The sequence below is a fragment of the Ricinus communis genome, chromosome 2, assembly GCF_019578655.1.
Source record: "Ricinus communis isolate WT05 ecotype wild-type chromosome 2, ASM1957865v1, whole genome shotgun sequence".
NCBI lineage: Eukaryota > Viridiplantae > Streptophyta > Magnoliopsida > Malpighiales > Euphorbiaceae > Ricinus > Ricinus communis.
In genome coordinates, this window is record NC_063257.1 from 30982814 (window position 1) to 31054902 (window position 72089).

The 72089-nt window shown below is 34.1% G+C and overlaps 1 protein-coding gene, 2 long non-coding RNA genes and 1 other non-coding gene across 8 annotated transcripts; 3 read left to right on the plus strand and 1 right to left on the minus strand.

Moving 5' to 3' along the window:
• Nucleotides 1-14120: 14120 nt before the first annotated feature.
• Nucleotides 14121-19117, plus strand: LOC8262550. Of its 2 annotated transcripts, none has more exons than XM_048371166.1 (6): nucleotides 14121-14576; nucleotides 14685-14738; nucleotides 14914-14994; nucleotides 15605-15674; nucleotides 15762-15850; nucleotides 17723-18822. In XM_048371166.1, the coding sequence occupies exons 1-6, from the start codon at nucleotides 14415-14417 to the stop codon at nucleotides 17789-17791; spliced, it is 525 nt and encodes a 174-aa protein (XP_048227123.1). In that variant the 5' UTR covers nucleotides 14121-14414; the 3' UTR covers nucleotides 17792-18822. The 2 variants fall into 2 exon arrangements, with proteins under 2 accessions (XP_048227123.1, XP_002527818.2); XM_002527772.4 differs by having other exon boundaries at nucleotides 14134-14576; nucleotides 18742-19117.
• Nucleotides 19118-42389: 23272 nt separating this feature from the next.
• Nucleotides 42390-47002, plus strand: LOC107261956. Of its 4 annotated transcripts, XR_007214609.1 has the most exons (5): nucleotides 42390-44384; nucleotides 44464-44699; nucleotides 45849-45923; nucleotides 46381-46538; nucleotides 46628-47002. It is a non-coding gene; the product is annotated as an uncharacterized LOC107261956 (long non-coding RNA). The 4 variants fall into 4 exon arrangements; XR_001535861.3 differs by having other exon boundaries at nucleotides 42392-44384; nucleotides 46381-47002; XR_007214608.1 differs by lacking the exon at nucleotides 45849-45923 and having other exon boundaries at nucleotides 42395-44384; nucleotides 46381-47002.
• Nucleotides 47003-57210: 10208 nt separating this feature from the next.
• On the minus strand, nucleotides 57211-57317 carry LOC112536260. Its single transcript, XR_003080304.1, has one exon. It is a non-coding gene; the product is annotated as a small nucleolar RNA R71 (small nucleolar RNA).
• A 5250-nt stretch (nucleotides 57318-62567) lies between these two features.
• LOC107261954 lies at nucleotides 62568-64731 on the plus strand. The gene is made up of 2 exons (XR_001535857.2): nucleotides 62568-63534; nucleotides 63771-64731. It is a non-coding gene; the product is annotated as an uncharacterized LOC107261954 (long non-coding RNA).
• Nucleotides 64732-72089: the final 7358 nt, after the last annotated feature.

The following is a 72089-nucleotide window of genomic DNA, read 5'->3' on the forward strand; positions in this document are numbered from 1 at the left end:
ATCGTATTTGAATGTTGAATTCTATTTTCTTTTCAGATTGCCTTTAAAAGCTTCACAGTGAATGTGAGTGCAGTTAGTCACTTTTTGTTATTAGGTTTCTTAGTTGCTTTAGTTCTTTTGTTTTTTGGTATCCATGTATTATTGATATGTATTAGGCAACATGTTTATTTAAGTTTTTAGTCTACTTTCCGCTTTAAAGAATAAATAATTGTTTGTACTATAATCCATGTTGGTTTATGTTTAGGTTGTGACTTTTAAATTATGTAATAAAAGTTTATTTGACCTCTTGCATTTTTCACAAACTTGTTATCAATATCAATTTTGTTATAATCACTGTTTTGTCCGCCACTTACAAAGATAATAAAAATAATATTAAAAAAATTGGATATAGTAATAAAAAAATGGGCTTAATTGTAAAAAAAAACTGTTATTAATTAAAATATCTAAATTGTTCCACATCCAATAATTATTCATTTGTATTTTTTCAGTATTATATCTTCTATTTGAAATAGCCTTATATTAGAATTTGATTAATGAGTCAGGAGATGTTGGTTTTTTTTTTTATTAAGCTACTCAATCAATGGATTCAATTTAGCCATGTCATGATATTAGGATATGTGACCATATTTCTAACTTATGAGGAATTATTATGATTTTAACTCATTTTACAGAAAGCTAATTAAATTATTGTGATAGTTACAAATCTGACCATATTTCTAAGTTATGAGAAATTTTTATAATTTTAACTCATTTTACAACAATTAGGTAATTAAATTGTTGTGATACCTATAAATAAAAAAGACGGTAACTGGTAATTGACACTTGATGTAATTAGGTTTTTAAAATAATTAGTTACTGTTTTACTATTATAAATTGATTTAGATATATTTAATAAAAGTTTCAAATTACTTTACCCATTCGTACAACCTTCTAATTAATATGTTATTTACATTTTATAATAGATTAACATTAATTAGCATAATATATTGTACAGTATATGCTCTATGATTTTTTTTCTTTTTATGCAATCAGATTTTTAACAACTTGCTTTCGTACGCATATACTTCTTAAAATCTTTATGATGTGTCTATTAACTCCAGTTTCATTTATTGACTTAATTATGATTGAACTTTGTTTTGTATATTACTCTAATCCATCATTTATCTTTATAAAATACAGCTCGATAGAAGTGTTTGTCTCGCTTAACACATATGTATTCTAAGTAAACCAGTTATTCTATTTTGAACATTGATTTGAACACATAAGGCCATATTAATTGCATTATTTTACGAGCAATTATATCTTTACTTGTCTATTTAGTATAAAATTTGGCGGCCACAGCTTTACGAACAACGCAGATCTAATAGATGTCCCAATATAATTAGATAATCAAAACTCATGTATGAAATTAAATCTATAATAATTTTTTATAATACTTAAAACTTTCATGAAAAAATAAAACTTAAGATACTTTTATATGCAAGATAACTCTCCTGAAGTTATAAATGCTCCTCGCACCAGCATTCAGAGCAATCATATTACAACTTCGGCTGTACAAAATGAAGGAAATTCAATTGACGTAATAGTTACTGATATAACGATTATTCAAGTATTCAAAATATTAAAATTCATAAAACACTTTATGTTTTATACGAGTCTCTTAAATTTAGTAGATTATAATAATTCCTCAAATACAACTAAGAGGCAAAAAAAAGACATTAAACTGACCCATCCATAAGTTCTTCTGTTAAAAGCCATGGTGCAGCACACCACGTGAGTAAACAACTCTTAGATTGACCTGTCATACTCCTAGAACTACTGCTCCTGACCTGAGCATAGAAAACAAGAATAATGTCCTTACCTAGTCTAGATTCAATGCCTCTTCCATCTATGAATGAAATATAAATAGAATGTCTGAGTATAATATTCTTAGTCTCTTACAATAGATGACCATGGCAGAAATGCCTACAAAATCCAAAGCGGTACCTCTGATAAAGCCAAAGTCGAACTCCTTATAGTCGGTTTTTCATGCCAACTTAAAGGATGGTGGGATTACCATCTCACTCAAACCCAACACTGCCAACAGCTACATAGGTGCTATCCAAACTACAATTGAAGGAACCCCTATCATAGATGAATTAGGAAATCCAATTGAAGATGTTGTGTCAACCCTTATCCTTATGATTTCCTTTCACTTCATAGGAGATCATCTCACTTCAAAGATAAGAATGTTGAACTTTTCTGCAACCTGACCTGTAAAAAGCTTAACAATTTCCAAGCTTACAAAGGCACTTTCCTAACTAGAGTGATGCTCAGGGAATACTCTAACCAGCCATTCTGGAAAAAGAAATTCTTAGCAAGTTTATCTAAAATACTAGGTGAGAGAGTCAGGAATTTATCAAAGAAGCCCATAATGGCCAAATCCCTTATGATCTCAGCATTACTCAGAAGGAAATACTAAAAATTTGCCATGATCTTAGGCTTCAAAGACAGCTCAAATAGGATATGAAGAAAGGAAAATGTTAGGAAGATTTTTCAAAATCTTATAAGAAAAAATGTTTTCACAAAAGCAGGAAGGTGCCAAAGAATAAAGAAAGTTTTTACAAAAGGTCATATTCTTCAAAAAAATCTTCAAAACAGAAACCCAAAATTTTTTTTAGCAAAATTACTTGCTACAAGTATTGCAAAAAAGGTCATACTTCAAAATATTGTAAGTTTTTTAAAAAACTTCAGGAGCTTCAAATATAAGAAGAAATTTTAAACAAAATTTTAGCTCTTCTGGTTGAAACTTTTGAATCAGAATCTTCTAATCTCTTTGATAACAAGGAAGAATTCCAAATTGATACAATTAAAACCTCATCTGAATACTCTGAATCAGATTCTGACAAGGTTCTAAAGGCCATTAATATACTCAGTAGGCAACAAGAAGCTCTTCTTAAAGCTGTTAAGCATATTAATAACCCATAAGTTCAAAAACAAGTTTTAAAAGAATTTTAAAAACCAAAACCTTTATCTCTTCATTTAGTAGGAACACCTACGATCTTACTACGATTTTGAAAAAAGGAAAAAGGTAAAAGCATCTCCTTTCTATTGTCCAAGAACTCCAAAAAGAAATTAAAGCTATTAAAATAGCACTCAAAGAATTAAAAGGAAAGCAATAAAATGACTCTGTTTTATTCCAAAGCCTGATTTAAAGCAAACAGTGAATCAGATTCTGATGAATAAAATGATTTTTAAAATCTTGAGGTTTCTAAGAGTGTTTCAAAAAATTTCATTAGTGTTCTAAAAGAGATAACCTCAAGAAAATATCTGATTCAGATAAAACTCATTTTTTCTGATGATTTTCAAATAGAAACTATAGCCTTGTTTGATACCGGAGCAGACCTCAATTGTATCAATTATGAGTTAGTTCCTAGAATGTGTTATCAAGAGACAAATGAAAGACTTACTACTGCCAATAATTCAAAGATTAAAATTACCGGAAAAACTAAAGCTGCAATTTTAAGCAAAGACATTGCTTTAATAAATACTTTTATTCTTACAAAGGATTTACGTCAAACGGTTATTTTGTGGATTCCTTTCATTAATTTGATTACTCCTTTCAAAGTATCTACATATGGTATCATTTTCGAAGCTAAGAATTCAAAAGTTATTTTTTCTTTTTTAGAAAAACCTAAGAAAAGAAATCTCAATCTTATAAAGGCTAACTCGATTTATAATTTTAAGATAAATGTTTTAATTAAAGAAAGGCAAACCTAACTACTCCATTTGAAACAAGATATGGGTTTACATAAAATTCAAAGCCAATTACAAAATGATTTTATTCAAAAAAGAATTTCTGATTTTCAAAAAAATATTGAAAGAGAAGTTTGTTAAGATCTTCCAAATGCTTTATGTAAAAGAAAACAACATATGGTAGATTTACCATATGAAAAAAAATTTAGCGAAAGACAAAAATTCCTACCAAAGCCAGGCCTATTCAAATGAACGAGGCCTTAGAAAATTATTGTAGGATAGAAATTCAAGAATTAGAGAAAAAAGATTTAATTACCAAATCACGATCCTCTGATCTTGTGCAGCTTTCTATGTCAATAAAAATAGTGAAATACAAAGAGGTACCCCTAGGTTAGTAATTAACTATAAACCTTTAAACAAAGCTCTTAAATAGATTAGATATCCTGTTCCAAATAAAAAAGATTTTCTTCAAAAGCTTCATTCCGCTTTCATTTTTTCAAAGTTTAATATGAAGTCAGGATTTTGGCAAATCCAGATTCATCCTAGAGACCATTACAAAACTACATTTACAGTTCTATTTGACGAGTAAGAATGAAATATAATACCAATTGGTGTAAAAAATGCCCCTTCTGAATTTTAAAGAATTATGAATGATATTTTTAATCTCTATTCAAAGTTCTGCATTATGTACATTAATGATGTACTGATTTTATCAAATTCTCTTGAACAACATTTTAAATATTTAAACACGTTTTTCTATATTATCAAGAAAAATGGTTTAGTTGTTTCAAAATCTAAAATCTCTTTATTTCAAACAACGATTAGATTTCTTGGGCATTACATCTCTCGGGGAACTATTACCCCAATTGAAATATTTCTAGTCTTTACTTCAAAGTTTCCTAATAAAATTTTATAAAAAACTCAATTACAAATATTTCTTGGCAATTTAAATTATGTTATGGACTTTTATCCAAATTTAAACTGTTTAGCAAAGTCTCTTCATAATAGGTTGAAGAAAAATCCCCATGCATGGTCTGATGAGTATAAAAATATTGTTTAAAGCATCAAAAAGCAAGTTTCTGAAATTCCATGTTTGCATCTTGCTAATCCATCTGCATTCAAAATAGTTAAACTGATGCATCAGATTTAGGTTATGATGGAATTCTAAAACAAGTTCAAAGCAATAAAGAATGCATTGTCCAGTTTACTTCTGTACATTGGAATACTACTCAAAAAAATTATTCAACCATCAAAAAGGAAATTCTTTCAATAGTCCTATGCATTTTAAAGTTCAAAGTGATATTTTAAATCAAATTTTTTTTTTAAAGATTGATTGTAAATCTGCAAAAGAAGTATTACAAAAAGATGTTTAAAATATAGCTTCAAAGTAAATTTTTGTAAGATAGCAAATTATTCTTTCTGTTTTTTATTTTGAAATTGAATACATACAAAAAGATTCAAATTCAATACCAGACTTTCTAACCAGAGAGTTCCTTCAAAAACATAAGTGACAATACCCCAAAAAATAAAAGCAAAGGATAAAGAAGAAAAGCCAAAAGGAATAGTACAAAGCCCAAAGAAGGGATAATTCAAGCACTAGCTCTGCAGCCATTCACTTAGAAGGTGAATCAAATGAAGATGATTATTTTGGGATATTCAAACCCATGAGATAAAATGTTGTAAAGCCTTGAAAAGCCTTTCGGTTAAAAACTAGAAATGATGGTCCACGGTGACATTCTGTAATGGGCCAAAAGCCCGAAAAAAAAAGTATTTTCAAAAGAAAAAGAAGACAATAGATTTTCTTATCCTGCACTATTATTAAAGAAAAAGAAAAATGACTCCATTATTTCAAAGCATTGCAGACAACTTATGTTCCATCTTAGGAAAATAATGGAGCCTCTTGCTCTATTATCAAAAGTATCCAAAGAACGAATTATTGAAGCTGAAGGCTCAAGACCTCTATAAATAGAGGAGATTTCAAAGAATAAGGCAAACTAGAAAAACCACAAGAATCTTGTATTCTTCAAGTTCTCTGCATATCAGTAGAAATATAGTGAGATAAGAGTTTTGAGAGTAAGAGAGAGAATTTTTCCTTGTGTATTGTACAACTCTTGTAAGTTATATTTCTTTTAAAATCTTTTATTTTAAAAATTGTATATTTATTTAATAAATAAACATTCGCTTTCTTTTCTTTACTTTTTGTGCATATATAATATATATATAATGAATTGTTATCCTAATTTTTTTATTATACTTTACTAGAAAACTACTTGAAAAAGTCAGATTTAGGCATTGCCGAATAACCAATGACAATATAGTAGTGCACTATATTGGTTAGCTGAAAGCGTCGGTGACTCAAGTCAATACGGAGAAAAAGAGTTTAAAATGTGTTGTAGAGGTGGTATAATAAAATTACTTTTATTGCCAAAAACTCTTGCATTTTTAGACAATCTGTTAAATAATGAAAAATGAATCTTTATCATCGAAATTTCGAGAAAATATAAGAGTTTAAAATTCAATGTTTATATTCTTATTAATTAGTGGCAAAGTTGATTATGAAATAAATAAAAATCAAGTCCTTATGTTTTCAAAATATGTGGTCTAAAGCATCATTTAATTGTTTCATTGTTGCATGTTGATGGAGTTAAACCAAAATTTGCTTGGTTATATATATCTATATGACACGAAAAATGAGGTGTGGAATAGAATATCTACTTTTATGAATTCTGAAATGCATCAATATGTTAAAGAAAAAAATTATCATTGGACTTATTAGAATATTTGATGATTGTAATGAAATTGCTAAATCTTTCTGAATGATACGTGATAGATTCAAAGAAAATAATTTGCTGCCTATATAATTAAAATTGATTGGAAAAAGATCTCATGATAGTTTATAATATAACCTTCCATCATCCTTTAAAATAGTTGTTTAATAGTTGGTGATTTTGGTATAGTTGATGAAGGAGGCAGTTTCGTGTGTGCACCAACGTGTCTCTAGCGACTACGGCACTGCAAGACTTTTCAACCTAATAAGAACACACTATCTAATCATAAAGACTAGCGCGAAAATGGGAGTCGTTACCTCAGTAATTCTCTAGGACACTTTTTCTGATTGAGTGGTATTCCTCGATTCTATAAGGAAGCTTCGCCACATCTAGAGAGATGGATCCAGAAGCCAACTTCTTTATTTGTGTATCTTTATGTTTAATTTTATTATTTAACGAGCTATTTCCTATAAATATGATAGTTTTATTTCTATAAACATCCATTACAACATGTGAGATCCTCCTAAGTCTAGCCCAGTTTATTTAAGTCCAACCCTTGTTTGATTTATTAGCTAATTTTGTATAAAGGCTCATATAGCCTAGCCCAATTACAAGTTATGTACTTGATTACCAGCCTTTAAATCTAAATGGACTACTTTTTAATCCAAACCCAATTGGATTTTAATATAAGCCTAATTTACTAAATTTTAACCTAGTGAAATATAATTTTTATGCCAGGTCCAAATTTTAAGCCTAAAGTCTATATATCCAATTTTAATTCACGTAACAGGTATTTGGCATCTATCAAAATAATATAAAAATTAAAGTCCACAATAGCTATTACAACCCTCATATAACTAAAAATCAAAAGAAAAACGCATAAAAAAGAAGTTACAAGATGTAAAAGAGACATAAATACATAGAAATATGAAATTAAGGTCAAAATTGTGTAGAGCCAATCGGTCTAGGTCACAAAGCCGAATTGGCTCTACACAAAACCGATCGGCTCTAGGGCTTATTCAGGGTAGGTTCTATAACTTTTCTTCGATCCTCACACCTAGAAGCCAATTTCACATGTATAGGAGACAAAAATCAATTTAAAACTTGAAAAATAATGAAATAAAAGACACAACGAATTAAAATAAACTAAAACACATAGAAAATAACACAAACACAAAAAGAATAAACTGACAAAAAATAAGAAAACCTCAAATGGAAGATTTTAGGTTCTAACATGCAACCCTAGAAATCTGATACAATCATGTAATTATTTTAAAAAATTACAAACCCAACATGTTACTGTAATTATACCAATCATCATATTCAAAACTCTATAGAAAGCATGCTATCAGATTCATAAAGAAATCTAAATTTAACCATGTAAATCATATAAGACATTCTAAGAATCAACCTAATCATGTTTCTTACATTATAAAAACCAAAGAACCAGTAAAGAGGAAAGAGATGCTGATAGTGCTGAATTTGGGAGAATCCTCAGGTTTTCACAATAGATTGCTGATTTGCAAGTCTCTAGAGATGACGAGGTGGTTGAATTAAAAATTGGATGAGAATCTCATGTTGTTTATGCTTGGAAAAAAACCTTATGTCGTTCTAAAAATACTTTCTTAATATCAAGTTCTTTCTTAGCGACTTACCTCACAATTATTAAAAACATTTCTGCTTAAATGAACATAGATTTTTTAGCATTTTTAGTAATAGTAGCCTATAATCGATATAGCTAACCCTAAACCTAGGTCATTTTTTCTATTTATAAAGGTAGGTTTTTAGAAAACCCTAGAGGAGATAGATAAGCTTTTATCGATTTTAAATTCAAAAGAAAAGATTTTCCTTTATCAGGTAATTATTTAAGTTTAAATGAATATCCAATAAATTAAATCTTTAATATTCAAATAAAAAAATAATCTAACAATTATTATTAAATATTTTCTAGAATTAAATTTTTTATTAATTATTAGCGTTTTTAAGTTAAAATATACGTAAAATGGTATCAAATTCGAAAAATAAGCTAATCAGGACTGTGTAGAGCCAATTTGACTATATGCAGAGCCGATTAGCTTGAGGAGCAAAAAAGTTCAGAAAAATCTGCATTTTTAGCTCCTAAACTTGCAAAAACTGTCCTTTCACCCTGCAAATTTAACTTTTTCTAACAATTAGTTCCAAATTGATTCTAAACAAGTAATTTTAGCTAAATTATTTTCAAACCTAACTGAGATTCGCCCGTCCTCAACTTCTTGAGACTTGAGAAAGGAAGTAACTCTCATCATTGGATTCTCGGTAATTCCTTCAATATCTAGATCTAGAAAATAAATGCTGATAGTTGCCCCTAGTTTGTCAAGATTTATAAGCATACATGTGATTAAATAAATTGAGAAAAATCATAATTATCAAGGATACGGTAAAAAAAAATAAGCTATAGAAATTTTGATTTGATGTAAAGAACCATGCACTTTTGATTTTGAGGACTTTGTCTTCTTTAATTTTTTAGGACTTTGTCTACCTTAAGTTTGTAGATTTCACTTGCCTTAATTTTGAGGACTTCGCCTACTTTAATTTATTTTTCACTTATGGGGGCTGAATGTTGAAATATTCACTTTTCAAGATATTATTTGATGAATGTCTTTCTATGGACTGCACTAATGATTGGCGCATCCACGAACTAAAATGTAATTTTAAGCTGTCAGGGAACAAAACAGTATTTTTGCTCTCTTTAGGACATATATCCTTCTCTACTCTTTTTTTTATTACTTCCTCGTTTCTTAACCAAAATTCGCAAAATTAGTCTTGAAATGGCTCTCCCTTCATTAAAATTTGTCGGACGTACCCTAGTCGCACCGGATTGAGATTTTTCACCGCCAATTTCTTTCCATGAAATGCCTTCCTCTTCTCCTCCTTCCACCGGCGACCCCTTCCCTCAATTTTTTTCACCGGAAAAATGACAGCTTGGAGGAAGAAAACACCCAACCGACTCCCACCTCCTCAAACCACCATTTGCCATCGTCTTACTGGAAACGGATTCCCCTCCATTGAAAACATTAAAACAGCCTTTCCCTCCATTTTTTTCATTGCCGAAAGGCATGTTTAAGCCTCATTAGAGCCGAAGCTTTCCAAACTCGATCTGGTGGCTTCCGATGAGTTTCAGGCATAGATACTTACATATTCGGATTTCATGCGTCTTATGCTTTGCGTAGACACCTTTATATTTGAATTTTGACATGGATCCCGCAGAATTTTAGATTTTTAGCTTAGTATAATTTATTTGGATCCAAAAAATTATTAGATAATATTTAGTCTATTAATTTTTAATTATTAAAAAATAAATAATTTATCTTAATTAATTAGTAGCTTGATTATAAAAATATTATGGATTTAATAATAGTGGTTAATTATTATTCAATTTTGTGGTAATTGTGGCTATGAAAAATTAAATTAAATACTGTAAAATTAATTTTCAGTTGGTTGTGGAATAAGTATTTATGCCAGACTAATTATTATTAATTTTAGACTGTGCTGTGTTGCATAGTCGGAAAAATAATGCAGTTATGGATGACCTGAATCCTTTGGAATTTTTAACGAATGTTAAAAGTTTTTTTAGCAGGTTTTGGACCCATTCTATAGGGTGGGGGGTGGGTGTAAATATTTTTGGTAGAATTTTTAAGTCGGAATCAGTCAAAATTTTTAGACAGTTTAATTCTAAGACTTTAGGCCTATGATTAAATATAAATATTTTGTTAATTAAATTATTTTGATGGTTAGATAATCCGACGGTTTAGCCAGCTCCACCAAAAGTGTACAAGCATCTAGAGAAAGTCTTTAGAACTATGAACTATGAGTTAAAGTCGTATAATCATTGCACATATGTTATATGTCTAATTTAAATGCAACATCATTTTATTATAATTATTATGATTATTATTAACATTATTATTACTATTAGTTTTATTTTTATTATTATCAATATTATTATTATTATTATTTTTACCATAATATTTATCATTATTATTATTATTATTATTATTAATACTGCATTTAATTTTTATGTCTTCTATACTCAATGCTATTTAAATTTAATACTTAATATTTTATTAAATAATATTAAGATTACTTGCGATTCATGCCATTTTTAAATATCTTTAATGCTATAATTGTAATGTGACTAGGGACGAGACGACGGTAAAAAATATCACTTGATGGGTTGCATTAGGACCGCGTGCCACCGGTATAAATCAGAGACATATAATAGGGAAATGTTTATGTGATATACCCTGGTTGAGCATAGATCTCTAGGCTTACGAAAATTTTGATTTGTTGGAGGAAAGGTTCTTGGTCGAGCATTGCTCTCTCAGCGCCGATTGTATTGATAATTAAGTGACAAGACTGGATTTAAGGACCCTGGTCGAGCTTTGCTCTCTAGGCGCCAGTCTCATTGAAACAATAGACTCAAATGACTGATAGAATTGGAGTATAGGATTTTGTTATTGTACTTGTCCCGTTTTATGTTAAAATTGCATTTTTTTAATTATAACACGACACACGTTTTATTTATTCTATAATAATTTTTATTATCTACTTAATTATTTATTTGAATTGTTATATTTATTTCGGATTATATGATTTTAACTCACTCTCAAGACTGATAGTATCAAATTTAATTTTTCAGGTGACAACTAAGTTTTTTGCTGTTCCTCTCATTTTGGCAACCCGACTCTTTCCTTCCTCGGACTCAACATATCTATTTTCTTGTATTTCTAATTATTTAAATTTTTAGCAACTCCACAGTATTTACATTCAGACTTATTATTTCTATTCGACATGATGAGCCATCTGCTGATGTATTAATGGTATTATTGCTGATGAACCAATATAAATTTTGTAGTAACTGTGAATGTAAGGATTAGATAGTGAAACATTAATATATTGGATAAAGAAATATATTTTATTTAAAATATTGATTAGTCAGGCTTGCTATGGGTTTTGGTGATCTTATGCCTATCCATTTTCTAGCACCGATCACGAGCCCACATATCGAGTCATGATAGAGCCGATCAGTTTTGTGACACAGCCAAATCGGCTGCTCGTCTGTCTGTCGCCCGTTTTGCTGATTTTTGAGGATTTTCGATGATTTCCGTCCTTTATTGCATATTTTCAGTAATTTGGGTTATTTAGTTGTAGGCTGCTTTTCTTTATTTTATTTATTTTTCTTGTAATCCGTGATGACAAATGTCTGCTTGTTTGATTGATAATTAAAAATGATCCACCTAGAGTTAGAGTTTTTAATTAGATTTTGGCATGAAATTTGTAGTCTATTAGGTTAATAAGATGTTAATTGTGCCTAATTATAAAATTAAATTAGACTTAGATGGACTTTGCCATGTTAAATAAATAAATTGACCCATTTAGACTTGAAAAATAAAACAAGCTTGGTATGTAAAAAATAGCTCATTTAGAATTAAAGGTTGGTAATTTAGACTTAATATATGAAATTGGGCTAGACTAAGTGAGCATTTGCATAATTGAATAGTTAAGTAGATTAACCAATAAAATGGAGATTGAGCTAGGCTTAATTAAATGGGTTAGAATTAGGTGGACTCAACATACTGTATTACTTATGTGTAAAAAATTATTATGTTGCATTATAGGGAATAACTTATTAACTAATAAAATTAAAGGTAGGAATATATAAATAAGGAAGTTGGTTTTGAAATTCATCTTTGAATGTGGTGAAGCCTCCTTATAGAATCTAGTTATTGCCACATAAGAAGTAAAAGTGTCATAGTAATCTTATCCTGATGACAATTCTTTTTCTCCATGCTAGTCTCTATGACTAGTTAGCGTATTTCAAATTATGTTGAAAAATCTTGTAGTATTGTAGTTGCTACAACTTTGGGTGCGCCTCAAACTGCCACTCACACTCTCTTGAGAAAGCAAGTCTTGAAAATTATCTGCTCCGCAAACTCCCTCTTAGCAAGAATCTTAAAAAAAGAAATACTTCCCTACAACCTCTAAATTGGATGCTAAAAAAGGTATCAACGCTTCTTAGGGATGGCAAAGCCTTCTTAAAAGTAGGGATGCAATTAGGAATGGTCTTAGATGGCAAGTGGGAAATGGCAACTAGATTTCATGTGTGCTCCAGAGGTGAATTCCAAATAGTTCTTCTCAACTTATCAAGTTAAAACCCCTTTGCACAACAATGACACGAGAGTCGCATGCTTTATTGACCCTATCTCTAGAATTTGGAGGGTAAGTCAAGTCTCGGAACATAAGAATGCAACAAGAGTACTTAGCATTTCAATCCGTATCTTTAACTACCCAGACAAAATAATCTAGAATTTCATAAAGTCAAGAAACTCCTCTATTGGTTATGCATACCATTACATCCTCAACTCCTAGAAGATCCTTTTACCTTCCCTTGAGAAAGTAAGATGAGGCACATCCAGAGTGAGAATGCAAAAATTTGGAAGAGAATTTGGAAGCTTGAGATCCCTAGTAAGCTTAAGTCTTTCATGTGGAGATTCTTATTTAACTATCTCCTTACTGATGATGTGCTTCCCTATAGATTCTACAATCCTAGTGGATGTAAAAGATGTGGTGCTTTTGAAACTGCTAGACACTTATTCTTTGAGTGCTTAAACTCATAAATAACCTAGTTTCAATCCTGCTTATCTCTCCAATCAACCATACTTCAGGGTGCCTCGAGGTGGTAGCTGTGGATTAAACTCTGTCAACCTTTCAATAATAATGAGCCAAACTGTGACGCTTTAGCTTCAATGGTCTTTATCATGCGGCAAATCCAGAAATCTAGGAACCTCCTCCTATATGAACACTAGAGCAAGTCCCCTGAGAAAATCCTAAAAGAAGCAAACTTTCAAGAGCAGGAATTTAAAGTAGCCTAGACAACTTTCTATAGTCAACAAAGAGCTTCCCACACTTCTGACAACCTAGATAGTTCTTGGAAGCCTCCTCCCACTAACTTGCTCAAAATCAATGTGGATGCTAGTGTTAGTAATCCCCTCTATATGGGCAGTTATGGTTGGGGTAACCAGAGACCACCCATAAAAAATTGTGGAAACTAAAGCTGACGTGTCCCCCATATCACTAATCCGTTCACCCTGGCAAGTATTGCTATGAAGAAGCTATCATTTGAGCATCAACTAAGGGGTGAAAAAAGATAATTTTTGAAGGGGATGCAAAATGTGTTATTGATGCCATCAGTGACTGCTCATCCTCACCAAGCTTAGCAGGACCGTTACATGCTGATATAAGTCTTCTTTGTATAAGAATTGATTAGATTCATTTTAATTATATTCTCAGAGCAGGGAATAAGTTAGCTCACAAGCTAGCAGAACTTGTTACTATATGCATTCATCTTTGTGATAAATGCCTCTCTTCAAGCTGCATGGCTAAAAGAGAAATTCTACATGGATTTTTCTTCAACTTCTTTTAGTGAATTACCTACGTTAAAAAAGAATTTAAATTTATGTGTTCAAAATATTCATATGAGCTAATACATACATAATATGAAAACATAAGACTTGCATCTTGAATAATAGTGGGCCAGGCTCTACCAAAACCTGGGCTGAAGACTCAAAGATGATCCTCACTTGAAGAGACCTGAAGTTGCCCAGTCCAAAGAGGTCTAATGGGTGAACCTATGATAAATAAAGTGTTAAAGCTGAGGAAGTCTGACTGAAACCAGAGAGACAGGGCGGCTCGTGGTTCTTGAAAAGGCAAGAAGCTTCCGGAGAGTGAGGAAGGAAAGAAGACAAGTTTTTTAATTTCAATACAAGATTAGAGTCTGTTGGAGGACTTGGGTTTGATCCCAAAATAATAACAATAATAATAATAAAGTGAAGATCTGAAGATCTGAAGGTCTTGTAAGCATTGGGAGAGAGAATGACAGAGGAAGAGAAGAAGGAAGGAGCATCATATAGGTATTGGGTTAGAGAGACAAAAGCAGATGCAGCTCCACTTCCTCTTCCCAAGAAACTATCTCCCAATGATGTTGTTCTTAATAATACTAATAATAATAACACCCTTGGCTCTGTCTGGAATCGGGTATTTTCATTTGACATTATAAAGTTTCTTTCTTTCTTTTTTTCTTTTTCTTGTTTTTGATGCTTCTTTATGTTTATGTTCATGTTTTGACTGTTTGATTGTATGCAGGCTGGTACTTGGGAGGAGAAAAGTCTTAATAAATGGGCAACTGATAGGATTAAGGTCTGTACCTTCATTCACCTGTAAGCAATTTCTTTATCTTTTTTTTTTTTTTTTCCCCCTTTTAGTGTTATCGTTACTATCAACAACATTGAATTTGTGGGTAGGTTCCAGTTTACCATTTTATGTTGGTTTTTTGTTTTTGTAATTTTTTTTCTTCTTTTGGTTTCTATTTCAGGAGCTGCTTGTGACAGTAGGCTCCTTGGAGTTCTCTGCTGGCAAGGCTGAAATTTCAGAAGTGTCTAAATGTTCTGGGGATGTGAGTTCTTGTAACTAGTTATATCTGTACATCCATGGATATGCATTCTCTCATTTCTTGTTTATTTTCCTTAAAGAAATGTCATCTTGCTTGATATTTTTATTTAATTCCAGTAGCCACCAAGCATCTTGCATATGGCATTAACAATCAATGGAAAGTTTACCACGTTTAACCAATAAAACACTATGTTTTGCGCCTGCCCTTTCTTGAAAGCCCATGTAATGCATGGTAAACTCTATTTCACAACAAATTGTCATGTACTTGGTTGATTTTTCTAACTTTGTGCTATATCCTGTAGATTTATTCATTTTTCCTGTTCTCTTACATATTAATGATTAGCTTCTTCTGTGATCTGATTATTACTAATAAAAGATGCTATTTATTTAAATTTGTGAGAGAGAGAGTTTTACTCTAACTGTTTAGTATCAGATAATGGAACATCTCTGTATAAGATTGCCTCACTTTCATAACCATGTTATCCCTCTTTATAGATTTTTGTTGTAGGATTCTGCTTTTGCTTCTCAGTATCTATTATAATCTTAGCTCTTTGTGCTATTGGAACATGTTTCAACTTTGTAGTTTATTGGTGTATATTTTTCTGACTGAGCAGGCCTTCTTGGTGACTGTCAGAAACAAGAAACGAGTTGGCTATACATATGAGTTGACATTGAAAATAAAAGGTAACTTGGTACACCTTAACATTGTTTCCCTTTTATTTTTAATCTGTTTAACGTGTACCAATTGAATTGGTACTTTAATTGGAATAGGAGAGTGGACTGTCAAAGAGGAGAAAAAGACGGTTAAGGCTGATATTGATATCCCAGAGTTCTCAATTGGTGAGCTAGATGATTTACAGGTATGTTCTTCTCCATTTGAATGCTTAGGGCTGTGTTTGGGAAGAATTGAAGGGACAGAATTTAATTTAATTTTGTTTTATTTTCTTAAGTTTCGTTTCTGAAATTTCAAGTGATTGAAATAATTGTATTTCTTCTATTCAAACAGTCACATCCTTTTTCTCATCTTTTCTTTGCGAGAAATTTTTTTAAGGAGTGCATGTGGTGTGGCCTTGAAACCACTTTGATCCTTGCTATTTCAAAATTAACATTATTAGTCCTTGAAGTTTCTTAACGACTCTACATTTTAGTTATCAATTTCAAAAAGAATTAAAGTACTATAATACTTTGATGCTAACATTTTGAATTAAATTGTGTGTTGGTCTTAAAATATAAATGGACTTTAGTGATTGAATTGTTATATTATAGAACACTTTGTCTCTCAGAATTGCATGCTTTCCACTGATTATAACTTGTAAGCTAAAATTAATAAAATTAGAACAAGGAAAAAAGTGTATATTATGATAAACTTTATGGATTTGGTTTTCCTCTTTGTCTCTGTTTTCTGGGAGAATCTCTTCCATGATCCTTTTACATGAAAACTAATAATCAGGGACAACTTTTAACATAAAATGAGTTGGCTTTTGGAGTTTGTTCTCAGCCTTGTTTCTATTCCTTTTTTTTTTTGGTTGTTTCTGGATGGGGTTTCAAGGTGTCATATTTTAATACAGAGCTAAAATATTTTCTCCAAAATTTTATCATATCGATTTAAAGCACACCTACTTCAATGCATGCCCCTTTAGGTTTGTTTACAAATAAGACAGAAATTGAAATGCTGCTTTTGTCATATCCTTTTTTCCTCTTTTGTTGTTCTCTTATTTCTCTTGGTGTCCCATCAGATAATTTTTATTGTTAAACTTTCACCTCTCATAAGCAAGTTTATGGAAAGTTTGTGATTTTGATATGCTGTTTCTTTCTTCTTTTTATAGTTTCTTCAGCTCAGATATTTTGATTTCATGTTTATAATTTGTTCCTAAGACTATTTGGGTTCTTTCAGTGGCTTCTATTGAAGAGTGTCAAAATAACTTCTTACCTGTTTTTCAACTCATGGTCTTGTATCAAAATATTATGAGGGCAACAGTATAATTATTACCAGGAAAATACCATCTTTAAGCCATAAGTTTTATGAGTTCTATCTAACAGGTCTCTAGTGTTGAACCCTTAAACTTTAACTTCTATTCATATTGAGGACTTTTTAAACAGGCTCAACCGCATGTTTTTAGATTCAGAGTTAAAAGCAGTTGAAGACTTAAATTTGGATAGATAAATGGGTAAATTGTCAAAAGTTGATATAATTTTAATATGCAAATAAGGTATAACATGAAGTTCACTTCTTTGTTCCCTGTAACTCATCCCTTTGACTCTCTCTGTGTTCTCTCTCTTAAAATACCTATGCTTCTCTTTATGAAATCTGGGAGATTTTTCCTCAAAGATCTTAAATGTGGAAAACCGAATTATTAAAAGGAGCTAGGAAAATAGTTTTATTTCTTAATGGAGTGGGAAATGTACAACAGAAGTGTTATGAGGTTATGATTCTTCAACTAATGAAATGGAGAGATGCACAACAGAAGTTTTATCAGGGTTATAATTCTCCAGCTAATCTTCTTGCTTTGCTAATACCACGCTAGGCAAATACATTCACTATTAAATCTACTTACTTTCAATAGTTGATCACTAAATCAACTTTTGATTCTTAGTGATTGAAATCTGTAACAAAAACCATCCTACAATATTCTTAATCTCATTGACGTCTAGCCACCAGTCTCCAAATGTAGAGAAACCAACATCGTGCGCCTTATATCCCTATGGACTCATAAACCAGGTGGCTTTTGCAGGATGGCAAAAAAAGCCATATGCTCAACAGTTTCCTCTTGCATACCTCAGATCAGGCACAAAGGGGATGAGGACAATCCTTTTCCACAGGTTGTTCATAATAGGAAGGCAATTAGTAACTGCCCTCCAGAGGAAGTTCTTAACTTTCAAGGGGCTGAGTTTCCACAAGTGCTTCCAAACCGTTGGGTAACTGGATAGAAGAATGAGGATGGCTCATCTGATGTGACTGAAGCCTGATGTGCTTATATCCTGATTTCATCATATATTGCCCATTCTTAGTAAAATACCATACCAAGCAGTCCTTTCCAGACACAGCAATGGGGATAGTCAGAATTGCTTATGCGTCTTCTTCAGAACATATGCTAGCAACTTTCCTTTGATCCCAGCCTGATTTAATTCCCTTCAGTAAATCTGGAACTTTCTCCATAGCAATATTTTTAGCCAATTCTAAATTTGGCAGGTTCGGAATCCACCACCCGACACTCCAAATTTGAGCAGCCAAGCCATTACCTATATTCCACCTTAATCCTTCTTTCAGCACTTCCTTCCCCATCAAGAGGCTCGACCATAACCACAATTGATTCGGCTTGCTACCAGCTGTCATAAAATCTTCTCTAGGGAAGTAGAGACCTCTCAAAATCTTCACCCGCGGCTTGTTCTGGTTATGTAACAGCCTCCAAACATTGCTTGGCTAGGCAACCTTTGTTGAAATCTTCAAAGCACCTAGGGAAGTAGAGAGAAGATATTTATCCTAAGGAACTAGCTATGAACTGTGCAGATTGGATGGGGTGATGGATAAATTTGACTCCAACTAGTTTGAGATTAATTTTAATATTGAGTTCCCTATTTAATTTAATCCAGATCATATTTTGTTCTGACTTTTCCTTAATCTTGCATCCTGCTGGTTTTAGGGAGTCTGCACTTCACTCTAAAAATGAAAATAAATATGCTGCTATTAGATTGGCTTCTTTCTGGGTCTGGATTTTAAGCTAATGATAAATCAATACTCCTAATATTGCAGATGGAAGTGCGACTTAGCGACGAGAAAGATCTTTTGCAGGAAGATAAGCTACAGATTAACCAGGATCTGAAACTGTTTCTGCAGTCTGTCCGTGAAAAATTGCTTCAGTTTGAGCAGGAACTCAAAGATCGGTAGAAATTGTGCACCGACAAGCTGATTTTCATTTGAACTTCAAGTTATGATGACTGTTCTGTAACACTATTATTTATTATCACTCGATGGCAACTCATTTTTCCGAAATGCTTGTAGTGGAACATAAGATTAAGGAGGCAAATGCTTTCTTGATCATGATTACGATGTCAATGCAGTATGGAACTTCTGCTTGCAATTTGATTTGTTAAAGTATGAAATGTGAGAGTCATCAAGTTTTACAAGATATGCCATTAGTAACATCAGTATTTTTAACTTCCCAACAGTTCATAGAATCCATGGATGCTAGTCTTCACAACCAATTGAAAAACTAGTTTTATCTTACATCTTCCTAATTTAAAATAATTTGGAACGTTGGCAGAACAGGTTTTATCATGTTATTTTTGTTGCAAAAATTAGGCAGATAAAATTTATGATTTGTAAGAAATGAATCTAATGATGTGATTTAGAACTAAATCTTACTAATGGTTATATATAAAGAAATAATGATAAGCTGAAAAGGAAAAAACAAATAAGCCTTCAGGTAGTCTGACGAATAAGTGTTCAATGTAGCCAAAACTTTGAGGAACATTTGCTTTTTTTTCTTTTTCTTAAAGGAAATTACAGTAGTTGCATTGTTTTTTGAAAAAAAATACCAAAAATACCTTCTTGTTTTAAGTTCTTACATTTTTACGCTGCTGGTATACATTTAAATGTTTTCTTTTCTTCCTTCATTCGCTACTTCTACTTTGATAATCTTTTGTGGGTTTAGTCTCCATTTTCTCTTTCATTTCAGCTTCTTAACCGTTCTTTTTCTTTATTAATAGTTGTTACTTATTCTAATCTTAGATCTATTTCTGAAATATTTAGAAAGTTTAAGAAAACTAAAGTTAACAAAATGAGATTAAAGTTAGGGCTGAGCATGGATTTCGGTGATTTTTGTTTGAATCGAATAACCGTATCAGAAAATATCAAAAACCGAGATAACCGAAGATTTTTATAATCGAATTGAACTGATTCAAAAATATTTTACTGTTACGGTATGGTATATGATGCCATTTATATTTAGTACGGTACTTGTACTTTAAATTTTAAAAGAATTGAGGCTTGATACAATACTGGTGAGTTATAAATAACCGAATTGGACGATTCGTGCTCAGCCCTAATTGAAGCAACATTCTACAAAAAAGAGAAAAGTTTATAAAAAGGTCTATCAAGAAGAAAGCTATTGATTCAAAATCTTGAGGTAAGAGAGAGAATGAGCTGAAGGAAGAAAATGTTAGAAAACGAAGCAAGATTGTTGTTGAGGAGTTGAAGGATAATCAAGCTAAGTTTTTAATTTTTCTTAATTTTTTTATTTTTTCATTTTTATTTTGCTTTTGATTTTAGGTTTACTTAGTAAGATTTTTTATTATTTTTTTTCCTATCTTTTAGGGTTTATTTGTTGTTTGTTTAGTTAATTATGTTAAATTTTTTTAATATTTTAACATTTAAAAATAATCAATGTTTCTTGTTGTTGTTGGATGTTTTAGTATGGTTGTTTTTATTTTATTTTATTTTTATTTTATATTTGAAAATGTTTATATTTTTTGAATTTGTTTGATCTCTTTATTTTTATTGTTTTAAATTTATTTTAGTTGTATTTGTGTTTTAAGTGCTTCAATTAGTTTGTTTTGTTAGTATTTTTTTCTTTAATTTATTTGGTTTTAATTATAATTAACCTTTGTTGATTTTTGATTTTTTTTTCAAGTTTATGTTTTTAAATTGTTTTAATTGATTTTTTTTATATATATTGTTGATTATTTTTTTTATTCAGTTATGGGTGTTCAAAGTTAAAGAAGAAGATCGTTTCACTGCAAAAATTATTTTCCATTTATTTGATGATGTTATTAAAAATATAAAAGAGAAGTTGGATGAGAAACGGTTATTGTTGTTTCAAAATAGTTGTTTTCGTCATTTTCTCGATGTGCCTCATTCTAAGTTGCAATCTCAACTTATACATTATATTCTTCTTAGGGAGGTTGAGCAGACGAATATATTTGAAATGTGGTTTGACATTTGTAGTTTATAGGTTGGTTTAGTATTGAGGAGTTTGCTTTGGTGAAATATTTGAAATGTCAAGGTGAATTGAGCAAGCTTGGGTTTGATAGAGATTTTGATAAGTTAGTTAGTAAGTATTTTAGAGATGTTAAAAGGATTAATAAGCAAACGACTGAAGAAGTTTTTTTGTGTACGATGTGGTTGTGTGATGATGATGCATTGAAGCTTGATTGTTTGTATTTTCTGCATCTTAATTTTTTGGCATCACCGAAAGATAACTTGATTCCTTTGGCTGATTTTAATGTGTTTGATTATGAAAAATTTAATGATTTTCTTTGAAGCTCAGAAGTTTTTAATCTTACTCTAAGGGGTAAAATTTATGTGAAAGGTGCAAGAGGAAGGAAACGTAGATGAGAAAGATGATAAAAAAGAGGATGAAGAAGATGAAGTAAAAGAGGATGACAAAGATGAAGTAAAAGATGATTATTATAGTTCTAAAAATGAACTTTTTAAATAAAAAAGATGATGATGAGGATGATTGTACTGCTGATAATGTTGTTGAGAAAGATAGTAATATTGAAAGTGGTGTTGGTACAGGTAGTATTGGTGGTGTTTGTGATTCTGTAGCTGATGTTAGAAAGAATGTAAATAAAGTTTTAGAAAATATTGGCATTGATAAAGTTGTTGATATAATTATTTTATTTTTTATTTTTTATAAGATTGGTATGAGTTGTGAAGTGAGCTCTGGTTCTTTTGATAAAATTGACCTTGTTATTTTGGAAGAAACAATTGTTAATGCTATAAAGTCTGTTGAGATATTGTAATTGTTTATTTATATTTTCATTTTGTTTGTCTTCAGTTGATTTTTAGTTGATATGTGGTATAATTTTTATTACTTTCTTGTTTTTGGAGGGTGATAGTTCTGGTTTTGTTGTTGATATTGTAATAGAAGAGAAGAACAAGTAATTATTTTAGTCTTTATTTTTATTTTATTTCATGCTTTATGTGATTGTATTGTCTTTATTCTTTTTCTTGGTAGTTGGTTCTGGTTGTAGTGATGCTGGTATTGACAATAGTGGCGGTGCTCAAGATGGAGCTGATGTTTAGAAGATTTTAGATGAAGTTTTAAAAGATGTCAGTACTGATAAGATCTTTTGTATTATTATTTTATTTTTATAAATATTTTTTATTTTTTCTATGTTTTTAATTTATATTTTATATTTAAAAAATAATAATATGAATTGTGAAGTCAGTTACGGATCTTCTTTTGATGATATTGCTCCTGTAGTTTTAGAAGAATCAATTGCTAATGCTATGAAGTCTGTTGGGATGTGCTGATTTGTATTTTTATGTTTCTTTGTTTACCTTTAGTTTATTTTGTTGTTGATTTCTTGTATATTTTTTTATTACTTGTTTGTTTTGCAGGCTGTTGATTCTAGTGTTGTTTATGGTACTGTTTGTTTACATTCTGGTATTGATACACCAGTGATTCTATGAGGGTGATTAAATCTAGTTTTATGTTTAAATTACCGTTTTTGATTGAATTTGGTTCTTTTGAAAGTGGAGTTGAAGAAAAGAAATCTAAGAGGGTGATTCGTGATCTATGTCCTTTTAGTGATTGTCGGCGATAGTTTGGGAATGTACCCAAGTGTCTCTAACAACTACGATATTGTAAGGATTTTCAAACTAACCTAGAACACACTAACTAGTTATAGAGACTAGTGCGGAGAAATAGAGTCGCCACTTGGATAAATCTTCGGGACACTTCTTCTAATTGAGCGGCGTAACTAGATTCCTTAAGGAAGATCACCACATCTGGAGATTGATTTGGAAAGCAACTTCCCTAATATGTATTCTATTCTTTAATTTCATTAGTTAATAGTGTATATGATATGCTATTTACGTAGCTATAATCTAAGGCAGTGAACCTATTGATGCAGAATAGCACAAATAGTGAGTATCAAGGTCGTATTCTCAGGAAAGGGTGAACCTACACCTACTATAGTGTCTTATGTTATCTAACCTAAGGAATTCAATGAAGTGTTGTTCTATGATTAATTATGAACAAACAAGAAATTAAATGTCAAATTATCTGAAAGGATTTAGGAAAAATCTCAAAGGAAAAGCAAACCCTAGGGGACCTAAGTTAATTGGATTTTTATAAAGATAGAGATTAAATTGATTATCAATTGCAATTACCCGTGGATGAAGTCTTAACTGAATTTGGTCTCCCTCTCGAGATAACTGAATTCCTAAACCTAATAACCTAAAGTTGGAATCTCTTCCTAACGATCGATTATTCGATTAGCATTAAGGTTTAACCCGCCTCTATTAAGCTTTGTTAATTCTTAATCCAGCTAGTCAATTACCCTTATCTCTAAGTGATTATTAATCAGTTCTTGCTATTCAATTTTTCGATTACTAAATGAATTTCTCAATTACATAAAGCAATCTAAATTCCACAATTCACAACGTCTCATGAATAAAGTGACTTCTCATTAATAACGAAAGCAAGAAGAATCAAGAATTGACAATCAAAGTCTCATAACATTAAGATCAATCCACAAACATAGGAACCCCAATTGGGTTCAACAATTTAGCTACTCATACTAATAAACATCACAAAATAAGGAATAAAATCAAAAAAGTAAATTAAAGGCATGTACACCCTTCTCTTTCAAGTTGGATGAGAAACTCTAATTTTCCAATTCAAAATATCAAACCCTAATTTGCCTCTTGAATGCTCCCAAATCTTGTCTTGATCTTCAAATCGATGTTGAAACAAGTGTAATCCTTCCTTCAATTGATGAAATTGATCTTCTAAAGTTGACAATTGAGGTTTGAAAACAAATGATTTGAGTTCGTATAATGGAAATCAAGTCAGAAAAATCGAACCCTCATTCACCAAATCGTTTTTGCCTATATAGTCCCTTCAAGACGGCCGCACATTTAGTTTTGTTGACCTCTTCTAGGCCGTGCCTAAGCTGGTGCTGAGCCACCACGGGCCGTGGTGGCTACGGAAACCGTGCCAAAATGGCACTTCTGGGGGCAGCTTCTTGACAATTCAGCACGGCCGGAGTACAGGCCGTGCTCAACCTCAGAATGCTAATCCTTGCTCAATTTGATGGAATCTAGTCCGTAATTGCACATATTTTTCTCGATTATTGACAATGTCTTTCGATAATGACCTGAAACGTGAAAGGAACCAAAAGAAAGGTGATTCTAGCATAAAATGAGATAATTATGCACAAGAATGTAAATAATTGGGCATGTAAATATGTGTAATATGATGCCTATCAACTCACCCCACACTTAATGCCAAAAAATGACGTCAGATCAAGAAAACCACGAATTTATACCATGTAGAGTCGGTCGGCTTTATGTAGATCCAATTGGCTCTAAAGAGCAGAAGTTCAAAAAAAGTTTACAATTTAGTCTCTAAACTTGCGAAAATCATTGTTTTGACATTCAAACTTCACTTTTCTTAACAATTAAAGCCAAATTGATTTTAGAAAGATAACTTTGATTAGATTAAAATCAAACTTAACCTCGGATTTCGCCCATCCTCCGTCTTCCGAGACCCAAGAAAGGTAGTAACTTTCATCACAGGATTTTTCATAAATTTCTCGATATCTAGATCTGAAAAATAGATGCTGACACCGGCCTTTAATCCTAAATAAGCTACATCTTGCATGCCAAAAGCCTGTTTTAATTTCCTAAGTCTAAATGGGTTGGTTCATTAATTATTCATGGCAAAGCCACTTAGGTCTAATTGGGTTTTATGATTATGCCCAATTTATCATCTTTTTAGCCTAATGGACTACAGATTACATGCTAAGGTCCAATTCTTAAGCCTAAGTCTATATGAATTCTTTTTAGTTAGCAATCAAACAAGAAAATATTTGTCTACTATTTTACAGATTACATACAAAATTGGAAAGCAAAAAATAAGAAAAGTAACAAATTTGATAAAATAAGCAAAAACACTAGCCAAAAACGAGCAAAAGGGGTTAAAATTGGCAAAATCCAATCATTAGGCGAAAATCCATCCAAAATTGCAAATGAATGAGGAGCGAACAACTGATCAGCTCTATGCGTGATTCCTAGGCCGATTCGAGCTTTAGGTAGACAAATACTCTAGAACTCCCAAAAATCAATATACATAAAAACACAAAAAATTGATTAATACATAAAACAAAGCAAAATAAAGAGATTAATTAATTTTTAAGGTAAAGATAATATCAACAGGAATTAAGCAGATTGACAGTAGGCAATTAACATAAGAGCAGCTTTTAATAGATAATTAACTAAAAATGACAACTTAATCAAAATATTACTAGAACAATTATTTTAAAATCTAATCATGTGATTCTAGCAAGAAATGTGGCAAAAAGAAACTTATATCTAACTTGTAATCTTATAATAGTTATTGGATTCAAAACCCTAACATACAAATCTAGATTTTAAACAGTAAATTAATAAAAAGAAACCAATCTTGAACATGTCTCTAAATCATAAACAGAATCAGAAGAAGAATAAATAAACAGATGATGAGATGACTGGGTTTTTTTAGAACCCTCAAGTTGTCACCATATTAAGCAGATCCTTGAATCACAGGAATAGAAGAAGAGGTTGATCCAAATATGGGGTAGGGGTCTAGAGTATTTGATGAATTTGTGTTTGCTTTTGGAAATCATAGTATGTTCACCAACTCACCGCTAGTTATTTCTACCAAGAATTACCAAACCCTTGACCTAGTACTTCCTTTTCTATTTATAGAGGTAGTGGAGGAAACTCTAGAGTCCAAGATAATCATCCCTTTAGTTATCGATAATTCCAAAAAAATATTAATAATTAAAGGGATTTATCAAACTCTTTTTGATCGATAAATACATTTCTTTAAATATTTAGAATAGTTTTTAAGAAAAATATATTTAATTATAAAATAGAATTAAAAGCTAGACAATTATCAATAAAAACCTTATAGAAAGTTTACTTTAATAATTATTAACATTTAAGATCGAGAAACATTGAAAAACAATGCGAAAATCCGAGTTTTGAGCCAATCGGTATTGTATAGAGCCGATGGGTTTTGGATAGAGCTGATCGGCTATACGCAAAGCCGATTGGCTAATTTTTGAAATTTTTATAATTTAGTCCCTATACTTGGTAATTTGGCTGATTTTGACCCTAAATTTTATTTTTTTTGTTAATTTAGTCCAATTTAATTTCAGAAAATAATATTAGCTCAATTACTTCTAACCCTAACCAAAAATTTTATTTTTCTCAACTCTGTGAGACTTAGGAGGAATAATAACTTTTATCACTATATTTTTTGTAATTCTCTAGATATTTGAATTCGACAAATAGGTGCTTACAGTGACGATCTTAATAGTTATCATAATTTTAAGAAGTAAGTTGCTTTTGATTTATGGTTGGATGTTGAAATGAAAAATAAGAACAAGTAATTAATTTATTATTTAGTTTTAGTTTTTTTAGTTTTCTTAATGCTTTTTGTGATTATATTTTCTTTCTTTTTAAGAAAAAAAGATATATGAGGATAAAAATGATGTGATTAAGCCTACTTGTGGTCTTGGTGTTAAAACTCTTGGTCGTAAAACTGGATTTCACACACTTCACTCATCACGTGTGAGTTTATATTTCTTTTTCTTTTTCAATCTAATTTGAATTAGTTTTATATTTTTATTTTTTAAAAATATATTTATTGTATACTAGATATATAATTGATGTACACTGCATATTAATTTAGTATTAGTATTAACTTATCTTTTTTATGTTTTACCGTTTTTCTTGTTTATTTGTAGTATTTGAATGTGATATTTTATTATTTATAGAAGAAATAGAAAATTCTTCATGGTCGTTTTCCAAGATGTACTACAATAAATAATTTTTTCAATCAACGCATGTAAAGTTCTTATTATGATTATATGAAAAGGAAGAAGGATTTATCTATTGTTCAGTTTCTCATCCTGTTACGAATTACATTCTTGGACTTTCTATATTATGTTCAACTCCGTGAGTAGCTGTTGATCATATCCTATTTCCTATCCATGTCAATAAGGCGTGGCATTGAAATTTTGCATGTTTGTTTTTTCTTGATAGGTCTTTTATATTATATACAAGGAAATGTTAGTAGAATTAAATTTTATTTATTCTTAAATAATTGCAGAGAATTGTTTTTTGTTTGAAACTAATAATTCATTCAATATATTAAATATAATATTATAAAATTTAACTTTAAATTGAATTGCTAAATGTTTTGTTATGTACATAAGCCATAATATTTGATAGTACACAATTATTTAATTTGTAGTTTCATATACATGAAATATACCTTATATCAATTAAAAAAACTACAAAAATTATATTAAAACAAAAATACATAATTATTATTATTTTGGTAGACTTTTGAATTTCTTTTGTTATGTCCTTGTCTATCACATTTGTTTTATTCTTACTTTGCTATCCTGCCTTGATTCTTCTCTTTCTTGGTCTTTCATACTTCAATCTTCCTTGTGGTGGTAGCACTATTACTTATTTCACTTTTGTTGGTATATTCCATATTATTTGATCTTCAACTATATATATTGTTGCTTCATATGTTCTTAGTAATATATCTTTTGTGTAGTATTCTAAACAAAAAGCATATGGCTCTTGATATATTTCTTTGAGTACAACCATAGCATGGGGGCATGGTATTTGGTCAATCTGAAATCTCTTACATGTGCATGTTTTTACTCTTAGCTCTATTGTATATTTTTTTCTCATATTTATACATTATATACAATTCGTCAATTGATTTTGACACATGTAAGCATATTGTAGATTTTATAAACTGCACTTTATTTCATCATTTGATCTTATCTAATTGTAATGTATACATAAAAATATACTCAAAATATACTAAACATATACTATTTAAATATTTAAACCCGATCGACATATTGATTTTTTTGCACACATTGAATCATCATTGCACACACTGATTTGGCCGAAAACTTGAAAAAATTGATTTTCGTACCTCATTTTTTATTTTGATGTGTGTAAAATGTATTAAACCTGCTTTTTTCATGTATTATCAGACTGACATGGTATCGATTTGGTTTGCCAGTAGCTTCTATAGACTTGCGAGTGGTTCGACGAGCTTTCAAGCTCCATTCAGGCTTAAATTGGAGACATTGGATTCCGCCAGTTCGTTGCTACACTTCCATTAACTGTTGGGAGGACTGATCAAACCTCTGTTTATGTGTTGATTGAGAGGTGGATGGATACCACCTACACCTTTCACTCCCCGATCAGAGTGCTGATATTGTCCTCACTTTCTTTTGCTGCTATAACTGATTCTCGAGTACCCTAATGCCCTTTGATGATACTGTTCATGACCAGAGGTCCAATGCTTGGGACTAGTTCATCATTGATTTGTTGAGGTTCTTACCTATGCAAAAATACACTTGCTGTTTGGCTTATCATAAAATTCATTTTCACTATAGAGGATTCATTCCATGTTATGCTAGGGAGGTCGACTAGATGGCTCGAGCCTTCTTAGTCTATTTGTTCGGCACCACCCTGTTCTGTGACACGAGAAACTCGTTGAACCTCTATTACTTAGTGATAAGCATCATACTACACATGTTTTCATGCCCGATTGCTTACATTTTTATGCATGATTATCCCGTTTTATGCTAGAATCACCTGTCTTTTGTTTCCTTTCTCGTTTCAGGTCATTTTCGAAGGACACCATCAATAATCGAGGGAAATACGTGTGATTACGGACCAAAATCCATCAAATTGGGTGAGAACTAGCACCCCGAGGGTTGAGCACGGCCTGGACTCTGGCCGTGCTGAATTACCAAGAGGCTATCCCCAATTGTGCCATTTCGTACGACTTGGTAGCCACCACGGCCTCCAAGACGGCCTGTGGTGGCTCAAGATCGGCCAGCACGACTTGGAAGGAGTCGACAGACTCCACAGATTCAAGACGCTCGGACTCCGGCCGTCGAATCATCACAACTGGACTCGGCCGTCAATCATCACGGCCTAGACTCGTGCGACTCCGACCATCTTGAATCAACTATATAGGCAATTTTGAGTTCTTTTGGAGAGGGGATGAATTTTGGACTCAATTCCAAGATACACACTTAATCAATTATTTCCTATACCTCAATTGTAGACCTTGAGAGATCAAATTCATCAATTGAAGGAGGAATTTCACTTGTTCCAACATCGAATTGAAGATCAAGACAAACTTTGAGAGCATTCAAGAGGCAACTAGGGTTTGAGATTTCGAATTTGCAAATTTAGGGTTTTTCATTCAGCTTGAAAGAGAAGGGTGTACATGCCTTTAATTTTCTTTTCCTTATTTTGTTCCCTAATTGCTTTAACCATGAACATGAGTAGCTAGATCTTTTGAACCCATTGGGGTTCACCTTTGTTGATGGATTATGCTTAATTGTTAGTTTTATAATTGTCATTCTTGCAATCTTCTTGCTATTTAGTAATAAAAGTTTGATTCAGTTAATTTGAGACGTTGAATTAATTGTTTATTGGGTTGTTTCTTGACATTGAGAAATGCTTGTTACAACTGGACATTGAATAGTAAGGACTGGTAGTTAACACTTAGAGATAAGGTTGATTTACTCGCCGGATTAAGAATTAATAACTCTTAATAGTTTTAAATCATACTTAATGCTAATCTGTAATAATCCGATAGGAAGAGATTCCATTAGGTTAGTGCAGGTTTAGGAATTCAGTAAGCTCGAGAGAGGAACCGGGATTCAATTCAGGATTTAGGCACGGGTAAGCAAGATCGGCAATCCATAAAATCCATCTTTAGAATTCCATCACTTAGGCTCCCTTTTGGGTTTGTTTCTCTCTTTGCAATTGTCCTTTGATTGTTCGTTGTCCTTCATTTACTTAATTGCACTCATAACCATTTGCTGGTATGTTAGAACTTTCACACCCTATTTCAGACTAGATAACATAGCAAGCAGTAGTAACTCTAGGTTCACCCGATCTCCAGGAATACGACCTTGATACTCACTAGTGCTAGGCTACATCGGTAGGTTCACTGCCTTAGGTGTAGGTTGCATAAAGAGCCCATCAAGTTTTTGGCGCCGTTGCCGGGGAACACAGTAACAGTGAACTAGAGTGAATTGTTTTTGTGTTAATTTAGTCATTATTTGTTTATTCATTTATTCTTTATTTATTTTTTATTTATTTTTTATTTTTTTTATTATTTATTATTTATTATTATATTATTTTTGTTGATTGGTGGTTGTGTGGACTTTCGGTTTCAGGTAGTTTATGACCAGGAGCTCAAACTCGAATCTTATAGAGCCTCTATCTGATCCAGAACGATCCCTCAGACTCTTAAGGAAGAGGTTGCAATTAGAAGAGGAGGAGATTGAGGTTAAGGTACCTGTGGATAGACTAGACACGATGGAAAACCATGAGCCCCAGGCCAATGACGATCAGAGGACGATGTACGAGTTTGCTCGACCATCTTTAGATGGGACGAAAACGAGTATAGTCAGACCTGCTGTAGCGGCCAATAATTTTGAGATAAAGGCCAATGTTATCCAGATGATCCAGCAAAGCGTGCAATTTGGAGGTTTGCCTAGCGAGGATCCCAATGCACATATCTCTAACTTTTTGGAGATTTGTGACACATTCTAGATAAATGGAACAACTGATGATGCCATTCGGCTGAGATTGTTTCTATTTTCCTTGAGGGACAGAGCAAAGAGATGGCTGCAATCTCTTCCACAACAAACAATTACTACTTGGAGGGCGTTGGCTGAAAAATTTTTATATAAGTATTTTCCTCCCACTAAAACTGCTAAACTTAGAAATGACATATCTTCTTTTATGCGGTTTGATGATGAAAGCATGTACGATGCATGGGAGAGATAGTGCGAACTGTACCGCGGGAGGTATGTTTGCTTCATCCTCTACTACTTTTCCATCTAATTCTGCTATGTCTTCTGATGTTGAGCAGGTTGATTATATGGGAAATGCCCCAAGGCAGCAGAACGATCCTTACAACAATACATACAACCCTGGGTGGCGCAATCATCCCAACTTCAGTTGGAGGAACAATAACGCTCAGGGTCCACCTGGTTTTCAGAGACTTCATCAGCAGCCGCAGCAACATTCAGCTGGGCCTGCACAAGCTCCTCCTCTACCAGAAAGAAGTCAAATTTAGAGGAGCTTATGATGAAGTTTGTGACGTCTACGGAGATGAGGTTCCAGCAAACTGATAGTGCACTTAGGAACCAGCAGGCCTCGATTCAGAACTTGGAGACCCAGATTGGCCAAATCTCTAAGATGTTGTCTGAGAGGCAGCAAGGAGCGCTCCCGAGCACCACTGAGTCTAACCCGAGGGAGCACGTGAACACCATCACTTTGTGTTCAGGTAAGTTAGTTTCAACTCCTTCTAAGCCTGTTTTTGATGACGCCACTATTGATGTGCAGGTTAAGGCAAGCAGTAAGGTTAGGGAACCTGAGGGACAAAAGGTGAAATCAATTCCAGTCAGGGAATATCAACCTAAGATTCCTTATCCTGCTAGAGCTAAACAAGCGGAGAAAGAAACGATTCGATAAGTTTTAGATATTTTTAGACAACTGCATATTAACTTGCCTTTTATTGATGCATTGGAGCGATGTCAAGTATGCTAAGTTCTTAAAGGACATACTTAGCGGAAAAGGAAGTTGGAGGAGGTCGCCTATGTTCGACAATGAGGAGTGCTCGGTGTTTGAGCAAGTTGCCAGAGAAACGTCACGATCTAGGGAGTTTCACTATTCCATGCACTTTAGGTAATTTATGTGTTGATGATGCATTAGCTGATTTGGGGGCTAGCATAAATGTCATGCCCACTAGTTTGTTCAATAAGCTAGGTTTGGGGGAGGCAAAATCCACTAGGATGTGCATTCAATTTCTTGGCCGAATTACGTTAAGCTTCCTAGGGGAATTGTGGAAAATGTGCTAGTTAAGGTAGATAAGTTCATATTTCCTGTGGACTTTGTGGTTTTGGATATGGACAATGAGCATGGTGTACCATTAATTTTGGGGAGACCTTTCCTTGCCACAGCTAGAGCTAAAATAGACGTATTTGAGGGGAAGTTAGAACTTAATGTAGGGGACGACTGTGTCACTTTTAGTTTACCCTCATTTGATAGTTCTTCCACCGACCATGTTCATGCCATTTGTTGTATTGATGGAATTGATCTTGCATGTATGATGGGCTCTTTATGCAACCTACATCTAAGGCAGTGTACCTATCGATGCAGTCTAGCACTAATAGCGAGTATCAAGGTCGTATTCCTCGGGAAAGTGAAAGCCCGGAGTTACTCCTTTGTTCTTTGTTATATTAACCTAAAATGGATAATGAATAAATTCTAAACTAACTATTAACTACAAGCTAAGTTCTGAGGGAGATGCAGGAGTAATTGATAAATGAAATAATCAAGACAAGAAGACAAACCCAAAGGGAATCTAAACTAGTTGGCAACCGAACAAAAGATAAAGGATCGGTGAGTCTAATTATGCTACCCGTGGATGAATTCTTAACCGAATTCGGTTTCTCTCTCTCGATAACCGAATTACTAAACCTAATAACCTAAAGTTGGAATCCCTTCCTAACGATTGATTCTTAAATTAGCATTAAGCTTTAATCCGCCTCTATTAAGCTTTGTTAATTCTTAATCCGGCTAGTTAATTATCCTTATCTCTAAGCGATTATTAACCAGTTCTTGTTATTCAAAATTCCAATTGCCAAACGGATTTCTCAATCTCATAAAGCAATCTAAACATCACAATTCACAACGTCTCATGAATAATGCATAATCTTATTAATACTGAAAACAAGAAGAATACAAAACCAACTCACACAATCCAACAATATAATATCAAGCCAACATAGTAAAGAAATCCCAATGGATTAAATCAGTCTAGCTAAACATGTTCATGTTTAAAACAATCTAGGAAATCAATTATAATGAAAGAATAATGAAAATAAAACATGTACACCCTTTTCTCTCGAATTGGATGAACGTACTCCAAATCCGGATCTACACTTTGATTAATCTCCCAAACTGCCTCTTGAATTGCTTCCACTACGGTTTTGCACTCGGAACCTTGCGATTCCGGGATTCTTACTCCCATGACTCTCTTTCGCACTCAATCATGCGAAACCGAACCGGGCTTTTTGTCACTTCTTCCCCTTTTTTTTCTAAGAAAAATTCATTTTTCTTATATATTTAACTCAGCACGGCCGTGGTCAAGGTCGTGCTGGTCAGCACGGCCGGAGTCCATGCCGTGCTGAAATTATGGATCTCACCAACTAGGGTTTCACCACGACCGTGTTGCTCCCCGTGCTAGCCACCACGGGCCATGCTGGAGGCTGTGGTGGCTACGAAAACCGTGCTCAAACCATTGTTTTGAAGACCAAGTTTTGATGGTTGGTCACGACTAGAGTCCAGGCCGTGATGGTCAGCACGGCCTTGACTCAGGCCGTGCTCAATGTGTGCAACGCGGGCTCTTGTCCGATCTTGATGAATTCTCGTCCGTTTCCGCACGTATTGATCTATAATTGCTTAAACACCGATGATGGTCCTATAAATGTTCCTGAAATGTAAAAGAACACAAAACACGAGTGATCTGGGAATAAAAGCACAATAATTGCTAAGAACATACGCAATAATATACAAGCAAATATGTGTAAAACTATGCTCATCAATGTAATACACAACCACAAGATGTACAAATGGATGATGCTATACATGTTTCTTCCCCTACTAGTATGTGTTATTCATCTGAAAAAAATAACTTGTATCAATATGAGACTTTGTCTTTGTGATAGACCCGAAGGGTAGTTGCAAGTTTGTTTTTGACAGGTCACTTAGCCGGAATTCGGAGTGGATGAATGGACATCCCAAATCGGTCCAGAGAGCACCTCCTTGGTCATCTACTGCACACATCGGACCTTTTCATTGCGCTTATATGCCTCGAGCCCCAACTTACATTGAGCCTACCTTCTTAATTTGCCCGCGATGCAGGAATGCTGATCTAGAGTCCAGCTAGACGACTCGAACAAAAAGAAGCACCTTCGGGAGGCATTCCCGAATCTATTTTTGCTTTCTGAATTTTTGGACATTTTTTATTTTATTTTATGTAGTCATTTGCAGTTAGATATTTCAGTCTGTTTTTAGTAAGTTTGATTTTGAGGAGATGCTATCTTATTGAACCTTTTACTAGATGTTGCTTGGAATGTGTTTATTCTTGAATTTTGCAGGAGTTAGCCTACTTGATGCTCGTACGTAATTTTGAGGACTAACATATTTTGAAGTGTTAAAGTACACATCAAGGGCGTATCTAGTAGACTTTCTAGTTTTTATCTCTTTTGCCGTCTTGTTTTTCTCTTAGTTTTCTAATTTCTTTTATGGACTCCCATAATTAGCTTCATTTCACGTATTTTATTCCTTTTATTTTGGAGTGCCTACCTTGTTCACATTGAGGATGATTTTTCGGAAGTGTGGTTAGGTCGTAGATTTGTGCAGTACCAATTTTATCTTCATTGTTTTTATCTTGTTTTAATATCCCTTATTGATTGAGTCCATTCATTATTCTGTCCTTATCTTGAGTTTTGTTTTAATCGAGTAGTTAATGATTTTCTCCTTTGAATGGATTCCCTTATAGCTTTTATCGAACCTTGTTGGAAGAAGGCAATGAACGAATCTCTTAATTACAATCCAGCCAGGTAAAACTGGTATTTTTCCTTAAATTCTTCCATTTTACTTTATCTTAGATATAGAAAACTGTTAATATTGTTGCTTATTATTATGATTGACTGTTTAAACTTTTATTTGAGAATTCATGCAATTTTAACCCACTCAAATGGTGAGATTTTGAGCCAATTGGTGCATCACTATTTTTATGCTCCCTTTTCTTTCATTAGTGAGCATTGTATATAATCTCTTGCTTTACGATATCTTTTGAGATTACATGAATTGTCAATAATCGTGAGATGATTTGGGCACTTATGATTTACACAATTTGGCCAAAAAGCCTAACCCTGTTTTTCCCTTAGTGAACCAATTTTGAGCCTTAGCCTTTCCTTTCGTGATAATAATAACAGTGACACTCATTTTATCACTTCTATTCATTTGACCATTCTTTCTACCATTGTTGCTGGAAATTATGTAAGTTTATGCTGCATTTTATTTTGGATCAATCTGCAATCATATATTTCACTAAGTTGCTAGATTTTTCATAGATGCTCCCTTCAATTAAAAAAAAAAAATTTTGATATTCAGTCTTATTGTATGTGTCAATAACCAATAACCCCTACATAAGCTGTTGTAATATATATACATAGTATATATATATTCAATAAAAAAAAGAGTATTAATTTAGTTCATTTTGAGCATCATCTTATTTTTAGAGCAACTTAGTATTCATTTTGGTACAACACTTGATCCTTCGTTACTTTCTTGCATCACTTGCTTAACTTCCAGCAACTTGTAGCCTACTTTCCATATTTATACGTACCCTACCTTAACCCCATTACAACCTGGCTCAAGACCCTTTGATCATGATTATTGATTATTTTGTAGTAGTGGAGATTGGATCTATAAGCAAGCCTATGGTAAGCACTTTTTCTGTATTTTTGCGTTGAGAGCTTGGCGATCTTCTTTCACCTATATACACTTGTGTGTTTTGAATGACATCTTGTGAGGCATGGTTCTCAATTTCTCAATTTAGATGGTTTATCATTTTAACTTTAGCAACTTTATTAAGTTTGTTCTCTCTCTTAAGGATTTAGTGATTTGGGGATTTTGGGAAAAATCATTATAGAGTTTTGAAATTTGTTTTGAGCTAACCTCCTGCAATGCATTTGATTGAGTTATTTGGTATCTGTTTGAGGAGTGAGTTGTTGATTGCTTGAGGACAAGCAAAAGTTTAAGTATGGGGTAATTTGATAAGCATCATACTACACATGTTTTCATGCCCGATTGTTTACATTTTTATGCATGATTATCCTGTTTTATGCTAGAATCACCTGTCTTTTATTTCCTTTCTCGTTTCAGGTCATTTTCGAAGGACACCATTAATAATCGAGGGAAATACGTGTGATTACGGACCAAAATCCATCAAATTGGGTGAGAACTAGCACCCCGAGGGTTGAGCACGGCCTGGACTCCGACCGTGCTGAATTACCAAGAGGCTATCCTCAATTGTGCCATTTCAGCATGACTTCCGTAGCCACCACGGCCTCCAGCACGGCCTATGGTGGCTCAGCACCGGCTTGGGCACGGCTTGGAAGGAGTCGGCCGGCTGGACTCGTGGCCTGGACTCCGGCCATGCTGAATCAACTATATAGGCAATTTTGAGTTCTTTTGGAGAGGGGACGAATTTTGGACTCAATTCCAAGATACACACTTAATCAATTGTTCCCTATACCTCAATTGTAGACCTTGAGAGATCAAATTCATCAATTGAAGGAGGAATTTCACTTGTTCCAACATCGAATTGAAGATCAAGACAAACTTTGGGAGCATTCAAGAGGCAACTAGGGTTTGAGATTTCAAATTTGCAAATTTAGGGTTTTTCATTCAGCTTGAAAGAGAAGGGTATACATGCCTTTAATTTTCTTTTCCTTATTTTGTTCCCTAATTGCTTAAACCATGAACATGAGTAGCTAGATCTTTTGAACCCATTGGGGTTCACTTTTGTTGATGGATTATGCTTAATTGTTAGTTTTATAATTGTCATTCTTGCAATCTTCTTGCTATTTAGTAATAAAAGTTTGATTCAGTTAATTTGAGATGTTGAATTAATTATTTATTGGGTTGTTTCTTGACATTGAGAAATGCTTGTTACAACTGGACATTGAATAGTAAGGACTAGTAGTTAACACTTAGAGATAAGGTTGATTTACTCGCCGGATTAAGAATTAATAACTCTTAATAGTTTTAAATCATACTTAATGCTAATCTGTAGTAATCCGATAGGAAGAGATTCCATTAGGTTAGTGCAGGTTTAGGAATTGATAAGCTCGAGAGAGGCGGGATTCAATTCGGGGATTTAGGCACGGGTAAGCAAGATCGGCAATCCATAAAATCCATCTTTAGAATTCCATCACTTAGGCTCCCTTTTGGGTTTGTTTCTCTCTTTGCAATTGTCTTTTGATTGTTCGTTGTCCTTCATTTACTTAATTGCACTCATAACCATTAGCTGGTATGTTAGAACTTTCACACCCTATTTCAGACTAGATAACATAGCAAGCAGTAGTAACTCTAGGTTCACCCGATCTCCAGGGATACGACCTTGATACTCACTAGTGCTAGGCTGCATCGTTAGGGTCACTGCCTTAGGTGTAGGTTGCATAAAGAGCCCATCACTTAGCCCTCTGAGAGAGTTGGACTGGGTCTCTTCCTTCAACTAGGGGGCTGATATCTTAGCTTATTTATACCAACATCTTGATATCATGGATTTGAAGGAGCAAAAGGCTCTTTTTTATCATAATTCCTTTTGCACTTTTTTTATTGCTTCTTATTTGCTAACCATTTGAGTACTGGTGTGGACCTTGGAGCTTGGTATATTGATAGGGGCTCGGTCCATTAATACCTCCCAATCTTTCCCTCGCTTGAGCCGCTGGGGCTCAAGCAGGAGTATAGCCCTGTAATGGGCTCAGGTCCACACATACCATTTTTGGATCAATGCCCTGACTTGAGATTAGGTAAAAGAAAATATCTATTAGTTTTATTTTACATGACTAACATTCAGATACTTACTTATTTTGGTTGCTGCAGATCTGCACCGACTGGCTCAAAGATAGGAAAAGGTAGGACTCGTACATGTTGTCCGCTACTGATATAGCATAAGAGGATACTCCTTACTGGGCCTGCTTGCCGTATATGGTATTTGGGCGAGCGTATCTATTGCTAGGAGAGGGGGCCTACCCTTTAACGTTTACCTAGGTCGCCCCCATTGTCTATGTTTTGGATAGCTAACCTCTTAGATAAGGAGCTTGAGAAGTGAATCAAGGATCACGACAACCTCGAAGAGCTTACGATCAGGTCGAGAAGGACTGATTACATGTCCTTTATGACTCAACTGCTGGGGTTTGTGCCGTTAGACAAAGACACTATTGCACAAGTACTTCATTATTGCTTTTCTCTACTTTATTACTATTCCATCATGCGATATTCTAAACATTCCTTTTATTGCATGTAGTTCTCCTGACCTAGTGCTTCTAGGGTGTCAGAGTTAGATGAGGCACTGTCCGCTTACTGTCCTAAGGGTACTCGTGCTTTTGGCTCATCTGCTATCATCGCTTCCGAGGCACCTCCTATGATGATGTCAGATGTGATTCTTAGGAGTATTCTGTTTCTTCCAAACCCGACTATGTCATATTGGAGTCTTTCTAGCATTATGGACCACCGACTGGCCTTAGAGTCGAGCCTCCTTCTGGAGTTCATTTCGAGCTTATGCACCAATGTGAGTATCCTTTCCTTTCCTTGCTTCTTATTGCTTTTGATTTCTTGAAATGTTAGTGCCATATGTATATGATCTTATAGATTTATAGAGATCAGTTTGAGCACATACACCCGCTCATTGCTGTCGCTAGGAGACAGTTCTTCATCTTTGGCAAAGACTGCCGCTCATTGATGTATGAGATGTATGCATGTTGTGTTATATTATGCATGCCTAATCCTTTGGGTTCATGCAGAGGGACCATGAGGGCTTGCAAGGGTAGGTTGATGCTCAACGGAAGTAGATTGGGACTCTAATACTCCAACTGTCTCTTCTTTGGACCTAAAGCTTAGATAGCAACTCAGATGAGGGGATGGATGATTCCGGGAAGGGTCCAAATGGTTTCCCTTTATTTTATAGCCTTTTTTTATGTATTAGAACATTCTTTGTATTACTATTTGTGTTAGGAATTCATATTGAAATATAAGAGAAGGCACAATGAAAGCAAAATAAAGAATTTTCAATTCTCACTAAGAATCTTATTGATGTAAAGTGGTCATAACACACAAAACAAGCAAAATATGGAGAAGGCTTACAAAGGGAGTTTTCAGCCAATCCAAGGAATGCTTTTAGCTTTGTTGATTCTTGATTATTTAAGGATGACTAATGCACTTCAAAGCTACTCAAATGACCAGCCTCTTTTGGTGATCTATATAAGCTTTTAAGCAAAGATCTCTTAAACAATTTTTTAAGAGATTAAAAAGAGATGTAGGAGATTGAATGCTAATTCCAAGCAAGGAGAATGAATCAATTAATCTTATTTATTCACTTAGGGTATTCTATTCAAGAAAATGTTTTTCTCATTAAGATCATCTTTTCTTCCTTGCCGCCCTATAACATCTCTTTCTCTATATATGGCCTTTTAATCAAGTCCTTAAAGCTTTAGGATTTCTACAAAGTCTTAGCTCACATTAAGTTGAGCTTTTGTTTTTCTAATTGGACTTTGATTAATTAAGATCTGATTTATGGATAATAAACCCATATAGCCTGAATACTATAGGCCTATTAGTTTTTAATTAATTAACTCTTAATTAGGCCCAATACATATGAGCTTAAGCCGAATACTTAAAGCCTCATTTTAATCCTCACTTAAAATCTATTTATGTGTGATTCAAAAGGTTCCTAACATGTTGACAATGAATATGGACTATGAATTAAACTCCTTTAATTCAATGTTAATTCTCTAATTAACTTACTCCATATTCATAGATAAAGAATGGTATCTCATGACCACCTAAATGTGTAGAAATTATTATAGTGCTTTAATCAATCTTTGTAGTGAACAATCATACAATGTAATTCAATCTTTTCATCGTACTTCTATTCTAGTTGATTCATAGAGTATAGATGTAAGTGTCAACTCTATAATTGAACCAATCATATTTGTTCTTGATAATTGCATATAGCATTTGGAATAAGATCTATGAAACACTTTTCATAATCTTTATTCAAACAACCTTGGCCAAGGATTTTCAAGTTAAATCATATCAAGAATCATTAGGATAAGGTCCTATGACATATTACCTTAGGCAATGAGTTCTTTATTGATAAGTCATTATCTACATATGATTCTTACCATACCCAATGTCTATCCCTTGAGCACTCCATGGATAGGAGGACATAAGATAGTACCAAAGTATAACAATCCTCATGTAAGATAATATATTGTTATCAGAAGTCTAAGGATCACTTCTTACATGATTATCATAAAAGTATTATCTATAGACACTTGGGGTAAATTCCATATGGACTACTTAGTAGGGTCGTATTCAACAAGCTTGTTCTTGTAATAAGCACTCATATGCTTATCTCAGAATCTTATTCCTTAATATTATGAGACAGATTACTTACTTCATAATTAAGTGATAAAACATTATGGTAGTCTCGAGCGTTTGATCAAAACCCTTCTCAAAACCCTAACTAGTGATGAATGGGTCAAGCTTGGGAAATCCCACCTTTCTTCCTTCAAGGCTTTGCAGCATACCAAGCTTCGACTGCTAAATTTTGGTGTTTAAACTACCATTTTTCCATTTCAATTGCTAAAAGCTCTACCTAATGATTGAAGAATTTACTACCATTCTTGGAGGTCCTAGATATTCTACCCATCTGATTTCTTTGCCAATGCTTGATGATTCCTTTCTTGGAAAACTTGTAGAGGTGTATAACATGCCCCCAGCTAAGGTACTTTCCTATACTGTTGGTGAATATGTTACCCCTTACTTCTTTGGTTCCTTGCTGTGACAAGAAAGAAAGGGGTATTACCAGTTTGGGTTAGGATAGTGAGCTTCTACCTTATGCCCAATTCTTGCTAGTTTCTCCTTAAGGAGGGGGAGATATCTAAATTGCCAAGATTATTGACCAGGTGAAGCATAGTGCTAATCTAGTTCCAATAATTCTTGTTGAAACCATCATTAGGTTAGATAAGTATAAAACTCATCAAAGGTTTACTGGTAGCTTTTTCCTCTTGCATGTATGCAACCAAATCCCTTTTTTTTCTATCTTTTATGCCTTAATTTATGCCTATGCCATCCATTCGGGTTTTCAACTTAGCAGGATAATGTCTTAACTTTTGCCTAAGCTGCCCTTTCAGGTTTTTTTAACTTAGCAAACTCTTAGTTTTACCTAAGCTCCCCTTTCGGATTTTCAACTTAGCATTTTATTTTCTTTTATTTTTTTCTCTTTTTCTTTATTGTTATTTACTTTTCTCTTTGTTTTCTCTTTTTGAAGATTTGGTTGCATGAGAAGCTTCAAGTACTAACTATTCTAAGAGACATTGCTAAATATAAGCCGAACATGTGCAGGTTCGCTTTATAGTTATGCCTCGAGGTCATAAGACTGGATTAGCTGGATGAAGGGCATAATAGATACTCTTATTCGCTAGACCTGCCCTTGGTGGATGATTCGACATGTCATGCTTTTAGTATACGAGGCTTGTGTCCCTGTACTTGGACTTCGAGAGACTACTTTCTACACCCCCTCTAGACTCTATTATCAATACGGGAAGAAGTAATTCATTTTGGAATATCCTTTGGACTTTCAAGGTTTCCTATTAAGATAAGACTTATTGGACAAGATTGAGATGTTGTGGCCTCGTCGCATTATAGAGCACAACATCGATACTGAAGGTGATCTGACCATCGATGATAACTTCAAGGCTTTGGTTGCTTCACACTACTGTTGCACCTGAATTCGCAAGGGATAAGAGGACCCAGAGTTGTTTGCTGAGTCTAAGAATGCAAGTGCAAAGAGGAGAAAGTAGAATGCTTCTATTTTAGATCTTATAGATTTTACTTAGATTTATATTTTGTTATTCTTGTGCATAAAGTAATAAGCATTCATATGCAAATTTAATAAAAACTCTAGACTCCAATCTTATTTATTTAATAAAGGCCCAAATGATTACTTTTTTTCTTCTCATGACACAATTCCTGTTATCAGCCATTCCTTTCGGATCTTCAAGCTGAATATTTTATCTTTGTCAGCATCCATTTTTCGGGTTTAGATATCGAGGGAATTATGAAAAATCCTACGATGAAAGTTATTGCTTTTTTCAAGTTTTAGAGACTGAGGGCAAACGATTCTAAAATTGCGGTTCCCATACATCCATTATCATCGACATCACTTTCCTAATAATCTGGTTCTTGTATTACTTTATGATTCTAGAAACATGATTAGGTCTTTTTCAAATCCTCAACATATTCTCATTTTCTCTTTTCTACTCCTTAAAAATATATTTAGAAAATGCTTAATGCATTTGTAGCCCTTTATACTTGACAAGTTTGGTCATTTTGCCCCCTCAACTTTCAAAATGACCACTTAAACACCTAAACTTGCTTATATTGCAGCTCATAAACACCTTTGTGCATAGTTTGCAGGACGGGTAGATACACGCGTATTGAAGCGAGTAACAGGTGAAAAAGACATGCTACGTGGTAAAAAGAACAAATTAGGATTTTTTAGACAACGCTCATAAGGGATTTGACTCTTTTAGGATTCTTCTTCTTCCTTAAACTCCATCTGTCCAATTTCTCTTCTTCTCCATTCTTTATTTTCTGCAATTGTCTATTCATTTCAATGAATTGAAAAGAAATTATTCTAAACCCATCCCCAAATTAGAAAACCTAAATCTTAAAATTCTCTTTCGATGGAAGCAATGTCGTACTCTCAATCTAATTCGGCTCAAGGCCAACTTTTAATTCCTAAATGTGGGTGTAAGGAAACCAGCTATTTTATAAGTATTAATGACATTTATAAATCCTGACAGCTTTTTTGGATGTGGCAGATTTGGGGTGAGCTTGTTCATTGCTTATTTAGAGTTTTAATATTTTAAAACAATTGTATTTATGATATAACTAAGATATATGATATAACTTTTAAGGAGGGCATGTGTTAGTCATTCTTGATCAGTTGAGACGTGTGTTGGTTCGATTATTGAATAAAGTGAAGGAAGCTAAAAAATGAGAAGAACAAAGCTGTTGTTAAAGCAAAAAAGTTACACTGGGCATTTAGTGTTGTTGTGGTGGTGTTTATTGCATGGATAATCTGTAGGGTTTAATTGCAATGTGATTATGAACACTTTAACAAAATGAATCAGGAATATTAATGATTATGTTATCAAAAGTATTGAGCAGGATTGAGGTGCCTTTGGTTAGTTTTTGGTGGTGCTTGTGGAAATGTAATCAATTTACTTTGAAATGAAAAATGTATTGTTGTTTAAACTTGATTGAGGTGGTTGTGGATAATATGATTGTTTAATGTGTCTAATGATATGAGGTACTTGCTTGTTTCAGGGAAGCAATTTGCAATATGCAGATAATAACAAATAGGAGTGAGGTTAACTAAAACAGTAATCTGCATTAAGATTGGCTCATAAAAAGACTCCATGAAAAAAATTGTAATCAATTAAACATAATTTAGGCAGATTGTTCATATCTTGAGTCTTCTTAAAACAACACAAGTGTAGTCAAGTTACAAATATGAAATTCTTAAAAAAGAGCAAATATGTCTATATTTGGTTGGCCTGTTGGCTCCAGTAGGTTGATTGAGACTGCTTTGGATGTTTCTTAGTGGCAATAAAGGATTTAGTTGGCTCAAAGTTATATCAGCAGCTGACTGTGCTTGCGTTCTCCTTTGCATTTCAATGCTTGATCTCTGCTCTTGCAACTGTCTAGTGGTGATTGCCTCTAAATTTCAAACCATGTGGTTGATACCTTAAATTACCTATTACTTTAGATGAAATTTTCAGTTGTGGATAATGAATTACTTTGCTAGTTGGTTGGCCATACTGTAATATACAATAGAATAGTAATTAACAATACTTGACAGATAAACTGTCAGCTCTAATAACACATTTAACAAATTAATTCAAGAAATTGAGCACTTACATCTTGAATAGGAGCTCCTGTGTGCTCATTGATGTAAACACCATAGCCACTAAATTTGGCTTTTTTATGAGAAATTAACTGCTATTAAGTTTGATATCTTTTAGGTTCTTGTGTGCTTGAACTAGTTACATCACTTGCCTTTGCATTTGCAAGACCCCTACCCCTGCCAACAGCTCCCCTACCCAAACCAACAACATTTCTAGTTCCCCTGCCTCTGCTAGCAGCATTGGCAGCTCCTCTGCGCCTCCCAACTGCATTAGCTCCTCTACCCCTCCCAATTGCATTAGCACCTCCTCTATCACTCCCAACAGCGATGTTACTTCCCTTTCCTTCCCCAAAATTACTTGAATTACCACTTGAACTTCCAAAACAAAAATTTTCACTTTCACCAACATCATCTTCACAAAATAATTTAAAATCAGAAGTCCTGAACCAGGTGAGACCTTTCTACAGAGGCAGGTGGGAAGGGATCCACCGCGAAAGATCTTAGTACCCAACGAAACTCATTTAAGGATGTCTCGGAGTTTCTTAAGGTATTAATATACTACTCTCCTCTTTCACTAGTTGTTCTTTTTTGGACTTCTGTGATGACATCACTTCTTATATTATCAGTATGGTTATTGTCCTGAAACCTCAATGAAGATGGAAGGAGATTCACTGCAGACTTCAACATGGTCTCAATGGATACAGGCTCTTGCTCCTTTTTTCTCATTCTTGTCTGTGGTTCTTTATCACTTTTAGATATTCAAATGATTTTATTCATTTTCTCAAAGGATGTTTCGCTCCCCAATTCAGTCCTTAACATAGCCAGGACCGAGTTTCTGAACAAACAGTGGATGTTATCTAAGGTAGTTCTTTCTCCTTATAATTAGTAGTTCCTTCTCCTTATAATTGGAGAACTTTAAAATGTTGCTGTAAGAACAGCTACAACATTTAATAATTTGATATGCGTACTGTTATTTTTATTAACCTACCTTGTTGAGTTAATAGTGGAGATGAAGAGGCATGAAGGTGTCCAACGTCTTGTTAGGTCATCAACAACAATCATTTAGAGCACATTTATGGGGTTTAGGTTCTTTGGTTTTTGTGACATGTAGACAAAAGAAACTGTGAGGGTGTCCATTGAAATTATATGGAGTTCAACTTTATTATTTTATTTTTCAACTGAAATTCTTCATAAAATCATTTTATTCATGGTACTGGTGCTATGCTCAAGTGTATTCTGAGAGGATTAAAATGAACCAATTGAACAAACTAGTAAGACATACATTATTCAGTATAATTTTATTCATTTAGTTCTTCACTTGGTTGACAGACATATTCTCCAATTGAATAAATAAAAAATAATTAAGGATATTAGTTAGTTTCTTATCCAAATATTGTACTATGTTTTCTTTAAAAATAATATTTTGCTACGTTCTTAAATTTTGTAATTACATATTAATTTTTCATTATTAGGTTTAGTATGTTTTAATTTGTTGCTCATTTCATTTTATTTAGAGCATTCTTCTTTTTTTGTCTTTTTATTAAATTATAAATAATGAAATTTTAATTTTAATTTTAATTTAATCTGAAATGCATGTATATTTTAATAATATTTTTTATTTTGTTTTTAATTAACTTTTAAATAATAAAATAATAAAAAGAGAAAAAAATAAGTGAAAAGAGATGATGTAATTCTTAAAAAACAACAAGAAAATAATAAAAAATATATATATAATCAAGGCTACTTTCTTCCTCGGAGGAGAAAGAACATGATTAGTAAGTCATTTTATTTATATTCCTATGGTGGAAGATGAGTATGAGTTTGTTGGAAATGTTTTTAATAACCATGTAAACTTATAATTTTAGTAAATTAGTCTATAAAATCATATTTCTAGACCTATAAAAAACTTTATTCTATAAATTAAATATAAAATTTAATAAATATAATATAACTAGCTGGAGACTTTTATTTAAAATATTAATAAATTTGAAATATTATTATATTGTGATAGGCACGATAAGACATTATTGTGGCTTTATCGATGAAAGAAAAGCCCTACCAATAAGACTTCTTCGGCAAAGTGAAGGTATATCCTCGTGCAACACCAAAACCATCTTTATCATACTTTGTTGATGAATTTATATGTTTGAGAAACACTCACAAAAAGAAAAGTTAGTATATTATTAAAAAGGGAAAATGTGCATAAACACTTCTAAGGTTTTCACCAAGGAGCACATAAGCCCCTAATCATTTTTTTGGCACATTTAAACACGTAACTAACATTTAGCTGCATTATAACCCCCACTTTCAACAGCTCTTTCATATTCGGCAAATGAGCGTTTTCTCTCAATTGACGTAGCGAGGGTAGTTAGTCTTTGAGACCCATCTGCAACGGTTATATGAAGCCCCTCTTTTAGTTTTGTTCTTCTCCTTTATAAATCCTAAAAATTGAAATCAAATTGAGAAAGGGGGTTTTTGAATTAAGCAAGAAGTTCATTACTTGTAACCTGGAAAAAATGTGATGGTTTCTTCTTCATCGTCAGCAAGCTCAAAAAGGTGATCAAATAAGGAAATCTACTATGAAGGACAACCTAAGTTTTGCAAGTGTAAAGATAGAGGAGTGAAAGTGAAAGCTCCCAGATGGACTTCCTAGACCGATGAAAATCTAGGGAGGAGATTTTTCGGATGCCTTAATTATAAGGTGAAAGTGTAAATAATTGACTAATTTGTTTTTATATGTTTGAAATTCGATGTTAATGGAATTTGCTTTTGGGTAATGGAAAATTATAGGTTAAAAGCTGTAGTTTGTTTGAGTGGTATAATGAAGCATTAAGTGGGAGGGTGAAAGAAGTCATAAATGATATGAAAATGGAGAAAAATGTGTTAATAGCTAAAAACATGAGGCTGAAGGTAATTGGAAAAGGTGTGGCACCGGAAGATGTGAGGATGGAAATTGCAGACTTATGGAGGGAATTAAAGAGCTTGAAGAAACATAGTTTGTTAAAGTGTGAAAATCTGAGGAAAAAGTTGAAAATAGCATATCTAATTACTATTTGTTCTTGGTTGGTTTTTGAGCTATTTTTGTATTGGTGTAAGAATTTGATAGAATTGTATTAGTGAGTGAAGGTGAATTAAGTAATGAAAATATGTGTCTCATTATAATTACATGATTGTTTTTGTCTCATTATAATTACACAATTATTTTTTGTCTTATTATAATTACACGATTAGACAAAAATGAAATAGAACTAGACCTTCTTACTAATAGATCTGAAACAGAATTGACATAAATTTAAAATGTCTAACATAATTAGCAGTATTTAATAAAGGTTTCTACAGATCCTTACTATTTAACAAAATAATTAGGCAAAAGTACTATCTACAGTACCAAGCAAAGACATCAAGCTTCCACTAGTGAGATTGAAGCTACATTTGAGATGGCCAATGAGAGAGCTGATGAGCAAGATATTGAGATCTTAAAAAATGTTGTTATCGACGATCTAAGGGGTGTGATATGGGAGGAGCTCCAACAACTTTTGGCTGGGATGGCTATAAATCAAGCCCCACCAGTTGCCCCAATTGCCCCAGTTACTCTTATAGTTGTTGATCAGGCTGCAATTGCCGCTGAAACCGCTACCGCTGCCAATGCCAATGCCAATGCTGAAGATCTTGCTAGGAGAAGAGTGCCCCAGAATCTATGGGATTTTAATGAGTTCGTGCTGTACCAACCTAAAAGGGTGACTGCCCTTGCCACTAATGAAACTGTGAGTGGCTTAAGCGCTAAGCTTAACAAAATGCAAGGCATGCTGAAAATCAAAGGGTTAGACTTGACCTATGATTTCGAAGAATGCGTGCTGACGGGCAAAGACAAGCGCCTGCAAAGTTCAGGATTCCGAATATGAACAATTTCAACGGGACTGGTAATCTGAAGGTTCATCTAAAGCAGTATGTCACTATCATAGGAATTACTCAGCTAAGTAGGACCCAAATTGTCAAGTTGTTTGCATTTTCTCTAGGACCATCTGTAAACTAGTTTCATTATTTAGAAGAATCCGCCAAAGCGAAATGGCATGGTTTATGTAACTCTTTTGTTAAGCAATACAACTATAATACTCAGTTAGAAGTGTCAATTAGGGACCTTGAGTCCACCAAGCAGAAGCCAAATGAGTCATTCTCTGATTTCTTGACCAGGTGAAGGAATAAGGCTGGGTTGATGAAGAAAAAGCCCTTTGAAAAGGACCAAGTTTGTATAGTAGTCTGAAATGTTCTTCTAAGATGGGTTGAAAGGCTTTTGATGATGAACGCGAAGACTTTCATGGACTTATATGATGACAGGCTTTAGGTCGAAGAAATAAAAAATAACAAGAGAAAGACTATACGAATCGGCGGAATGCCAAATTATCAGGCTGGAGGGAGCATGACTTCAGATGTGAATGTTGTCCCGCAACCGAGGAAGTTCTCCAACTTCAAGTAACCTTTTTTAAAGATTTTTGAGAGGTTGGTACAAAACAGCATATGCTTCAACCAACCACCCTCAAAAATCCCCCTAACCCTAATACACCTGGTTACAAACCTAACATCTATTGCAAATTCCACCAAGCACCCGGCCACCACACAAACAACTACATCCGGCTTAAACACAAAATCCAAGACCTCATTGATGCTGGAAAACTAACTGACTCAGACCAACCCAGTATTATAAGAAATCCCTTACCAAACTACGACAACATAGCACCCCCAAACCAAGTGTCCATGATCACCTCTGATTTTAGCGAAGAGGAGGTCATGAACTCCGTTTAAGACATATCCCAATCTGAGCCAGAGCCAAATAGCTCACCAAGAACCTTCATCGAGCCAGGGGCACCACTATCCGTGGTGTTCCAACATCTAAAATGGAGCGGGAAACCTAAGCCCCAATCATAGAAAAGCAATCTTAACCCTCACAATAGACAATATTATGAGTATCATCAGGCTTTCGGGCATGTGAAGAATCAGTGCAACTGTCTTAAGCATGAGATTCAAGACTTAATAGATTGTGGGAATGACAAGTTGAGCAACTTCCTCGGCAAGAAAGTGAAGACCTACTAGGGCAGCCCTTGGGTATATTTGATTTCAAAGTCTGATATTTGCAGCCTCCTTCGACTGAGATTCAGGTAAAGGATATTGTGCCGAGTGATTGGGGGTCAAACAATGATCAAGTGGCTTATGAACCTTGTCTTCTAGAGGTCTAGAAAGAGGGTAAGAAAAAGTCGATTATGGCCATCACATTTGGTACAACTCTAGGGATGAGTGTGAAGTCTAAGACACTGGGTCGAAGGATATCTAGGTAGACAAGGACTCTGATAAAGAAGCTGAGCTAGTGGGTAAAGGTGAAGACATGGGAGTTCAAGAGTCAAAACAAGTGGAGAAAGCACCTGAAGAAAGGGATAATGGGTTGTTAGAGCAGCTAAAGAAAGACAAAAGGATTGCCGATATTTAAAAACTGTTGATGCACTCATCGGATAATAGAAAGGCTTTAATCCAAGCCTTGTCTGGTATAGGTATCAACACAACAGCTACTCCCGAGGAGATTATCAAAACGGTAACTGACAAAACTACCAGGATGATCATCTTTTCGGATGAAGACTTACCACTTGAGGGAAAAGACCACAAGAAGGCTCTCTATATAGCAACATAGGTCAAAGGAAAAAGAACCCCATGTGTGATGGTGGATATCAATGTGTGTCGCTCCTTTTTTTCCCTAAGTTGGAGATGACTGCGAAAGACCTGAAACCATCATATATGGTTATAAGAGCCTATGACGAAATGAAAAGAGACATGGAGGAGACATTTTCCACACTAGTAAAAATGAGTCCCATCGAATCCTGGGTGGAATTCACTGTCTTGGACATCTTAGTAACCTTTGCATTGTTATTGGGTAGGCCATGGTTTTATGCCCTGGGAGGAGTTCTTTCCAATGTACATCAGAAGGTTAAGTTCATCATAAAGATGAAATAGTGACTATCAACACCGAAGGTGGTAAAGTTGTTTCGACTATCCAAGAAGCTATCAAGGAGCTGAAAACCCCTGCTAGATTCCAAGTTGTTCTTTATGAGGACTACATGGATCCTAAAGTAGCCAACATGTTTAAAAAGATGGATTTCATGCCTAAAATGGGACTGGGAAAGAACCAACAAGGTATTGCTGAGCTGCTGGACTTCAAAGGTCAGAAAACTCGACACAAACTGGGTTACTGTGAGGATGAAGATGAGGGCAAATCGAAGTGTAAGACTCTAAAAGACGTATTTGTCCAAGAGTACAAGCCCTACTCTAGAGAGCGTGAACCTGTTACAATAGCAAGGACTAAGGTGCCAGGATTTAAAATATTTAAGAACATGAGAGGATGGTTGAGCTAAGCATTAATGAGGTTTGTGAGAAGGTTACCACTAAGGTAGAAGAGCTGAAGCTGGAAGAGTTCATCTCTTTGCTTGAAAAGCTAAGTCAATAAGAGCTAGCTGCTTTGATAGAGGAGCATATCATTGATGTATACTATGATGATGAAATCGCGTCCGATCTTATGAGGACGATGTTTCTTTTATTTATAAGATCAATGATATAAACTTTGATTTTGCTTATTTGTGCAATGTTTTTCCTAATGGTAGCATTTTAATAATTATGACATGTGCATGTTTGACATTAATTCCATCCAAATTGATTCATTTAATTTGGGCGCAGATGCAAATCCAAGGAACATTTTGATAGCTCATGATATAACTCTTGAGAAGAGGAGAAAATTAGAAACATAATGGAAAAAGAAGTATTTGCTTGATCCTGTGATGATATGCCATGGTTAAACAAGAAAATAGCACCACATTCCAACCTATCCACATATAAAGCTGAGTAAGCAGAAGATGAGAAGAATAAGGCCGAAATAGGTAGAAAAGATTCAGGAAAAGGTCACTAAGCAGGTAAAATCTAATTTCCTTGATGTAGTCGACTATCCTGAATGGTTGGAAAATATCGTCTCAATCCCGAAGAAAGATGGAAAAGTAAGGATGTGCGTGGGTTATCGGGACTTGAACAGGGCATCCCCTAAGGACGATTTTTCCCTTCCCCTTGAATAGTGCCGCTTCAAGTACAATGTATTCTTTCACCGATGGTTTCTTCGAGTACAACCAGATCATGATTGCAGTACTGGACAAGCTAAAGATAACATTCACTATTGAATGGGGTACGTACTGCTATAAGGTTATGCCTTTTAGACTAAAGAATGCGGGAACAACTTATCAAAGAGTAGCCACTACCTTTTTTAACGACATGATGCACAATGAGGTGGAGGTGTATGTAGATGATATGATGGTAAAGTCTAAAACAAGGGTAGGACATTTCCAAGCTCTTGATAAGTTCTTAGGACGAGTGGAAAGTTCTAACTTGAGGCTTAATCTGAAGAAAAGCATATTTGGAGTAATATTAGGAAAGTTGCTATGGCACATAGTGAGTCAACAGGGAATAAGAGATTAATCCGGACAAGGTAGAGGTTATTCAAGAGTATTCCATCATCGAAAATAGAGAAAGAAATCTGAGGATTTCTAAGACGTTTGCAATACATCTATAAGTTCATTTCTAAGCTCACAATGGTTTGTGATCCTATATTCAAGCTTTTGAGGAAACACCAACCTGTTGCATGGGATGAGCACTGTCAAAAAGCCTTTGACAGAATTAAAAAGTATCTAATGAAATTGCTAGAGGACAGTAAGCCTTTGATTTTGTATTTGGCCTTGGAAGAGGATGCCACGGGGTCAATGGTAGCATAGTGTGGCCTAATGACGTGGAACACGTGGTTTATTATCTTAGTAAGAAATTACTGCCATATGAGTGAAAGTATAACCTTGTGAAGTGTAACCTTATGGAAAGACATATTTAGCCATTATATGGGCTATGAGAAAATTGAGACATTATTTCCAGTCTTATAGGGTGCAAGCAGTTTCAGAAATAGACCCAATGAAGTGCTTGTTTGAAGCTTTGTCTCTTACAGGAAAGTTGGCAAGATGGTTGGTGCTTCTAACAGAGTTCGAAATTGAGTGCATCACCAAGAAGGTAGTCAAAGGCAGGGCTGTAGTAGAATTCTTAGCTTAAAATGCAATTGAAGGAGCTGACCCTTGGGACTTGGAGTTTCCTGATGAAAACTTGGGGAATCGAGATCTAGGAATGGAAGATGTACTTTGATGAAGCTGTGGATGCAAGAGGTGCAGGGTTAGGAGTAGTTCTAATCACACCGGAAGGAGAAATGCTGCCAATGGCCAAAAGATTAGACTTTAAAGTGAAAAATAACATGGCAGAGTATGAAGCATGTTTATTTGGATTATAAGCGGTTGTGGTAGCATAAGTAAAGCAGCTGATGGTCTACGAGGACTCAATGCTAGTGATTCAACAAGCCATTGAGGAATGGGATGTGAAGAAGAAAGGTTAAAGCCATATGTCAATTACCTCAGGACTTTGGCCTACAACTTCTCTAAGTGTTCGTTCATACACCTATCGCGGGATGAGAATGAGATGGCAGATGCACTGGTTACCCTATCATCAATGTGGGCAACCTCTTGCAGCTTCCAATGAAGCCGTTGGTGATTATAAAGTTAGGAGTGCCTTGTTATCAGCGAGACCGAATAATGCAAGTCCAAATGAGACTAGAAGATAACCATTGGTTTTACAATCTGAAAAGATTTGTAGAAGATAAGGAATACCCAGATGAAGCGACTACGAAGGAAAGGTATGCACTTTAGATTTAGGTTAGAGATTACCTCAGCTATGGAGTGTTATACAGAATGATGACTTCAGGTGTCTAGCTTTGATGTGTTACTAAGGCGGAAGTGCAGGTTGTAATGGAGGAGATGCATAAAGGAGTATGCAGGCTTACATGAGCGACATAGTGTTAACCTGATTGGTTATGCATCAAGGTCATTACTGGTTAATAATGGAAAAGTACTATATAGCTTTGGTAATGAAATATCGTGAGTGTCAGCTCTATAGTGACGTGAGTCATATTTCCCAAACCGAACTTCACAATTTGACATCCCCATGGCCTTTTGTAACTTGGGAAATAGACATCATCGGAGAGATAAAGCCTCTTTCGAATGGTCATAGGTACATAGTTGTGGCAAACGACTATTTCTCTAAGTAGGTTGAGGCTAAGTCATTTACTAATGTGGGGGCAAGGCAGATGGCTAGGTTTACAAAGAGGAACTTGATTTGCAGGTATGGGGTCTCACATCATATTGTGATAGACAACGCGTGCAGTTCACGGGTGACATAGCAAACCTGTTAGTAGAGTATAAGATCAAACATAACAGGTCTTCTCTGTACACACCACATGCAAATGGAGCAGTGGAAGCAACTATGAGAACTTAAAGAAATTACTCTCGAAGATGGTATAGAATCATAAGGATTGGTTGTTTCGGTTACCTTTGCACTTTAGGGATATCGAATAACTAAGCGAATGCCGATAGGATAGACTCTGTACTCTTTGGTTTATGGGACTGTAGCGGTCTTGCCAGTTGAGTGAGAGTTCAAATCTTTGAGAGTTGTGTTAGAGGTTGAAATACTAGATTACTAATGGGCTGAGTAGAGATATCAACAGTTGGCTCTAATCAATGAAAGGAGGATGAAAGCCCTTTATCACATGCAGCTGTACCAGAAACGTATAACTAAGGCGTTTAATAAGAAAGTAAAGCCAGGGAATATCAGAGCCGGTTACTTGGTGATGAAACACACAAGACCTATTGTATTTGACCCAAGAGTGAAGTTTAAGCCTAATTAGGAAGGCCTGTACTTGGTAAAGAAAAATCTGCCTAAGGGTGCTGCTAAGATCTCAAACTTAGAAGGGAACGAGTACTCTGAGCCAATTAACTTGGATCATCTGAAGAAATGCTATGTATAAAAATAATAATAATAGAAAAATAGCTTATCGATTAGAAAACCTAAAAAAGGCTGGTTAGGCAAAAATTAGGACAATGAGATAAAATAATTAGCTAGAAAATCTAAAAAGACTGACTGATGATAGGAGTTGTATCATGAGAAATTAAAATATACCCATTTGGGCCTTTACTAAAGGAATAAATTTTTTAGAATTTTTATCAAACATACATATGTCTATTTTATTCTATGCACTAACTGAAAGAAAAACTAAGCTAAAGTCCTAAGAAAAATAAATGAGATCTAAAATCATATTTTCATCTTCTCCTCCTTTTTGCATCTACATCTGCATTTCTAGAATCAACAGCTAGCTCTTGAGTCCTTTTGAACCTTGCAAATCCAAGGGAAGTGGTAATCTGAAGCTTGACCCAAGTTTTGAATTTGTCATTAGTGGTCAAATCGTCTTCAAAGTCAAGGTTGTGCTCTATATCTCGACGGGGCCATAATCTATCTATCTTATCCAGGAAATCCTGTCTCAGCGGGAAGCCTCTGAATTTAGGAGGAAATTCCAGAATTTATTGCTTTTACCCGTGTTGATGGTAAAGTCTTACATGTGTGCAAAAGGTGGATGCCTGCAATCTAGGTAAAGGCATGCAATCACCGTACACCATGAGCATGACATGCTTGATTCTTCACCAGGGCAAGTCCAGCAGATAAGCGTGTCCAGAATTCCCTTCATCCAAGAAATCCAGCCATTATGGTCTCGTGGGGTGGCAATCGATCGAACTTGCATGTGCTTCGGCTCCTACTTGTCGATGTTCTACAGGATGGTCAATATCTGAAGCTTCTTGCGTAGTTAAATCTGTAAAAAAAGGAAATAAAAAAAATAAGAAAAAGAAAGAAAAAAGAGCTAAGTTGAAAATCCAAAAAGACGGCTTAGGCAAAAATAAAGTCTACTAAGTTGAAAACTTAAAAAGGCGGCTTAGGCAATAGAAGACCAAGTTTTCCCAAGAGACTTCACGTGGCATAATTTTATGAAAATGTACAACCAATTTGAAACACACATTTTTAAAGGCAAGAAATCAAAGAATTAAAAAATGCAACATGTACACTAAGACTTGGAATTAAAGAAATTATTAATCTTGGTATTAACCTGTCTATTGTTATAATATTTTAGAAATAATAGAAGTCTTAATATGATTCAATACTCACCTAGGATTTGCTTGCTTATGCTACAAACTAGTAATATTTTTATTATCCCAAATAATATCATAAATGCTAAGATAGAGATTTTCTGATACTGCTCAAAGCGCCTTTGCCCACATTTTTCTACACTGCTAGCTCATATCTCTTTTTCAGAAATAAAGCCTTCTGCTAATTCTACCTGCATTCAACACTTTCCTCCAAATCCTATTGATAAGTGCTAAAAATACTTATTGTTGCGTCTTATTTTGTATTAATTTACACCTTCCAATTGAGTTTTATAAGTTTGTTAAGTATCAGTTCTTTTAGGCAATTTAAAGATAATTCATGTCAAGAAGCAAAAAGGAATAAAAAGCCTAAGAAACATAGCAAAAAGATAAAAATTCAGAAAGACAAATCATAGTGATGGCACAAGACACACACGGGCAGCCTACCCCGTCGTGCCAAATTCAGGATTTTAAGCTAAAGAGGGTAGAATCAATAGTCGACTGACACGGGAAGTCCATACCCCCATGTACTCTTCCCGTGTGGGTCAGATATACATTTTGCCTATTCCTGCACTACTTCACACGGGGATATGTCTCTTCCCGTGTGGCCCTCGTGTGCTGCCCGTGTGACCCAAACAAGAATTAGTGCTTCAACTTATTTCACGTGACAAGACTGTGTAGTCTTTCCGTGTGTTCATTGTGTCACCTTGTATTTATTTTGCTATTTAAGAATTTTTATATTTTATTTTTAAGGGTTTGAGTTTTTACATTCTTAAAGTGAGAAAATAATTTAGAAAAATTAGTTTTAGAGAGATTTAAAGAGTTTGAACAAGATTTTCAAGGAAGAAATATCAAATCTACGAATTTCTTCAAGTTTTGAAGATCAAAGTGGAAGATCTGTTTATCTTTTCAACCATGACTACTTTGAGAATCTCTTTTTCTTTTTCTTCTTTCTTTAGTTCAATGTGTAGTAACTAATCTTTCTCTATTTGGGTGTTGATGAACCCTAGTCTATTTTATATGAATTGAATCATTTATTATGCAATTGGATCATTGTTATTGAGTTGTCTTATTTCTTTAATTTATTTATGTTTATTTCAATTGATAGGTCGACATTTCAATTAAATATTATTTTCATAGAATTGACTATACATAGTTATTTATGAATTATTCATTTTTAGAAATAGAGGATTGATTGGAATTCTAGAGATAGATAAACAAGATTCATTGACGTGATAATTCCCTAGACTAAATGCATGACCTAATGAGTTGGCTAAAGAAGAGATTCTTTGCCCTGCTCTTAAAGAATAGGGGTTTAATCACTTGAGAAAGGTTTTTACCTAATTTAGAGGAATGTCAATTCAACTCTTTGGTTTGATTTAATTGTTAATTGATTCATAAAATGCATGAATATCTTAGGGGGATTCACCACCTAAATAGATTTTTGCTTCATTCAATATTTTCCTTCACTTTAATTTTAAAATTCCAAACAACAAATTGATTGTTAGACATTAATTAAGGTTTAAACATAGTATTCATGATTAGTTCTCAGTGGAATAACACTCTTGTGCGTAGAGCGCATCAAGTTTTGGGCACCATTGTCGTGGACTACATTGTAATATTATTAGTACTTCGGAAGCTAGTGGTTTAGTATTTTTATTTGATTATTCTTAGTTTTTGCTTGTGGTTTTATTTTCTACAGGTACTTTGCTTGTGTATGACTAGAGCTAGTTCTTCGAATCTACTCGTATGCGACCATGAGTTGAAAAGAACTTTGAGGAAAAAGTGAAAGGAAGAGAAAGAATGGGCTTTGGCCAAAACTGTGGCGGGTTTACAACATCAATAAGTTAACCATCAGGGGATTCCTGAGGACTTAAATCTGGGAGAGGAAATTAAAGGAACTAAGATAGAATGGTGGATCCACCACAAGAGAGAACCATGCAAAATTATACAAGACCAACTCTAAATAGGGCTAATTCAAGTATTACTAGACCGAATATGGCGGCAAATAACTTTGAGATCAAGACCAACCTACAGATGGTGCATAATACTTGTATATTTGATGGGTTGCCAAATGAGGATCCAAACACTCATTTGGATAATTTTCTGGAGATTTGTGATACCTTCACGATTAATGGAATATCATATGATACCATTAGATTACAGTTGTTCCCATTCTCATTAAGGGACAAACTGAAGAAGTGGTTGAAGTCATTCCTAGTACGAACATTCACAACATAGAATCAGCTTGCTGAGAAATTTTTGGAAAGGTATTTCCCACCTTCTAAGACTTCTAAGCTGAGGAATGATATAACAAGTTTTCTTCAACAGAAGAATGAAATCTCGTATGACTATTGGGAGTAGTTCAAGGATTTTTTAAGAGGCTGTCCACACCATGGTCTACCTCTATGGCTGCAGATTCAGACATTCATCAATAGGTTGAATTATGCAAGTAAATATTCTATCAATGCAGCAGCGAGTGGATCACTTAATAATAAGACCCTAAAGCAGGCCATGGATCTTATTGAGGACATAGCAGTCACGAAATATCAATGGTAGAATCTAAGAGAGTATAGAATAGTAAAAGGAAGCAAAACTCATGTAGTAGACCCTATGGTAGCTGTAACTGCACAACTAGAGGCCATGAGTAAGAAGATTGTTGCTTTGACTATGTATTCATCTAGAAGACAAGCACAAGTTATGAGTTGCGATTGGTGTGGGATTGGACATTAAAGCTAAGATTGCTAGAATGAAAATACCTTTGCAAAATCGGAGTAGGTTGATCATGTGGGTAATGCTCTGAGGCAACAGAACAACCCTTACAGCAATACCTATAATCCAAATGGAGAAATCATCTGAATCTCTCTTGGGAGAATTAGAGTCAGTAGAGACCTCTACCTGCAGGATTCCAACAATAGAATCAACCACAACATCATCAGCAGTAGGTTCCTCCTAGAAGGAGTAATCTAGAGGAGATAATGGAGAAGTTCATTTTAGCTTTTGAAACCTGGTTTCAATCTACATAAACCACTTTTAGGAACCAACAAGCTTCAATTCATAATTTAGAGAATTAAGTGGAGCAGATTGCAAAAAATTTTAATGAAAGAACCCAAGGAAGCTTGCCTAGCAACACAGAGACAAATCTTAAAGAACAACTCAAGGTCATTACCTTGAGAAGTGGTAAGCAATTGGGGACCAAAGTAGAAGAAGTAAAACAAAAATTCGAGGTGGTTGAAAAGGTAGTTGAAGAACATAAGGGTGAAAAGGCTAAAGTGGAAGAAAAAAAAGAAGAAATATCAAAGCCTACCCCTACTGTGAAGGAGTATTAGCCGAGGGTGTCATATCCATCCCATCTTCAGAAGTAAAACAAAAACCTAAGGTGGTTGAAAAGGTAGTTGAAGAACATAAGGGTGAAAAGATTAAAGTGGAAGAAAAAGAAGAAGAAACATCAAAGCCTACCCCTATTATGAAGGAGTATAAGCCGAGAGTGTCATATCCATCCCATCTTCAAAAAGACAAATTGGATACACAATTTGATAAGTTTCTTGAACTTTTTAATTAATTGCACATTAACATACTTTTTGTGGAAGCTCTATCGTACATGCTCAAGTATGCTAAATTCTTGAAGGAGCTCTTCTCTAACAAAAGAAAGCTAGAAAAAGTATCAATGGTGCAGCTGTTGGAGAAGAGCTCAATGATTATTCAAAGGAGATACCAAAGAAACTAAAAGACCTAAAGAGTTTTAATATTTCTTGCTTTATTGGTAATTTAAATGTTAGTGGTGCATTAGTTGATTTAGGGGATAGCATTAGTATTATGCCATATAAATTGTTCAAGAAATTAGGACTAGGAGAATCTCAACCAACACTTATGATTGTTCAGTTAGCTGATAAATCTATTGTATACCCTAGGGGTATCATTGATCATGTGTTGATTAAGGTTCAAGAAATTATTTTTTTATGGACTTTGTAATAATGGATATGAATGAATGTTGATGTTTCATCATCCTAAGTAAACCCTTTCTTACCACAGTTAGAGCTATTATTGATTTTTATGATGGTAATCTCATTCTTAGGGTAGGGAATGAACAAGTGAGTTTTCAAATCCCAAATGCCATGAAACACCCAACTACACTTGATTATTTAGATTACAGTGATGATATGATAGTGCATGAAAATGTCAATCTTATTTCATTTATTATTGCTAAAGATCCTCTTGAATTGTTTTTGCACAAGAGCAAGAAAATTAGAGACATTATAAGTAATTGAGCAATTAGCCAATTTAGAGGCTAGGAAACTAACGAGGAAGAAGGAATTTGAATTTATTGAGATGCCCAAGAAAGAAGGGATGAAGTTGTCCATCGAAGACCCACCTACTTTAGAGCTTAACAGCTCCCAGCTCACTTGGAATATGCATTCTTGATGGAGGGTTCTAGGCTTCTAATTATTATGAGCTTCGAGTTGATAGAGGAATAGAAAATTAGGCTATTGGAGATGTTGAGAAGGTATATAAGGGCTATTGCATGGAAAATTACAGATATTCAATGTATTAGCCCCTCCTTTTGACACACAAGATTCTTATGGAAAAGGAATTCAAGATTGTGGTGTAACCTCAAAAGTGCCTCAATCGTAATATGAAAGAATAGCGAAGAAGGAAATGATCAATCTCCTTAATGTAGGGATAATCTATCTCATTTCAGACAGTTCATGGGTCAGCCTAGTGCAAGTTGTGCCAAAGAAAAGAGGCATGACAATGGTGGTTAATGAAAATCATTAGTAGATCCTAATAAGAATAGTGACCAGATGGAGAGTGTGCATCGATTATAGGAAGTTAAATAATGCTACTAGGAAAGATCATTTTCCTTTGCCCTTTATTGATCAGATGTTGGAGAGACTTTCCAAGCAGTAATATTATTACTTGCAAGATGGCATGTTGGGTCATTTCCAAATTCCTATAGCCCTTGAAGATCAAGAGAAGACTACCTTCACATGCCCTTATAGGATCTTTGCCTACAGAAGAAACCAACTACATTTCGAAGGTGCATGATGGCTATCTTTGATGATATGATAGAGGATATCATAGAATTGTTCATGGATGACATTTTTTATTCATGGTGAGTCATTTGATCAGTGCTTGGGGTACTGTGGAGAGGGTGCTCATCAAGTGTGAGGAGACGAATTTAGTGTTGATTTGGGAGAAGTGCCATTTTATACTACAAGAAGGCATTCTATTAGGCCATAAGATTTCAAAGGAATTGAGGTGGATTGGGAAAAGATTAAGACTATTGAAAAATCACCACCTTTTTCATCTGTTAAAGCAATTAGAAGCTTCCTTGGATATGGGGGATTTTATCGGAGGTTCATCAAGGACTTCTCAAAAATTGCTAGACCCCTTACAAGGCTTTTGAAAAAGGATGTTGAGTTTGTGTTTGATAAGGAGTGCATGGCACCTTTTCTTCTTTGAAGGTAAAACTCATAAATGCACCCAATATGGTAGCACCAGATTAGACTCTACCATTTAAGCTGAGGTGTGATGCGAGTGACTTCGCAATTTAGGGTTGTTTTGGCTCAAAGGAAGGAGAAACATTCTCAACCAATCTATTACGCTAGTAAGACAACTATTGAAGCATAAACATACTACACTACCATTGACAAGGAATTGCTTGCAATTATCTTTGCTTTTGACAAATTTTGGTCATATTTGATCTTGTTAAAAGTGATTGTCTATACTGATCATTCGGCATTAAGATATTTGTTCTTTAAAATTGATGTGAAGCTAAGGTTGATAAGGTGGGTAATTTGTTCTAGAGATACAAGATAAAAGGGGAGCATAGAAGTTGGCAGGTGATCATTTGTTTCGCCTTGAAAATCCATATTTGGGATAGCTACAGAAGAAGGAGAAGGACATCAATGATCATTTTCTAGTTGAGCAGTTATATGCCATGGTAAGTTTGGTTAGTGGGTCTGACTTTTCTATTCCATGGTATGCTAATTTCGCAAATTATCTTGTAGCTAAGGAATTACCAAAAGATTATTCTTATCAATAGAATACGAAATCCTTTGCTGATTTGAAATATTATTTTTAGAAAGATCCTTTTTTGTTTAAGCTTTGTGCTGACAGGATAATCAGAAAATATGTGGCATGGCCAAAAACTATGAGCATTCTTGGCCATTGTCATAGTGGACCAACATGAGGACATTATGGAGCAAGTAGAACCGCTTAAAAGGTACTCAAATTAGGGTTCTATTAGCCAACTCTGTTCCAGGATAGTCAGGCTTTTGTACAAGAATGTGATCGTTGCCAATGCACAAGTAACATTTCATCTCGTGATGAGATGCCCTAACATGATATACTTAAGTGTGAAATTTTTAATGTGTGGGGCTTCGATTTCATAGGACCTTTTTCATCTTCTTTTGGTAACAAGTAAATTCTTGTAGCTATAGATTATGTGTCTAAATGGGCAGAGGTGTAAGCTTTGCGTTGTAATGATACTAGGGTAATTATGAAATTCTTTAAGAAGATACTTTGTAGGTTTAGAACTCCTAAGGCCATTATAAGTGATATGACTACCCACTTCTGTAATATTCAATTGGAAAAAGTGTAGATAAGTAAGTGTCACATATAAATTTGTTATCCCTAATCACTCCCAAACTAGTGGTCACGTTAAGAACAGTAATAGAGAACTCAAGAGGATTCTTGAGTAGACTATAGAGCGATCTAAGAAAGATTGGTCGTAGAAACTTGATGATACTTTATGGCCCTACAAAAATGCATTTAAAACATCCTTAGGCACTATACGATATAAGCTAGTCTATGCAAAATCATGTCATTTGCTTGTCTAGATTGAACATAAAGCATTTTGGGCTATTAAACAAGTTAACCTTGATCTAGCCAGTGCAGGGCTGGAAATGAATTTGTAGATAAACGAGTTAGACGAGTGGAGATCACATGCACATGAGAATGCTCATCTAACCAGGGAGCACACGAAGAAATGGCATGATGCTTGAGTCAAGTCCAAGAGAATTTCAAGCAAGGGATAAGGTATTTTTGTTCAACTCGAGACTTTGACTTTTCTAGATAAGTTGAAATCTCGTTGGTCAGGTCCGTTTGTGGTTAAGCAAGTTTTTCCACATGGCGTTGTTGACTTGTCTCATCCTTAAAAGGGTGAATTTAAGGTAAATGGATAGAGGCTCAAACTCTACTTTGGTGGAGATTTTGATTCTGGAAAATAACTATTACAATATTTTGAATCCGGATGAGAAATCAACCCAAGGCCTAGCTCATACGAAGTTAAAAAAGCACTTAGTAGGAGGCAACCTACCAATTTTTTTAAAGTTCTTGTGATTTCTTTATTTCTTTTTAAGTCATGTTATGTGTTGTCTTTGGTTTAGTTTATTTATATTTCTAGTATAACTTGATTAAGGATGATACATAAGGTGTTTAGTCTTGGTGTAGATTCAGGAGCTAGAGAATTTTTAGAGAAATCCACATGGGTAGTACATTAGTACATGACCTCACCATATGAAAAGAAGGAGATTATACACAATTTTGTTAAGAACAAAGGAATTTCACATGGGGAGTACATAGGGAGTACATAGGCAGTCTACCCCGCCGTGTGATCCTATAGTAGAAGTAATTTTTAGTAGAAAAAAAAAAGAATTTCACACAGCGAGCACCCTGGCAGTTTACACCATCGTGTTATAATCTCAAAGAATTAAATTAGTGTGACATAGGGAGCTCATACCACAGTGCCCCTCCCGTGTAACATACTGATCCCAAAAGTATTTAATTTCACCACGCTTATATGGGAAAGAACCCCACCGTGTAATCCAGCCGTGCCACGAAATAAAGATGGGTTTTAAGGTTCTTTCAGACAAAAGCAAAGAACTAGGTCTTCTAAATCTCTCTTCTTCTTCCTTCTTCTCTCACTACACACCATTACACTCCACCTCACACACCAAAGAACCAGATTTATTTCACTCTCAATTTTATCATATCTCTTGCATGGATTGAGTTTGGGTTTCTTTTAATTTTTTATAGAAAATCATGGTGCCTAAGAAGAAGTCTACCGCTATAAGACCCACAATGCAACTCCCTGCCAAATAGCTAAGAAGAGAGAACATTTATTTTGTAAATCCCTCCAACTGCAGCCCCTCTAGTTTCCTTTAATAGGAACCATCCTTTGGTTCAATTTACTGACAATGTCTCAAGAGCCATTTTGAGCACATAGCTAAGAAGAAGTTTTCCCCTACTCACCACTTCAATAGGGATTTTATGAGGTTAGTGGTGTTTTAAAGAAAAAATGAGAAGTTGGGTTAATCAACCGGCATGGAAAAAAATTCTTTGAAATCTTTGAACCCTCATATAGGGAGAACGCACTTGAGTTTAATTATTCTCTTCGATTTCAAGTTACTAGAAGATTGATCGAATAAAGAAAAGTATTGAATTCAGACTTGGGGGAAAGCATTTTGAAATGTCCGTGAATGAATTTGCAGTTGCTACGAGTATCTACACTGCAAATGAGGTAAATTCTAAGGATTAATTGCATGCTCCGTTTAAATTCTATGGTACCTGCAATGTGGAACAAGTGTAGGAGAAGCTCGATCCAAATGCTCCTAGGTATGTTACTTCAAAATCTAAAGCTCCTGCACTTGCATCTTTCCCTTTGCAATTTTTATATTTTCTCTTGATAACGACTATAGCGGGCAGAGATAAGAGTGGAAGGCATTGCTCCAATTAGGACCTTTTCTATTTAATGTGCTTTGATGAGAATATTTGGTGCAATTTTGCTTTGTGCTTGCTAATTATTTTATAAAGAAAAAAAATAAGTCTGAAAAAGGTTATCTTTGTGACAGGATGTATATAACCCGCCTAGCACAAAATTTGGGCATTTTCGAAGGTTTGTCCCCTATGACACTCGATGGCCTTCCAAAGCTTATGGGGTATGAGACCTTGCAGCAGATGAACAAGGAAAAATAGATTATATTTAGTATGCCTCCTCCATAAGCTTCATTTCCTTTTACTCCACCAAAGCAACTGGAACCTCCACATGCTACAAATAACACTTCTGATGCAGCTAATACTCCTACAGCCACTAGACCTTTATATTTGTCATCCATCCTCTGCCTAGTGGTGGTGAGCCATACCGTGATTAGATGGCTTACAATTATATTTGTTCGGATCAGGATAGGAAATCGACTGAGTTTGAGCAGCAAATTTATCATTTGGAGATGCAGATGCACGACTTACAATGCCAAAATAACAAGTTATTGCATAAAATTAGAATCAGATGATGGGTGTGCTTAGGAGCTAGCAAGAGATGATACAACAACAACATATAAGTACATATTGGTTTCAGAATTCGATGATGCATTATTAGCAATTCCAAAATTACACTCCACTAAGGCTTCCAACTTGTTTCTATTAGTAGCACCAGTTCTAGCCTGATGATGGAGTAGGTTTCTATGACATTAATCCCGATGATAATGATAATGATAGTGATGAGGACCTAGTTGATGATCCCGTAGTTAATGGGGATGGTGATATGGAGGACTGAACCTCCACTTTGCTTTGACATTTGAGCTGGACTTTTATATGGCTTTGTTTTTATGTCTTTATTTTATTTTTGAATGACTGTACTTAATTAGGATATTTGTGATTTTATGTTTTTGTGCTTTGTTTTTTATTTTGGATAACTGTTTATCTTTATAACCCCTACTTTTGCATCTTAGCTTTTTGGTCTGTAAATAGATACGACATGAATTGCTATGGATTATGACTCCATAAGAAATCAATCTAACTTGGTAGGTTTTATTCTTTCTTTTTCTTTTTATGCTATGAATGCCAAACACATTGGGGACAATCTGTCAATCAAGTGTGGGGGAAGGGTTTATTATTGTCTATATGCCAACTATTTTACTTTATAGGCTTATTAAATTTGATTAATTACTTGTTATGATCGTCTCTCTCTCTGATTTATAGGTTCAAAATAATAATTTTATTAGTTATTTGATGAGTTACGACCTAGCTGAATTAATTTTGTTTTGTAAATCGAACTTGGTATCCATGCTAGATTGATTGATTGATATTTCTCGTATAATTCTATCCTTTAAAACTTTATTTATATTTATGAGCATGAATCCTTTTCGAATTTCTCTTGGTTTTGTTTGAAATAGACACATCTAATACTCCTAAGTGCTTATCTATTCCATTATTATTGAGTTATAAAAAAATTTAAAAAAATTATAACACTAAGAGGTTTATAGTGTATTCCACTATTATCGAATCCCCAAAACAATGCAGAAATATAAGGAAAAATATGAATACTTGTTTAAACTTGTGACTCTAGTTGAGTAATCCGGGGTCGATGTCACCAATGTTTACACTCGCGTCAAAAGGCTAGGATGACAATGTTGAACATGTTAAAATCTCTAAAACAAAGAGAAATGAGTAATTGAATTTCATAGAAATCTTTTTGTGCTTGGGGAAAAAATCTTTATTCCTTTTTTTCAAGATTTTGAGTTGCTTGAAAGAAATGTCCATTCTCATAACTTTAGATGTTAAGTTATTGATTTTTTTTTTTTTGGCTTTCTATCATGAAATTGTTCTAGTTTTAGTATTTTATTTGGGAATTAATACTTAGCTGATAATTCTAGGTTGTGGGCATGTGACTAATAAATATTTAAATTATTTGGTATTTATCCACATTTAGAAAAAATAACTCATTATTTTCACATTATGGTTGCAAAGAACACAACTTGTAGAACTCATTAAGTTTTCATCTTTTCAGCCCATTACGAGTATTTAGCTTGTTTTTCATTCCCAGCTAATCAAAAAAATTGTAACTAAGGATGCTAAAAGAACGCCCCAATAATTTACTCACCTCTTTGCTAGTTATTTTTAAAGCCTTCCAAGTACCAGTTATAGAGAAATTACTATCTCTATTAAAATTCCACCTTGATAATTTCATACTTGCTATCACTTAATGATAATTAGCAAATACTACTTGACATTCATTTCTTGTCATTGGTAGGGTTGAGTAAATCTTATGCTCCATCTCTCCATACATCTTTAATAAGAGCCTCCTTTAAAACCTTTGAGCTATAATATTAATTGTCAGACACCTTTCGCTCAAAGATTGACCATGTAACCAGGATCAAACCAAAACGAAAAGACATTTCCTAGCTTGTAATCAAAGTTCTTCACATCACTTCTAAGATCAAGTAATTTTTCTCCATGGGCTTAAGAATTTCTCAAAAGCTCATCTTTCTCAACTTACTTTCAGTAATAGACGTGGCCTAAGAAGTTGTTTATTGAGTAAAAAAAGTCTTAATGGAGTATAAACTTATATCCTTCAAACACCATCATAAGCCTCATGATAAAATTTATTAATTATGCCTACAAATGACAAAGTCTAGATGTTCAATTATTAACTCTTACTAGCATCTGTATGCACTTCAAAAGGTAAACTTAAAATCAAGCAACCTTCATACTTCTTCTAAAGCAATAATAGATTCATCTTATCAAATGTTTCTTTTCACGAAATTAACCAAACCTATTTTGCATCTTTCTTCAAGAATTTTGTTAATGGGACAACCTTCTTTAAAAAACCACCAATGAACTTAAGGTTATAGTTTGTTAATCTAAGGAAAGATAGTAATTTAGAAACTTTAGTAGAAGATTGCTAATCAACAATCACTTTCTTTTTCCTTGAATCCATCCTCACTTAGCAATTGTCGATCAAGTGTCCCAAGAACATTACTTTTGATTTAGTAAATTCATACTTTCCAACTTCACATACAATTGGAATTCCTACAAGCGAAGTAGCACTTTCCTAAAATGCTACAAGTGTTCATCAAGGAAATTTTTGTAAATCACAATATCATATAGATATACCATAAAAAAAGTCATCAAGAAAATCATAAAACACATTATTTATAAGGCTACAAAATAGTAGGGGCATTTATCAAACCGAAAGACATAACCAAGAACTCATAACTGCCACAATGAGTCATATAAATGGTTTTTGCCTCATCCCCTTCAGCACTTTTGCCTTACTAATAACTAAATCTCAAATCAAGTTTGGTGAACCATGATGCCTTGTACAACCTGTCCATTAGATCATGCACCAAAAGGATTGAATTTTTGTTCTTCATTGTCACTTTATTTAAAGTCCTATATAATCAACACACATCTGCAAAGATCCATCTTGTTTCTTTTGGAACATGATAGGAGCACTAAATGAAGCCTTTGAAGATTGAATATATCTTGCCTCTAACAACTCATTCAATTGCTTTCTCAATTCAGCCAATTCTAATAGATATATGTGATAAGGTGGCCTAGTAAGAGGAATAAAATAATGGATTAGTTCATTTTTATGGTTTATTACTTTGGCGGCAAGATTCTTAAAAATTCTAGTGGTATCACATCATCAATTCTTTCAACATTTTAACCATCGAGTCAGGCCCCTCTACCTTCTTATCAGGTTTGGTTTCAGGTAAGGAAGCAAGATCTGTCTCTTTGCCCTACTACAATCCTTTCTCAAGTGACAAGGTAAAGAGATATTTTATCTTGTTTTGATCCTTCCCATAAGGGTGAACACAAGGAATAAACCAAGGGCTTGATTCTTGCATGATCATCAATCCATCTAAGTGAGGCATTGGAACTACTTTTGCCTTTTAAGAAATTAATACCCTATATTACATCAAAATCATCAAGTGGGATCAACATCATATGTGCCTTCCCACTTCAATTCCTAACATAGGGATATTGTATGCTAATATCAATAGTTGTCACTGATTTGGTATTCACTGACTTTATGAAACTTGGACATTTGCTCAAAGCTAACCCATATGACTGCATAAGCCTAGTAAAGACAAAGGTGTGTGTAACCATTGTATTCACCAACATTAATCTCATTCCCATTCACCTTCACTGCAATATGCATCGGTTAAGAATGCACAAGCACAATTTCGTATGTCATGTTAGTTAGCAATGTAATATGATTCAATTTAACAGTTGAATTCAATAATTATACAGGATTAACAAAAGTAGCAATTTCATGTATTGGTTTCTCAAAGTTTTCCTCTACCATACAAGTATTCAACTTCTCCTATTTTGTACACTCCTTGGCTCGATGAGGGCCATTGCACAAGACTAACCTTGATTATTTTTTAAATTATTTTTTTACTGTCAATTCTTCCCCTCCTGTTTCTTTTCTTGCCCTTGTGTTTGGACTTAAATTTTTTTATTCAATTTGTAATCAGCTAGGGCATTGACAACTGCAATTTCACTAGGAAAATCTTTAATATTTTCCTTTGAAGTTTAATTTGCTCCCAAGATTGAAAACCATAGAGGAAATAGTATAGTTTGTTTTTCTCTGATATATTATGAATATCCAGCATCAAGGAACTAAATTCCTTCATATAGTCTCGTACTGTGTTTGTCTACTTGAGAGGCTTCAAGCCATCTCTTGTAACCCAAAAGTATTGCTCGAAAGAAATTCATCTTTCATTTCCTTCTTCAATTAATCCCACATTTCAATTTTTGGCCTACAAGTACTCGTATCATTTTCTCTATGTGTTCTCCACCATAGTTTTGCATCACCTAAAAGATACATGCTAATAACTATCACCTTCTTGATTTCTAGCACTCGAGCAACCTTAAAGTACTCCACCATCTTCCAGAAGGAATTCTCAAGTTTCTTAGCATTACTTGTACCAATAAAAGATTATAGTTCAAAAAATCTTACTTTGTTACGTTCTACTCATTTCAGTGCTAACACCCACAGCCCATTGGAATACTACTACTTCCATATGTAATTCATCATTCCCTTTGTGAATTTTATCCAATTTATCCATAAAAGACTTCTACAACTCCATAATATTGGCCTTAAGATTGGAAATTTTTACAACTAAAAATAATCTTCTTCCCCTTTAGGGTCTCCAACCAAGGCCTCAAGCCTCGCTTGTCTTTCATGAATCTCATTTGTTGACCCTAGCCATGGTCTAGTGGTTCTGATATCATTATCATATGGTCGATTTTTTGCTCGTAAGTATTTGCCCATGTGGCAGCAAAATCATGCACTTAGTTTGGCCAACCAATACTGCCTTCAACCTTCACTAGACACAATTATATGAATTTTTCCAACAGTTAAATAAACACACAATTATAAATTAATACACAATGATTTACAAGAATCACTCCTAACCATTTATTACTCTTAATAATAAGGAAATACAATACAGGAATCCTCATATAGAATTTCCCACTATTTACACATGGCAGTTTACAAGAAAGTTAGATGTGGATTATCACAAGATAGTCTAATATGGCAGTTGACACCCTAATTATCTAGGGATTATCTATTTCATCTTGATCAAATTGGCATAATAGCCTTTTTCCATGTCATCGATCTGCCTCACCATGTTTAAAATTCATATAATTCAGGCTTAGAGATAACTGTTTGGTAACTACCCATTGCCAGCCTATCTGCCCACTTGTCATGTTGTTTGCATCCTATATGTTGATAACCTACCTTCTCATATGCTTTATCTATATGCCCACATCCTTGGTTGCTTAGTATCATGTTAATGCCAACCTGCATATTAATGCATTACCTAAGCTAGCCATACTCACTGCTTAGACTAGGTAGCCTACCCACTGCATTGATTATTCACATTACTTTACATGCCTGTCTGTATGCTGGCTAGGATGGTGCTTCGAAGCAATATGTCGACCTTTTACAATAGTATCGGTTAGACCCAAGCCCAATTCTATTAGTAGGCTTTATATTTCATCCATTCACTTTACTCCCACCTTCATTAATTGTAATTTCTAATATGGTATCAGAGTAGGTTTAGCTCATTTGTCTTTAGCTTTTTTAGCTTTCCATTTAGATGTCCAATCACAATGGCTTAGTATAGTCTTGCCATTATTTTTTTTATCAATTCTAAGTTTTAGGGGAAGAACTTTAATTTCAAGGCACAACTCGATATTAAAGTCAATCCCAAGTTGCATTTGAGGAGGAATGTTAAAGATCACATTACTGAAGAATAAGAAATATAAATAACTTATAAGTACTAAGGTTAAACTAACCAAGTGGCTAATTCTAGTCCTTCATATATTTAAGCTCAATTCTATTAGTGAGATCTACACTTCACCATTCACTTCATGCCCACTTTGATCAATTTAATTTTTAATAATTATAGTACAACTAAAAGTAGTAATTAAACAGAGAAAAATGTATAAAATATAAAACAATCAAATATGAATTAAAAATAAGCTTAAACTCGTTCAAGTTTAATTATACACCTTCTTAATTTATGCCATTAGAGTTGGTAAAATAGGTACAATAAGTACCTGACTCGTTGCCATCCTTAAGAAGAACCTTGGAAAACTACTAATAAGATCCATATGAACGCTTGCATAGTTCATCCTTGATTTAGCCAATTAGCCTAGGTAAAATGGCTTGTCGCACACACTAACAATGTGGTCAAGTGTTAGGCCCTTGATTTGGCGAGTAGGGTTGTGTGTGAGGGAATGTCATATTGCTCCCAAGCACCAACCAAGCAGGCATGCAAAGCAATATTTCCTAGCCTCAATAGCGTGTCTGCTTGATTTAGGTAGTACACTAGCATGCCATTTGGCATTAGCAAGATGCTAAACAACCAAGAATATAGGTATACAGATGAGGCATGTGGAAAGGCAGGCTATGCAATATGTGGGAAGACAGGCAATATGACAAGTGAGCAAGTTGGTTGGCACTAGGTTTACTAAGCAGTTCTCTCCAAGGTTGACTTGTATGAATCTCGAACATAGTATGGGCATATTGCAAACATGGAAAGGGCTAGTTATGCTATTTTGATTAAGATGCAAAAGATCGAGTCCCTAAGCAGTTGGAGGTGTTAACTACCATATTAGATAACTGCTTTGTACTAATTTACATGTAACTTCCTTTTCAACGGTCATGCGTATATATGGGCATTAATGTGCCTTTTGGAAATTCTATATGAGGATTCACATGCATGTTGCATTTATTGTTATTGAGAATAATAAAGATTATGAATGATTCCTATAAAATCTTGTCTATTTAATTATAATTTTATAAGTATTAATTGCTGGAAATTTGTATAGTAGTCCTTAATGAGAAGTAAAAGTAATGTTGGTTGGTTGAACCGAGTGTTAGACTTGTTTTTCACACAAGTAGAAATTTGTGAGCGAACAATTGACACTGTGATAACTGGTAGCAAAGCCACCAAATGATGGATGGAGGTAACAATTAAATTCTAGAAAGATAAGCAAGGCTTTAGGCTTTGATTGGAAAGGCCCCTAAAAGGGAAGAAGATTATTCTCTAGTTGCAAAATTGCAAATCTTACATCTGATCTAGTGGAATGGCGTGAGCCTATTGTTAATAAAATAGGAAAAGTTTATAAAGAAAATGATACTTGCATATGAAGGTGGTAGTATTCCAATGGTACTCCATAATAAGAGTTCATGAACCAAAATCTTTTCTGGGTGCAAGGAGTTCTAAGGAACTTGAGAATTTCTTATGCGATATGGAACAGTATTTTATCATTGTACAAATGCCAAAGACAGAAGTGACGATTACTAACATGTATATTTTAGGTGATGCAAAACTATGGTGGAAAACACGCACAAAATATGACGCAAATGTTGGTAGGCCAAAAGTCAAAAAATGTGATTGACTGAAGAAGAAAACAAAGGATTAATTTCTTCCTAGCACTACTCCTTGGGCTGTAAGAGATGGGGTTGAAGCATCTTAAGCAGACTGAAAAGGAATTTAGTTCCCAATGCTAGATATTCAAAATATATTAGAGGAAGAAAAATTGTACAACTTCCTCTATGGTTTATAGCCTTAGGCATAGATTGAATTTGAATGTAGAATAACTAAGATCTTCCTAGAGCAATTGTAATTATCATTGCCTTACTTGATTATAGATTGAACAAAGAGACTTCTTGTGCTCCTTTAATTTTAATGTCCTATCATAAGTGCAAGAACTAGAAGGAGAAGGGAAGGATGACAGCCAAAAAAAATAATGGGGGTGATAAATTGAAGGACAAGAATGAAAATGTTGCATCCAATGACGAGAACAATTCAAGAAACAATCAAGGTTGTTTCTTATGCAGTAGCCCTCATCGAGCTAAGGAGTGT

Coding starts and splice junctions, on each gene's coding strand:
- LOC8262550 (XM_002527772.4), top strand. CDS start 14,415: ATGACAGAGGAAGAGAAGAAGGAAGGAGCATCATATAGGTATTGGGTT. Junction 14,739..14,913: donor GGGCAACTGATAGGATTAAG/GTCTGTACCTTC, acceptor TTTCTATTTCAG/GAGCTGCTTGTGACAGTAGG. Junction 14,995..15,604: donor TGTCTAAATGTTCTGGGGAT/GTGAGTTCTTGT, acceptor CTGACTGAGCAG/GCCTTCTTGGTGACTGTCAG.